Source organism: Lampetra fluviatilis, chromosome 21 (assembly GCF_964198595.1).
Source record: "Lampetra fluviatilis chromosome 21, kcLamFluv1.1, whole genome shotgun sequence".
In the NCBI taxonomy this organism is placed as follows: Eukaryota; Metazoa; Chordata; class Hyperoartia; order Petromyzontiformes; family Petromyzontidae; genus Lampetra; species Lampetra fluviatilis.
Genome location: NC_136295.1, coordinates 7,563,955 through 7,636,043, shown reverse-complemented (window position 1 = coordinate 7,636,043; position 72,089 = coordinate 7,563,955). Strand labels below are relative to the sequence as shown.

At 51.9% G+C, this 72,089-nt stretch overlaps 1 protein-coding gene and 1 non-coding gene across 2 annotated transcripts; both read left to right on the top strand.

Moving 5' to 3' along the window:
- The first annotated feature begins 33,318 nt into the window (after window positions 1-33,318).
- On the top strand, window positions 33,319-33,423 carry LOC144938301 (U6 spliceosomal RNA). Its single transcript, XR_013637835.1, has one exon. It is a non-coding gene; the product is annotated as a U6 spliceosomal RNA (small nuclear RNA).
- Window positions 33,424-49,343: 15,920 nt separating this feature from the next.
- LOC144938061 (transcription factor Sp9-like) lies at window positions 49,344-70,449 on the top strand. Its single transcript, XM_078865755.1, has 2 exons — window positions 49,344-49,475; window positions 68,692-70,449. Exons 1-2 carry the CDS (start codon window positions 49,455-49,457, stop codon window positions 70,144-70,146), a joined length of 1,476 nt encoding a protein of 491 aa, XP_078721881.1. The 5' UTR covers window positions 49,344-49,454; the 3' UTR covers window positions 70,147-70,449.
- The last annotated feature ends 1,640 nt before the right edge of the window (window positions 70,450-72,089 follow it).

The following is a 72,089-nucleotide window of genomic DNA, read 5'->3' as shown; positions in this document are numbered from 1 at the left end:
ACGCATCATGTAAGGGAGCAACATATGGTTTCAAGCGCGACGTATGCACAACCCAGCGACGAGACCCAATCTGGACGCGTGCTGTCTGTGGGTTGGGAACCGCAATGAGGCGTACGGGACCATGCCAGGGTTTGTGCAATTTCGGCGAGGTCCCCGGACGTACCTGTGGACAATGAAGCCAGGCTAGGTCCCCAACCTTCCAAGGGCACTCCCCCTCAGACCGTCGCGCATATCGCTCGTTCCGGGCCTGGGCTTTGGCCGTAGCCACGCGGGCATTCTCCCGCGCCTCCGTGACTCGGCGAACCGTGTCCTGAATGTATTCAGGAAGTGGTTTACGAGGTCCCTTCACCCCAGTTCCCAATTGCACATCCACCGGCGGCACGTTTTCCCGACCATACATAAGGTAAAACGGCGAATATCCTGTAGCCGCATGAGGCGTCATCCTGTACGCCGAAAGCACCCCGGGGATGTGCAGATCCCAATCTGATTGTTGTTCACTCACGGTATGGCAAAGCATGGCAGACAACGTCCTGTTCAGCCGTTCAACCATACCATCCGTCTGCGGATGGTATGGGGATGTCCGTACTTTCTTAGTCCCAAGGCCCGCGCACACTTCCGCCAATAATTTAGAAGAGAAATTCCTGCCCTGGTCCGTGAGGAGTCTCTCAGGCGCCCCCTTATCCATAATATACCCAAACAAAAAGGCGTCGGTAATGGCCGCGGCCGACTGATCGGGCAACGGCCAGGCCATCGGCCAACGGGAGAGGTACTCAACCCCTACCAGCAAATATTTATTACCCCTCGCCGATGGTGGAAAAGGTCCCAATATGTCCAGCGCCACCAATTCATTGACTCGAGACACCTGAATCGACTGGAGAGGCGGCACGTAAGGATGTTTCGGCGGCTTACGTTGTGCACACGCAGGGCACGCGCGCACGTGCCCTACGACATCTGTCGCCATGCCGTGCCAAAAATAATGACGTTGCAACGTCAACAAGGTCTTCTGCACCCCTAAATGTAAGAGAGTGTCACAATGGAGGGTTCTAATCAACTCGAACCGCAAGGACGTTGGTACCACCAGGCGCCAACGTTCCTGGAACCCCTCCCGCCACATAAGCAGACCATCTCGGAGAGCGGTTTGCGGCCCCACAGCCGTACTCGGACTCCCATTGTCCTTAGCAGACCGCTTCCGCAAGGACACCAATGACTCATCCATCATCTGTTCCCGGATCCAGACAGACCGCGGCAGATTCAAAACCCCGTCAGCCGGTCCCGGTTCCATCGGAGTGTCCGACTTCTCGACGGCCAACGTGAGCGGCTGAGGGGGGTTTGGAATCGGCGAACACCTATGCGTCCCCGACTCACATTTACAAGGGGCGCGCCGCGGTAATCTGGAAAGTGCGTCAGCGTTCGCATGGCGCACTCCCTTCCGATGTTGAATTTGGAAGGAAAATTCCTGTAGCGTGTCCAACCAACGTGCCAACTGTCCGGATGGCTGGTCAATTTTAAGGGCATATTGCAAGGCCGCATGATCCGTACGCACAATAAAAGAACGACCGTAGAGGTATGGTCGAAATTGGCGTAGGAAAAAAACAACCGCCAATAGTTCTCTGCGAGTGACACAGTAGCGGGTTTCCGCAGGAGACAAGACTCGGCTACCATACGCCACGACACGCTCTACACCCCCTTTAGACTGTGATAACACCGCCCCAATACCTGTGTCACTCGCGTCCGTATCAAGAATGAATGGGTGATCGAAATCGGGATAATCCAATGTTGGGGCCGTGGCCAATAGATCACGCAGACTCCGAAAGGCCGCCTCCTCCGGCTGTCCCCAAACAAACTTCCGTCCTCTACCCGTAAGGAGATGCAAAGGCCTCGCAATCGTCGCAAAACCCGGCACGAATCTTCGGTAATACGAGGCAAATCCCAAAAACCGCCGAACATCCCCCACGGTGGCCGGAGTCGGCCAATCCCGGACGCACGCCGTCTTTTCCGGATCCGTGGACACTCCCTCAGCGCTCACGATGTGCCCCAAATAGCGGACGGACCGTTGCAGTAGGTGACATTTCTTTGGTTTGAATTTCAATTTGGCAGAACGCATCCTCGTGAACACTGTCTCCAGCCGCGTCAAATGTTCATCGAATGTGCGGCTGAAGACAATGATATCGTCCAAATATATAAGACATGTCTCCCACTGCAACCCCGTCAAAACGAGCTCCATCAATCTTTGAAATGTAGCAGGGGCCGCATTCAATCCCATCGGGAGACAGTTGAATTGAAATAACCCCTGCGGCGTACGGAATGCGGTTTTCTCCCGTGAGGACTCGTCAAGGGGAAGCTGCCAAAATCCCGAAGAGAGGTCCAGTGTGGAAAAGAACTTAGCCCCCGACAATGCGTCGAGGGAGTCATCCATACGCGGCAGGGGGTACGCATCTGCCACCGATATCTTATTCAATTTGCGGAAATCAACACAAAATCGCAATTTGCCATCCTTCTTCTTAACCAAGACGACTGGAGCGCCCCATGGGCTGTTAGATGGCGATATAATGTCCGCAGCCAACATGTCTTCCACTGCCCCCCGTACGTGTTCTCGCTCCGCAGGACTCATCCGATGCGAATTTAATCGAATAGGGGCAGCATCGCCCGTCTCAATGTGATGGTAAAGCAAGGAAGTGCGGCCCAAATCCAAATCATCGGAGCTGAACACGTCGGAATATGTCAACAACAATTTACGCAGCGCACCACGTTGCTCCATGGACAGGGAAGAATTTTCGTCACATAATTGAGCAACCCAACGATCATCCGAACTCCTTGGCTCGGAAACCCCAGCAACAACTCCCCGGCTATGTGGACAATCATGGGTCGCAAACGCCGTAGTGGCATGTGCCACAACCGTACCGGCCGGGACACGGACGTTTTCTCCCCCCGCATTAAGCACCTGTAAAAACGGTAATTGATCCGGCCGGACGATGGTCTGTGCCCCCACTAACGCCAACCCGGTTGTTATCGTGGCGGACGGTGACAACAAGACCCCTACTGCTCCTAGCCGATCAGGCAGGGGCTTCCGATACCGCAAGGGTATAAGCATCTGTGTACCAGGTGGGATGTCCACAGATGCGACGGACAGCGCCTGCACTTGTACGGCCGAAGCAGGTCGCCCCCAGGGCGACGGCAGAAACGAGATTTGACGGCCCCCCGGCAGTTCAATACAATTCTCATTGATTTTGATCAAAATGGGCATCTTAGCCAAAAAATCGGTGCCTAACAAACAAGGAACCGCCAAAGATCTCGATATCAACACAACACCCGAGGCCGACACATCCCCAATAGATATCCTAGCATCCACCTGACCCACGATACCCATGCTACCCCCGTTCGCAGCGACGCACGACCCATAAACCGGACGCACAGCCCGCGACGGAATGCCCAACAGATGGAAAATGACATCCGATATAATAGTCGCAGACGCGCCCGAGTCGACCAAAATGCGCACGTCCACACCTTGTATGGACCCCGGTACAGTGGACGAACCCGTAGCGGCCGCGACAACTCTCCGTGCCAATTTGCGCCACTGCGTAACTGAATGACAAGGCCCCGTCGATGGCCTTTCTTTAACAACAACAATAGGATCGCGCAACACAGGTGGTGGGTGAGGTGGAAAGCCTTGCCGAGTGTCTGGTGCGTGCCGACATGCCTGTTTCGGAGGATCTTTAGCCGACTTGACCGGTGCCGAGGCCTCCTGCTGCGGCGGAGCCGGGAAGCGGGCCCAGCAGTCTCTGGCGTAGTGGCCCCTACGCCCGCAGCGGAAACATTCGGCCTCGTTGCGCCGAAGCGCAGGCCTCGCCTCCTGACGGCCCCGTTCTGGTAGCACCGCGCGCGGTCTCGGCCCGCCGCGTCCCGTCCATGGAGCGGAGGCAGCCGTCAGTTGTTGAGGGCCCCGGTCATCCGGAACATAGACGGCCTGCGCAGGGTTCCACCCCAGCGCCTCCTCTTCTTTGACGGGCTCCCCCGTCCACGCCGTCACTTGTTTCCAGCGACGGAGGTTGAATTGCGCATCGAGACACTTAGCAGCCATCCGGGAAGTTAGCTTCTCATGCCCACACACAGGCATGGGGATCCCTAGATCCCGAGACAGCTCCAACATTTTCCCTAATATGAGAGGCTCCAGCAGGTCCTGTGGCGTCTCAGGATAAGCTGCCATGGCCAGCTCCAGCACCGCACCCCTGAACGCCACGGGCGACTCCTCTGGTGCTCGTTGTCGTTGAGCGAATCGCCGATGCGCATCATCTGGTGGCTCATAAGCATCGGCCATTTCTTGAAAAACACCACATAAAGTTGCCTTCTTATCGGTCGCTATGGAACGGAAGAATCGGACAGATTCGTCGTCCAGGAGAGTCGGCAACACCTCCAAAGCCTCCGCATCGGTCCATCTTGCTGTGCGTACCGCCGCCAAGAAGCGGCAGGCGAACGCGCTCCAGTCCCCACCGACGGAAAATTCTTTAACTGTTGTAAGGTGGCGACTCCGACTCCTCTTCCCGCCGTCTTCCAATGGTGGTGGTTGTGATGGCAAATTCAAAATGGCGTCGGCCCGCGGCGTGGCCAAGATGGCGGTTTGGCGCCACGGAGCGCGCAAAATGGCGGCCTCTTGCCGCGTGGGCAATGGCGGCGGCAGGACAGGCAACGTGGCGGCCCGCGGAGCACCACTCGCATCATCCATCGTCCCTGGCGCGACGAGATGGCATAGATGCGCCAGGACATCCTGAAGTGCCTCCAGTTGTACCGCCATCGCTTGCCATCGTTGATCCGCGTCTGATGATGTCGACGGACCCGCCACCGCGCCAACATCCTCCACACCCGTTCCCGTGGTCGCCTCAGCCTGGCTCTCCTCCACCACCCCAACAGGATCCGTGGTTGGAGGGAGTTCGTCGTCGTCGGACGAAGAAGCCGATGCAGGCGCCGGATTAACTTTCTTCCTCACTTGTTTCGACATGCCGTTGCACTTCCGACACCAGTGTAATAAACGACTGGACCACGATGTCTGTCCCAGTGTCCTTTATTATTCGGTTCGTGCTGTACACCCACACGGCTGTCTTTACTCTGTAGCTTCTCCACGGTGCTGACTCCAATGTCGGCCCGATCCACAACAGCAGCTCCGCTGCTGTTTCTCTCACACAGCCCCCCTTGGCTGTACTCTCTGCTGCTCTTCTCCCTCCGCAGCCCTCACAGCTTCTTGCTCTCTCTCTCTCTCTCCGCAGCTCCTCCTGGCAGCCACACCGCTGCCTCTAACAAGCAGCCCCCTCTCTCTCTCTCTCCGCAGCTCCTCCTGGCAGCCACACCGCTGCCTCTAACACGCAGCCCTCCTGGCTGTCTCCTCCCCAGCTGCACACCACTCCGCAGCTTCCTCTTATCTTCGGGGTTGGCTCCCGATCGCCGTCGGCGCCCCCCCTCTCCACACTTGCCCGCGTGGCCTCACTCTTTTCCGCTCACACCCCGACTACCTTCCCCTTCCGGTTTACCCGCTTAAAGCCCCGAACCTTACCCCCACGTCACATGACTCCACCCCCCGTGACGTCACCTCCGGAAGGTCGCTTACGCCCGCATTACACATACAATACAGAAATTAATATCTGGTACAAAAGATGTATTACCGAAGCGATCAACCGAAGGTGTGTACAGGACTAACTGCACGTGTGGTAAATCTTATGTTGAGCAAACAGGACGAATGATCAGCTCGAGACTAAAAGAACATCAGAGAAATATTTAATTCTCCCAAATGCAACTGTCAGCAGTAGCAGAACACGCATGCCAACAAGGACACTCAATTTATTTTGATAATGTTGAAGTTTTGCGCAAAACCAGCTACTACTGGCCAAGACTAATTAGAGAATCTATCGAAATTGAAAGAAATCTAAATAACTTTAACCGTTCGGATAGCTACCGCCTTAGTGCTGCGTGGAAGCGAATCATCAAATAAGAAATTATTTAAATGCATGCCTACAAAGGGCAGCGTACTTCAATGGGGATTACCGTTGGTAGGGCTATTTTAATAAACACAATAGACAGGAAGGACAACTTCAAAGGGCTCGCATAATGCACATGCATCATGTACGTTGCCTGAGTAATCCCCCCTCCCCCCACATTGTCCAAGAGCGCAGAAGCGTGGTCAACACATCTACGCCTCTATATGAGGAAGGAAACAGTAAGACGTCTACACAAATCTGCCTATCGCCTGATGAAGCTAGTTGTAATTACTGGCGAAAAGTCGTACTCAGATTGTAAATGTTGTGGCTTGGCTTTCCAACACACAACCGGTGTGCTGTACTCGTGACGAATTGGCCACGTTCTGTTTACGTGACAACCCTTACTAGTTGGCTGTGTCGGGTGGTGGCGGGTTTTAACGACACATTTATATATTTACACGATCTAACACCAAAAAAAACGATTATGGACCTTGAAAGACCGTTGGGGCAAGTGCTGTTTGCGAGCACCTTAGTGGCGGTGCCGTCACGACAGCGCTTGTGCCAGGCTAGGTGCATACAACACATACAACAACAACAACAACCAAAGGTCCCCCTTATATTCTGAACAGACTTTTGGGACAAGTGACGTTAGCGAGCATCTATGAAGTCCAGCGCCACGCACAGTCGCCTTTCTCTCCCAAGTGGCTAAACACGGGACCAGCAGGTCCTTTATCCGAAACTGGACCCGTCCACATCATCGTCACCGCTTGTTGACCCACTGCATCAACCAAATCCCAGCAGCAGTCACCTGTACCACCTTCGCTCCATCACCGTCTTCCTCCTCCTCCCACAAAAAGGCCCGAGCATCGCCCCCCGGGCTAAAACGAAACCGTTAACGGATTAGAGGCGACTCGCCAACCCCCCACCACCACCACCGCCACCGCTCGCTTCTGAGGCACCGACCGCCTCCTCTTCCACAAGCGAGGCGTGGTGGAGCTGGTTGGCTCGGGAGAGGGAGGGGTGGGGGAGGTGAGCGCCACTGGCTCAGTGAGAGAGAGAAATCGCTCGGAAAATCCCCCCGGATTTCCTTTGGGGGTGGTGGTGGTGGCTGGTGGTTGTTTTTGTTGTTGTTTTCGCGTAGTTTTTTTAAAAGTTTTTTTTTAAGTTTTTTTTTTTACTCGAGAGCCATCCATGCAGAGGTCGCCCTGAGCGGACATCTTAGTCCCAGGTGGGGGGGGGGGGCATCGCCAAAATACCTGCGGCTCACAGATCCGGACTGCTTTCGTGACGTTCTAAAGTGCCACTTCTTGTCATTTTTCTTGCCGACCCTTCGAGGGCTAAACGCGTGGTCTACCTGCCCGGTGAGGTGGCCGTCCCGCGGATTTCCTGCTCCTCGCCGTGGGAATGTGGAATTGCGGGACGATTGCCTCTGCTGTCGCTGCACTATAGCAATGAATGAACAGTTGCACGTGGGTGGGGGGGGGTTGATTCGTGGAGAGGTTGAACGCGACATCCACAGCACGGTTTATCTATTTATGTAAATATTGATTGCTTCGATGGAGCGACACTCGTATGGAAGGACTGCCCCCCACCCCCGCGCCAAAGAACGTGGAATGTCCACCCCTGCTTTCCTTTGAGAAGTTCATACGGTGACGTGCGCGGGCTAGGTGCTGGTATGTGTTGATTATTATTACAACTATTATTTGTATTCGTCGAGATATTAAACCGAGGCACGCACGAGGTGACACACAAACACGACGCTCCGGCGTGAAAAAAAAAATCGCAGGCGTCGAATCGACGATTTGAGAAATGTGAACGGACTGGGAAGGGTTGCGGTGGGGGGTGGGGACACATCTCGAGGCTGATGGCCCACGGCCGAGTCTGGGGCGGAGTGGCAGCCGAAGGAGATGAGGGGTACGAGCGAGGGGGTCGTGGAGCGACGGGGATCAGCTGACGTGCAGCGAGGGAGTGGGAGGTGGACGGTTAACAACACGAAATGTATTTTATTTTACCAGGCAAGGCCCGCCCACTGGGCTGCACGGCTCTGTTTTTAGAAGCGACCTGGTCGCAAACGATAGCCCAACGACGCGGTTCATCATCATCGTGTGGAATTGAAAAAATTCAAACCGGATGATCCGGAGAAAATTCCACGCGACCACGGCGGGAAGAGAGAGAGAGAGAGACCGCAAACTCCGAATATACAGCAGCAGGCGTCAGGGTCGGGATAGACCCAACGCGCCTCCTGTATACCAGGCGAGGTAGTTAACATCTCCTAGCCACCGCGGTGGCCAAAGGCTTCCACCCAGAGCCAGGGGAACGCTGCTCCCTGCCCGGTTTCCCCCCCCCCCTTTTAAAAACAAAACAGTCAAGCGAGTTCACAATGAAGTTTGTCGTGTTAGATCGCGTAAAATAACACATTCCTGCGGAGGGAGCTGGTAGGAACGTTGGGTTGCTCGGTCAATGGCCAGGGTCAACGGCGGCGTGGTGTATCCTGCAAATATTCCCGACTGTGAGGGCGGGCACAAGCCGGCGTGAGTAGGTTAAACGTTGAATTTTATAAGGGCACCACGGGGTGACCAGCCCCTCCCCACCCAGCCCCACCCATCCCACCCCCCACCCAGCCTGTCCCCACCCAGCCCCTCTCCACCCAGCCCCTCCCCACCCAGCCCCTCCCTTCCCACCCAGCCCCTCCCCACCCTCCCCTCTCCACCCAGCCCCACCCATCCCATTTTCCATGCACGACGGACGGACACAATAATCCCCTGTGGGATGGTGGAACCAGGTGGTTCCTACCAGTATATACGGGTGTCGTAAACTCACATCCACCGGACACGGCCAATGAGTGTGGTTTCTTTTTTTTCTTCACGTGAACAAAACATGCAAATGAGTCAACCACTTCAGCAACCACGCGGTGTGTGTGTGAGTCGGAGAGCGAACCAAGAGCATTTACAATTTGAGTTAACGACGTCTCGGTCGCAGGTTGGGTTCGCGGCACGTTGATATTTACGCGATCTAACGCAAACAACTTTTAAAAAAATATATATAATATTCGTCGCGAAAGCCTTACTTGTTAAGTCAAACAAATGATGATTTGATGATGCTGCTGCTGTTGATAATGATGCTGCTATTGCTGCTGTTGCGTTGGCAGTGATGCGCAAACATCAACAAACAACAACAACAACAACGACTCGACACGTTCCGTGTCAATCACGCTGTGGCTTTAAACGACGAACAACAATATACGATAGTTGACGTTTCGGGCAATGGTCCTCCTTTCTTTACAGCAGAGAGATTCGAGAGGACTTTTGAGAGATGGAGTGATTAAGAGTTGGAGGCTGCTGCGATGCACCGTGGAGCCCGAATGGAATAACCAAGACAAAGATCCCCCGTATAGCCTGTAACAGACTGTAGGGGCAAGTGCTGTTAGCGAGCACCTATAAAGGCCGCCACGGTACACGAGGGGGTGGGTGGCCAACACCACGCCCGGCCGCCTTTGTCTCACTAGTGACGATGTTTACACACCGCATCAGGTACTAATTTGAGGCTGCGTCAACCTAGGGGAGGCCTAAGACTGGTTCAAATAAGCGTCACCGGTGATGGTCGTGAGCGGATATCGAACTCCGGGTCGCCAGGTTCGTAGGGCAGCGCGCTAACCGCTACCACCACCGCTCCCCACACTCACACATCCACACACTCACACATCCACACACTCACACATCCACACATCCACACACACTCACACACTCACACACATCCACACACACTCACACACTCACACTCACACATCCACACACTCACACACCCACACACTCACACACCCACACACTCACACATCCACACATCCACACATCCACACATTCACACACTCACACATCCACACATTCACACACTCACACATCCACACATACACACACACTCACACACTCACACATCCACACACTCACACATCCACACATCCACACATTCACACACTCACACATCCACACATTAACACACTCACACATCCACACACTCACACATCCACACATCCACACATTCACACACTCACACACCCACACACTCACACACACACTCACCCACACACTCACACACCCACACTCACACATCCACACACTCACTCACACACTCACTCACACACTCACACACTCACACATCTACACACTCACACACACACACCCATACACACACATCCACACACTCACTCACACACTCACACATCCACACACTCACACATCCACACACTCACTCACACACTCACACATCCACACATTCACACACTCACACATCCACACATTCACACACACACATCCACACATCCACACACTCACTCACACACTCACACATCCACACACACTCACACACTCACACATCCACACATTCACACACTCACACATCCACACACTCACTCACACACTCACACATCCACACACACACACACACCCATACACACACATCCACACACTCACTCACACACTCACACATCCACACACTCACACACCCACACACTTACACACTCACACACCCACACACTCACATACACACACACTCACACATCCACACACTCACACACACACTCACACATCCACACACTCACACACACACATCCACACATCCACACACACTCACACACTCACACATCCACACACTCACACACCCACACACTCACATACACACATCCACACACACTCACACACTCACACATCCACACACTCACACACCCACACTCACACACCCACACACTCACACACCCACACACTCACACACCCACACACTCACACACCCACACACTCACATACACACATCCACACACTCACACTCACACACCCACACACTCACACGCACCCGACGAGTCGAAGTGATTTCCCGCTCGCTCCAAGGAAGAAGGCTCGAGGATTACGACGGTCGAGGACGATAACCGAGCGGCAGCCGAGGGATGGAACGCGTCCGAGAAGGTTCACGTCCAACGGGGTAGATGGAGCGACGAAGTCGGTTCGTGTGCAGATGGGTGCTGGATGGATCGTCCCATCGCAGGGTCGTGAGAGGGAGCGAGTGTCGACTCGGCGAGGAGGCCCTCATCCAGCAGTGGAACGAAGCAAGGGCTGTACACATGTGTACTTCTTTAAAGTGGGAGAGCTGTGAGACACTCGTTGTACACGTGTGAGGGACACGTGGCACATCTGTGGGACAACTGTGGTACACGTGGGGGGACACGTGGGGGGCAATCTGTGGGACACTCGTGGTACACGTGGGAGGGACACGTGGCACATCTGTCGGACAACTTTGGTACACGTGGGGGGACACGTGGGATGCATCTGTGGGACACTCGTTGTACACGTGGGAGGCACACGTGACACATCTGTGGGACAACTGTGGTACACGTGGGGGGACACGTGGGGGGCAATCTGTGGGACACTCGTGGTACACGTGGGAGGGACACGTGGCACATCTGTCGGACAACTTTGGTACACGTGGGGACACACACACACGTGGAGGAAGTCTGTGAGGCACTCGTTGTACAACACGTGGGAGACACGTGGGTGATGTCTGTGGGACAACTGGTGGTACACGTGGGGGGACACGTGGGATGCATCTGTGGGACAACTGGTGGTACACGTGGTGGGGGGGGGGTACACGTGGGTGGACACGAGGGAGGCATCTGTGGGACAACTGTGGTACACGTGGGGGGGGGGGGGCACGTGGAAGAGCCGGCGGCCCAGCGGGGCTGGGAGCGGTTCGAATCGGCTCAGTCACGCGAGACGCGGGGGTCCCCCCCCCCCCTCTGTGAAGCTGATGAGGCCGTGAACCGCGGACCCGCGGTCAAAGACGCCAACGATTGCCTCTGACACCAACCAAAGAGCAGCCACTCCTGTTGCGGCGCGGCTGCGCAACGACGCGCCTCGCCTCGCCTGGAGCTCATCAGCGAGCCAGGCGAAAGGCGCAGATTCGCACACCCGTCCTTGTAGATGAGTATTACTACAGCTCATCGGCAAGGCTTTCCGAGAAAGACCAGAAGTAATGAACAAAGGATCATCAGTGGAGCCTGCTGGGATGTAGCGCTGAGTGTTACGCGCGGCCTCGAGCTTTAGAGGCTTCATCAGAGTGCCCTGACCAGATACAGGAGTGTTAGATGGGTCATCGTACTCATACTGGTAGGAACCTCCTGGTTACACCAGCCCACAGGGGATTATTGTGTCCGTCCGTCCGTCGTGCATCCAAAAATGGGAGGGGTGGGGCTGGGTGGAGAGGGGAGGTTGGGGAGGGGCTGAGTGGGGAGGGTGGGGCTGGGTGGGGGGTTAGAGGGGTGGGGCTGGGTGGGGAGGGGCTGGTCACCCCGTGGTGCCCTTATAAAACTCAACGTTTAACCTACTCACGCCGGCTTGTGCCCGCCCTCACAGTCGGCCATATTTGCGGAATACACCACGCCGCTGTTGACCCTGGCCATTGACCGAGCAACCCAACGTTCCTACCAGCTCCCTCCGCAGGAATGTGTTTAATGCTCATTGGTGAACCATGACCAGCTTACAGATTGTATGATGGTAATCATGTAAACGATTACGTAGACGCTTGATGACAATTTGATGGCGATTATGATATGAAAGATGGTGAAGACAATGGATTATGATGACGAAGATGATGTTGACAATGCATGACGAAGACGATACATGGATGAAGCTCATGACGTTGATTACGCCGCTGATGATGATGATAATCACGTGAGCGTGTGTGGTGACGTAACTTAACGCTCACAATCGCTACCAACAATTGCCCAAGTTCTGCAGTCCTCTCTCTCTCTCTCTGTTAAGATGTTTTAGTCAATCGAGGAGCGTCTGTACGTGGTGTGATGTGCTGGGGCGTGGAGGGGTGTGAGTCAGCGATAGGCAGTCGGGATGAAGGAAGGAGCATTTACGCTTGAGACGTCGTGTGTTTAACGACACCGTGAACACGGCCACATTAACTTGTAAACGGTTTGAGCCGAGTCAACAGCGCTGATGGAACATCACGAGACGAGATGCTCGCATCGTTACTGTTGTAATAACAACACTAACGACAACAACAACATACACACGCGTAAACATGTACAAAGACAAAGATCCCCCGTATAGCCTTCAACAGACTGTTGGGGCAAGTGCTGTTCGCGAGCACCGATGAAGGCCGGGACGTCACACGAAGCGGTGGGTGGCCAGCACCACGCCCGGCCGCCTTTGTCTCCCGTAGTGACGATGTTGACACAGCGCACCAAGTACTCATTCGAGGCCGAGTCGACCTAGGGGAGGCCCATGCCCGTTTCAAATAATCGTCACCGATGGTGTTGGCGGCCGTGAGCGGGAATCGAACTCGGCTCGCCGGCTCTCGTAGCGCAGCTGCGCGAACCGCTACACCACCGCTCCCCCACGCCACCCTACCCAGGACACACACAGGAGCGCGTGTCGGTCCTGGATACTCCGTCCGTGGCATCTTTCCCGATCGCGCAATGGCCAGGCGAAGCGGGGGGGGGGGCGTTGATCCGACACCCCGCGCGCGCGCGCGCGTGCGCTTTGTTTAACAGCGAAGGTTGAACGAGCGGATAATGAATCCGTCTTGAAGAGGCTGCCCAGGCATCGTAAAGGACGCCGGTCCGGCCGGGGACATCCACGGCTCACTGAGGGGGGGGGGAGGAATCAGCCGTGCTCTCACGACCCGCGGCTTCCCGTTTCACCGATGAACGTGAAACACAGACTTTGTGAGCAGTCAATCCTCCCCCTCCCCCCCGTGGATCAATCCAGCAGTGGATTGAGCCAAAGAGATGGAACGATTGACCACATCGGCTCGTGTGCAAAGTGCTACTAGAAAGAGATAGAGAGATGGCCTTCATCCAGCAGTGGATTTGATCATGGCTGCTGCTGATGTTGATCTTTCAAACGAAACTATTTTATTTATTTTATTTTACCGGGCAAAGCCTCACTGAGCCGTATAGCTCTTTGTCAGAAGTAACCTGGCCACAAATGACAGCTCAACGAAGTGGCTTATCGCGTGGAAATCTACAGCAGGTACATTTTCCATTCTAAATGCGGAGGGGGAATCCCCGGAGAAACCGAACATAAAATCCACGGTGCGAGAAACGTACAAACTTCAAATGTACAGGCGTCAGGGTCGGGATCGAACCCATGACTTCCTGCAACTATCCACACGTAGGCATCCCACACACAATATATACAGAGAGTGACTACAAACATCTCTTGTCTTGTAGGTCCCCACCCACCGCGTGTTACCGATTCCCGCATGCGACACGGAACGGCTGGAGTAGGGCGCGAACGGGCGGTGAAGGATTGATGTTTGTGTGTTTACGTGGGGAGCGGTTAGCGCGCTGCGCTATGAACCTGGCGACCCGGGTTCGAATCCCGCTCACGGCCAAACACCCGTGACGATTATCTGAACCGGTCCTGGGCCTCCTCTAGGTCGACTCAGCCTCAAACGAGTACCTAACGCGATGTGTAAGCATCGTCACCCAAGACGACACTACCAAGTATGGGAGGGGGAGGCGAGTTACCCCCAACGCTGACAACGGCAAAATCGGGAAGTCGAGTCGCAAGCATAAGAACGTGGCCGAATATAAATCGATGCAGAAGTAACCGCGATACAGGAGGAAGAGCAGACATAGAAAAAGAGAGAGAGAGAGAGAGCTGTAGACAACGATACAAAAGCAATAGCTTAAAAATACACAATGAAGCCAAAGAGAAATCGGTGCAAAGTAAACCGCAAAAAACGAGGGAGAGGAGACACACGGGGAGAGAGAGTTGTGAAGCCAGGGAGAAAAATACACTCGTGGGTAATTGACTAGAAACGCTGGCGCCATTGATTCATAACTTTTGAGCAAAGAACCATCATCATCATCACCACCGCTATCACTTCACGCTGCAATGCACCTTGGCTCTGCAAATGGAACCCCAGCAATTGCCCTATGTAGGGTTCATTTTGTGTGCGTGGGGGCTGGGGGGCTGGGGGTGTATGTTAGGGTGGATGAATGCCTATTTGTTTATTGCAAATTGAGTGTATTGTGGCCTTTTCCAAAATAAGCACGTTTTTTTTTTCGTGCGTGTGTGTGTTTGTCAAACGTTTAAAAATCCGTTAAGTTGCAACTGCTTCTAAAAAAAAAAAAATCTGTAATGAAACCGGTGTTATTCTGGTTCACAAAGCAACAGTTAATATATCTACTTAACAGCCATTTAGTGAATTATCGGATGTAACCACCGTAGCATCAGCTGGGTTTTTTCTCTCTGTCTCTGTGCAACAGAAATGAGCGTTTTGCAAATGAGACGGAATAACTTGCCACACAACAAATCGGAGGGGAAAGCATTCGGCAGATCCCACCAACCACCTCGATCCCACCAGGCGCGTCCTCATTCAACGCGCTCGATGCGTTCCTGAAAAGTGCCACGTCGAGCGAAAAACGATTTCCCCGCAGATAATGTAATGGTAAAGTTTTGCGAGATGGTATGTGCTACTCACTACTTCTCACAGTGAGACGCTGCGGATACCATACAATTCCATGCATTGTATTCGTTGTGCCACTCAGCCGCCGCAGCTCAAGAAAATAGTTCGTCAACCGTTCAGAATCAGAATCAGAAAGGGTTTTATTCGCCATGAAAGTTTGCACAGACAAGGAATTAATTTTGGCCGGAAGGTGCATACATTCAACATTTAGGAATCTTGAATCTTAAATAAGTGGTTTACAAGTCTAACTATACTAAAGGTACAAGTCTAACTAATACTAAGGAGCTAAAGTATGTAAAAATTGAATAAAATAAAATCTAAAATATACAATAGATATAATATACAATATAAAATAAAAAAAATGCAAATAGGGTAACATAGTGCAAATATGTCAGGGTGTCATTGTGCAGATATTGTGTTAAAGTCAGTTTGAGCGTTAAAGTCAGTTTGAGCCCCTGGCCTTGTTGAAGAGGCCAGCAGCGGATGGGAAGAAACTGTTTTTGTGGCGTGAGGTTTTGGTCCTGATGGACCGCAGCCTTCTGCCGGAGGGGAGTAGCTGGAACAGAAACCGCGTTTCTTTTCTTCTTGGTTCTTTCGGTAAAGTCACGTAGAAGGGAAATAATAAAATAATAAAAATAAAACATAATAAAATAATTCTCACGACGTTTCGGCCACAACACAAGCAGCCGTTTTCAGGTGAAGACCAGGTCTGTCGGGGAGACAGCGTCTGAATGAAACACCACCACGCTTGGAGCGTATATTTAAGCTGGGTTGGAAGGGGCGGGAAGGGCGCCTTGATAAAAGAATTTGCATATCAAGAGGAATTTAGCATATTTATGGGAAATGCAGGTATGTGATTAGTACTACTTGTGAAATGCGTAGGAGGTGGGCGGGGGGTTTCAAAGTCATATTATGCCCGTGCATTATGCAGGATTAGCAGCATCAAAGGGAGGTGATAGGGGTAGTATTAATAAAGGGATGAATGTTAATAGTATGTAGCCGAGTTATAATGGCGTGCGTTTCGTGTTATAACCACGTGCGTCCCGCGTTATAACGGGCCGCGTTCCGCGTTATAACGGCGAAATGGAAGCCTTCGCGATTCGTTTCGTTGTCACAAATCAAGGCGTCGATCATTCTCACTGCTCCCCCGTCTGTGTTCGAAGTCACCAGTGGAGTTCAACACTTTCCTCCGTTGTTGTTCTCGAGTAATAACTTTTATCACCATCATAATAACGATTGCAATGGCACGACTTTAAAGCCTTTCGTCAATCCACTGTGTCGCATCAGTCGTTTATGAGATGTCATTTTTGGCCATTGATGAGATGTTATTTTTTGACCGCCTCCAACCCATCCCCTCCTCCCCTCCCCCCCAACATCCGAAGGCGAGGCGAAATATTTTCCGGAACACAGGCCCGTACAGCTCCCTGAACGTAACCCCTACTTATTCAGAATAAGGAGACTCCTTCCTCGGTTGATTTCAATGCGGTATTTGTACCACAGTGCCCTTTGTTTTGCCTGCAATGGATTCTTGAATCTGTCAGTGTGGCGCTTTGAAGCGTTTCCTCCCAACATGAAGCCGAACCGAACAACCGGTCTTTATTGGAACTGTCCACACACCCGTACGCAGTACCCTCGTGCAAAAAAAGAGGAGCCCGGGGCTTCGGAACTAAAACTGAACAACTGTTTTATTTAAGTTTACCAGGTAAGGCCCCACTGAGCTACGTAGATTTTTTTTCAGAAGCGACCTGGCAAATCACAAATGACGGCTCAACGAAGTGGCTTATCAAGGGGACATTTATAGAAGCCACATGCTCTGAACGCGCGATGTCGATTCTAAATGTTGGAGGAAGAAATCCACGCGACCACGGGGAGAGAGAGACACGAAAACTTCAAATGTACTGCAAGCGGCAGGGTCGGGATCAAACCCACGACCTTCTGTATACCAGGCGAGGTAGTTAACATCTCCTAGCCACCGTAATGATGAGAGAGAGAGAGAGACGCAAACTCCAAATATACAGCAGCAGGCTTCAGGGTCGGGATCGAACTCACGACCTCCTGTATACCAGGCGAGGTAGTTAACATCTCCTAGCCACCGTGATGATGAGAGAGAGAGACGCAAACTCCAAATATACAGCAGCTGGCGTCAGGGTCGGGATCGAACCCACGACCTTCTGTGTACGAGGCGAGGTAGTTAACATCTTCTAGCCACCGTGATGATGATGAGAGAGATACACAAAATATAAATATACAGCAGCAGGCGTCAGGGTCGGGATCGGGATCGAACCCACGACCTTCTGTATACGAGGTAGTTAACATCTCGCCTCGCGGCCCAATACTGCGGAGATGGAGCCATATTTCAAGAGCCGGAATGGATTGTTGAATTGCGAAGGATGGCGAGTGACGGCGACTTGCTTCGGGAAAGGCTTCATCCACCAGTGGATTAATCATGGATGATGGTCGGGATGATGATGATCATGATGTTTGAACGAAGATGAGCTTTTAAGCGTATGCACTGCTCCTTTGTAAAAATAAAATGTTCCACGTGCAACCGAGTGTTTTGAAGATGTTGTTAAGAGCCCTCCGTGGTTATAATTTGCCCACAGAACTTGGATGAACGTATGACACACACACACCGACTGTTGGAGAGGAAAAAAAGTCAAACGAAAAAAAAGAGTTTAAAGTGAAATAAGCTGATGTGCTTCGTGAATACTTAGAGCTAACCTGTTCTGCTTTGCAGTCGTATTTCACCTACACATTCAGACACACCATCACACATTCAGACATACCATCACACAGCCAGGGATGCCATCACACATCCAACCAAACCATGACACAGCCGCAGCCACACCATCACACATCCAGTCATACCATCACACATACAGCCATACCATCACACATCCAGCCACACCATCACACACTCAGCCACACCATCACACACCCAGCCATACCATCACACATCCAGCCACACCATCACACATCCAGTCATACCATCACACACCCAGCCACACCATCACACATCCAGCCATACCATCACACATCCAGCCACACCATCACACATCCAGTCATACCATCATACACCCAGCCACACCATCACACATCCAACCAAACCATGACACAGCCAGCAATACCATCACACACCCAGCCACACCATCACACATCCAGCCACACCATCACACACCCAGCCACACCATCACACACCCAGCCACATCATCACACATCCAACCAAACTATGACACAGCCAGCAATACCATCACGCAGCTCATCCACACCATCACACACAAACCCACACCACCACCACCACACAACCCATCACAACATCACTCAATGACGCAATCGACACCCCGGCCCCACGCCGCAGTCGAGTAGATAGTCGCAACATCACGTGCCCAGCCACACCATCACACACAGACCCCCCCCACTCCCACCCCCACCGCCTCACTTCTCCCCGGCACTTTGCCATCGTTTGCATCCAGTGGCCGCGCCGTGAACCCGCGAAGGGCCTCGAGCCGACGTACAACAGCCCGGCCCTGCAAGGCCGCGCCACCTTTACTCGTAAACGGTGTCGGTAATCCTGACTTAAGCCTCTCCACCCCCCCTCCCTCCCCTCCTCCTCCCCCATCTCTTCTACCCCCCCCTCTCTCTTTCAAGAGGATGTCACTGATGAGTGGAGGCTGTGGGAGGCGATGGTTGGGTGAGAGGCGCTGGTTAAGTCAGCCTCCCCACCACCACCACCACCCCCCACACTTGGCTCCAGATGCCTCGGTCAGGGATTTACTAGCTCACGTGCGAATCGCGTACAAAAAAAATATATAATAATAATAATACTACTAATGCCGTGCTTCTACGTGTACCCTGTGTGTGCGTATATTATATATTGTGAAGGATGGAGTGGTGGCGCGACGGTTAGCGCGCGCTGCGCGATGAGCCCAGCTTGCGCTGAGCTCGATGACTCCCAGGCCACGGCGGAGGTGAGGAGCGAACGACGTGGTCACTAAAACACTCGAGCGACACGCAGTGACCCGCGTGGCGAAGTATGGTCTGGTAACCCTCCCCCCCCCTCCCCTTGCCGCGGTGCACAGCTGTGAATCCGGAGCCGTTCTCGTGGCACCGGGGTTGATGGACCACGCCAAGACGTGGACGGCCGTGAAACCACGTGGGCTGCGAGATGGCGTGGACACGCGCGTGCGAGTGCATAGTGGGGAGCGGTTGCGTAGTGGTTCGCCCGCTGCGCCGCGAACCCCGAGACCCGAGTTCCATTCCCGCTCCCGACCAACGCACGGTCATGATGATTTGAACCGGTTCTGGGCCTCCCCTAGGCCGACTCAGCCTCAAATTAGTAACTTGGCGAGGTGTGTAAAACATCGCCAGTGGGGGAGAGAAAGGGTGACCGGGCGTGGTGTTGGGCACCCACCCCCTCGCGCGCCGTGCCGGCCTTCATAAGGTCTGCCCCAACAGTCTGTAGAGGCTATATGGGGGAGCTTTGTCTTTGTCTCGGTACGCGTCCTGCTAGGTTACCAAGATTGTAACCCCCCCCCCCCACCCTTCAGCTCCCCTGCCCCCCACTCCACGTGTATAATCTTGAGACTTAAACCCGAAGTTTCAGAATCCACCTCCATCCCACCGTCTCTCACCCCCCCCACCACCACCACCGCATCTCCTCCCCCTGCCGAATAAGTTGGGATGAATGAGACGGACGAGTCCCAGCAGGTCCCGTGCCACACTTGTTGCGAAGGGGGGGGGGGGTTGGCGCGGGGGGTGGTGGGGGGGGGGAGATGAGGAGCGTGGGGGGGGGGGTAAGGAGGTCAAACGTCGAAGTAATATTACAGCGACAAATCGCGTTGTGTGAACACCGGCGCGTTAAGCGAGGACTTGACGTCATCTGTTTCATCGTAAACAAATGACGGCGGTTGACCTGGGCGAAGTCTGCCCCGAGACGCGAGATTAAACTCCGACCTCTATGGGGTCGTTTGACCGATTCCGGGAGTCGAACGAGACGTTCGAATCGGGCTCGGCGTGGCAGGAAGGCGACTTGGAAAATCCGTGGAGAAAAATTCCACATCGTGGGACCTCCATTTGTCAGTATAAAAGTATAAGAATAGGTTTTACCCTTGCTGGCGATAAAACAGTTTTTGTTGAGATGTTAAAACGTCAAACTAAATCGTTTTGCAAGTAATCATGTCCGCATTAACCACATGTGTGCTTTTTTTGGTTTGCATGTTCACCACAAGTATATGTGGGCAAATGCGGACGTGATTCCTTGCGAAAGGTTTCAGTTTGGGGTTTTAACGCCTTAACACGAACTGTTTGATTGCCAGATAGGATAAAACCTATTCTGAGAAAATTTCACTTTTAGTTGAATTATCTGATGAGTGGCGGGGGGGGCGGGGGGGGCGGGGGGGGGGGGCGGGGCGGGGGGGGCGCGAGTAGTGATTTACACCAGACGAGGAGTCGGTGTTGCAGGGGCCTATTTACGTTGAACTTCTTTCGCGCCGTACATAGCCAACCGCTCCAGTCGGAGGTGCGAGGGGTGTGGGGGGGGGAAGCTGACGAGAGGTGACAGACAACTTCGTGACATCAGTGTCTATTTAGGGGCGAGTGGGCTGCGTGGCTGCGTGCCGATTACAACCAGGGCATTACGCGCAAGCCCACGAATTACTGTCCATACGGAGATGTTGGTGCAACAAAAGTTGCGCAACCTCGGGTGTCTTCAGCGGGTCACAAAAAGTAGTTGTTCTTGGCTGCGTGGACTTATGAGAGCCATTAGCTGACAACGCAATCGTATTTGGCGTAATCGTCATCGTCAACATCGTCATTAAAATCGTCCACTGTCTTCCTAATGATCATTGATCCTCGCCGCAACATTGACTTGCCATGTAACCATCTTCACGATCATCGTTTTCAGCATCGTCGATTGGCATCAGCATCATCATAATTGGCGTTGTCATCATCATCATCACTCCGCTGCCTAAAATTATCGTCATAATCAATAACATTACGGATGCCAGATGTTTAGAATGCACGTTAGAGATATGGTGGGATGTACGGAGGAAGCGGGAGTTAGGGAGAGAGGGAGATGGATATGGGGTGTACAGAGAGAGAGTGGTGGAGAGAAAGGGCGAATGCGATGCACGGAGAGAGTGGGAGAGAGGTGTGTGGGGGGTGGTGGGGGTGAGAGACAGCTCAAGCACCAGGGTTCGGGGAAGACGCACACTCGTGGCTGTCAGACCGGCTGTCGGGGCCGCAGATAATCCGGTGTTAGATTAAATTTTGGTGATGGGCAGGAAATTACCCTCCCCCCGCCTCTTGCCCACACGTTTAGCGAGTTTGCACGGCGCTAATCGCCGCCGCCGCCGTTCCCGTGGCGCTGTTTGCTGTCACTTAGAGTGACCGCCACGCGAGTGAGTGAGTGTGTGCATACTGTTGAGGCTATACGGGGCACCTTTGCCTGTGTGTGTGTGTATAATATGTGGGGAGCGGTGGTGTAGCGGTTAGCGCGCCGCGCTATGAACCCGGCGACCCGGGTTCGATTCCCGATCACGGCCAACACCGGTGACGATTATCTGAACCTGGGCATCCCCTAGGTTGACTCAGCCTCAAATGAGTACCTGGTGCGGTGTGTAATCGTCGCCACTGGGGAGACAAAGGCGGTCGGGCGTGGTGTTGGCCACACATCCCCTCGTGTACCGTTCCGGCCTTCATTGGTGCTACTCGCTAACAGCACTTGCCCCTACAGTCTGTTAAGGCTACACGGGGGATATTTGTCTTTGTGTGTATGTAATGTATGAATGCGGGGGAGCGGTTTGTGTAGCGATTGCAGTTGCGAATATTGAAACCGGTCCTGACTCAGCCTGATAAATCCAGCCACGTGATAAGTTGACACCAACAAACATTGTGCAAGCTCTGCGGACCTCTATATATGAATGCGTTTTATCCAATTAATTAGTGTTTACACGTGGGATGAAGCCGGAGAATACCCCACGCGTGCGACGGAGCAACACTCGATCCCATACAGACGTTTCCGCTTCAACTGCAGAGTCAGGGTCACGCCCCCTTCTCGACCCCCACTCACAGGGAGGGAGTTTCACAGCCCACCTGCGCATGATCCAGCAACCCTAGCTGCTGCCTCAACCGTGTTGGAGTGCGTCGACAGCCTGCATCGTCGCCAGCGCGTCTGAAAGGTCTTGTAGCGTTCATACCAGTGCCGGATTATCCTCGTAGCTACATATGTAGTAGCTACTACATATAGTACATATGTAGTAGCTACTACATATAGCTACTATATGTAGTAGCTACAACATATGTAGCTACGAGGATAATCTACTACATATAGTACATATGTGGTAGCTACTACATAAAGTACATATGTGGTAGCTACTACATATAGTAGCTTCTACATACGTAGTATCGACATATGTAGTAGCTACGGGCCCCGCACTTTCAAGGGCCCCGCGTTAAATGCTTTCAAGCTATCAATTCCGGTTCAGTGATTCTGCACTAGCTCTATTAGTATAGTAATACACTGCCTTTGACTTTTATGAACGACTGGGTGTATAAGGTTAGCGATTTGTCGTATTATATGGCTGTATAGCAAATGAAAAAATACAATTACTCTACTATACAAGTAAAAAAAAAATGTATATTTATGTTTTTTACATATATATTTAGGGCACCTTTATAAAATAATTTATGCTACAGGCCCCGCACTAGCTTAATCCGGCACTGCTCATACCTACCCCGACTGGACGTCTGTGAAAAACAACTTCGTAGCTCACGATATTCCTCCAGTACAAGTGCATATTTTGATTCTGTTTTCCTCGCGACACTGATTGGTGGAGGAAGCGCCTCCAATGCTCGCGGGCGCTCTCGATGTGTATTTGGCCTCCTCTTCCACGGCTGGCCAGTTTCGTCCGGCACAAGAGTTGTGGGTAGTGGGTGGTAACCACCCACACTTTGTCCCACCGCAGACGAACACCGCAGACGAACACCACAGACTACCACCACAGACTAATTGTGGCGTTACCCGCTTACACTGGTGGGTGGAGAGATGAGGTGCTGGGGGGGGGGGGGGAGAGCGGGGGGCTAGAGGGTGGGGGGATTTATAAAACGTGTCGCATTGTGTTCATCTCAACACGTTCTTCAATGACACCGCTCTCTCCAAGGGAAGTAAAAAATAATAATAATGAAACTCAACCTCGTGCCAGAGCGAGCGGCTCGCAATCAAAAGGTCGCGCGTTTCAAATCCGGTTTGGAGTTGACTCGGCCGGCCCATCATCTCTCTCTCTCGGGGTGGGGGGGGGGGGCTCGATAAACTAAGTACTACTTTGTTGGGAAGTCAACAGCGGTTGGTCTGTGATTAGAATCGCACCCCCCCCCCCCCACACTCCCCGCTGCCATAGAAATGTGGAATTTCCACCACTGGCTCAGAAGACGAGCGTTCCTCTCAATGCTCCTTCGAGCAAGAAACCGCCTTGACTCTGGATTGAAAGGAGAGTATGAATGGCGACGTTTCGGGCAACGGCCCTCCCGCGTAGCACAGAGAACACCGCTCCAATTGCACGTCCGCGCGGTACAAGTCGTAAATCCCGATGTACAAAGTGATAAGTGAACGGCGGTGAGAAGCCGCAATCATCTCCCATTGGGGGCCATTTACTCAGGAATCACAGCTTACAGCAAGCATTCCTCACCTGAGCAGGTGAGTGCATCTCTGAGAGCCAGACACTCTGCGGCACTCAGGTCTCAACAAGCCCTCGCCCCCCTCCCTCCCTCCGCCTCCTCTCGCCTCCCCCCCCCTCCCTCACTGCAGCGGTGGTTGAACACGGTGCTGTTGGGCGGGAGGATGAAACGAACTAGGATTTCGATTTAGAGCTTTCGTGACTGCAGGGATTCATCTGCTTGGTTCTTTCGGTAAAGTCACGTAGAATGGACCTGGTCTTCACCTGAGGACGGCTGCTTTCGTTGTGGCCGAAACGTCGTGAGAATTATTTTATTGTGTTTTATTTTTATTATTTTATTATTTTTATTCCAGGTGACTTTACCGAAAGAACCAAGAAGATGAACTAGGATTTGTATTCATCGTGGAGGAATCCGATGAGCTCTGAGGCTCTTTGTGAGAACGTATTGTTTAGGTGTTTAGTTAAAGTCACGTCGGTAGGATCAAAGATAAATAACAACAAACTATGACGTTTTCCCGATGACGACCGCTTGTGTTGTGATTGAAACGTCGTAGTTTTTGTTATTTTTTGTTATTTTTCTTTGAACCTATCTACGTGACTTTACCTAAAGACCCAAAGAATATGAATTCCTGCAGTCACGAAAGCTTTAAGTCACGAGTACAACGTATAGGTAAGGTAAACAAATCACTTTAAAATATAATATTTATACAAAGAAAAATAAACTATCTTTTTTTTACCGGTTAATGCCCACGAAACGGTCATTCTCTCCTCCCCTGCTCTAAACTAGGACGCCCTTGCAAACGATAATGTCCATCTCAAGGGGATTTCACAGGTGACATGTTCTAACTTAAAGTTTAAATGAGCGGTTGAAATAAAATAAAAAAAAATAACCCAGAAAAAGAGAAAAGTCACGCGGTACTGAGCACAGTGGACCAAAGTCTCAAAACGCCAAGCGGCCAGCAACCAACGGCACTATGTGCCCTTGTGATGATAATAAAGTATTAACACGTGCCATGAATTTAGCAAGGTTGCCATTGGAAGAACTTGGGGGAAGAGACGACGATGATGGATGGAAGGAATGAGTGGGTGAGTGTGTGAGTGTGTGAGTCAATGGGTGAGTGAGTTGGTGAGTAGGTAGTGAGTGAATGGGGTAGTGGGTGAGTGAGCAGGTGAGTTTGTGAATGAGTGAGTGAGTGAGTCAATTGGTGAGTGTGTGTGTGTGTGAGTGAGTTAGTCAATGGGTGAGTGAGTAGGTGAGTAGGTAGTGAGTGACTGGGGTAGTGGGTGAGTGAGTAGGCGAGTGAGTGAATGAGTGGGTGAGTGAGTGTGTGAGTGCGTGAGTCAATGGGTGAGTGAGTAGGCAGTGAGTGACTGGGGTAGTGGGTGAGTGAGCAGGTGAGTTTGTGAATGAGTGTGTGAGTGAGTCAATGGGTGAGTGAGTAGGTGAGTAGGTAGTGAGTGACTGGGGTAGTGGGTGAGTGAGTAGGCGAGTGAGTGAGTGTGTGAGTGAGTGAGTCAATGGGTGAGTAGGTGAGTAGGTAGTGAGTGACTGGGTTAGCGGGTGAGTGAGCAGGTGAGTTTTTGAATGAGTGGGTGAGTGAGTGTGTGAGTGAGTGAGTCAATGGGTGAGTGAGTAGGTGAGTAGGTAGTGAGTGACTGGGTTAGTGGTTGAGTGAGAAGTTGAGTTTGTGAATGAGTGTGTGAGTGAGTTAATGGGTGAGTGAGTGGGTGAGTACGTAGTGAGTGACTGGGTGAGTGAATGAGTGCATAGGTGAGTGAGTGGGTGAGGAGGTGAGATGTTGTGTTAGTGGGTGATCGAGTAGGCGAGTGAGTGAGTGGATAGGTGTGTCTCTGAGTGAGTGAGTGAGTGGATAGGTCAGTCTCTGAGTGAGTGAGTGAGTTGAACACAGTGCATGGGATGAGACGAAACAGCCCCGCAGAGACTGAGTCCTCAACACGGGTGGAGGAGCCTAAACAGCGACGTTCGCGGGACCAGTAAACCACGGCGGTAGTAGCGATAGAAGAGTGACCAGGGGGGCGTCTGACTGCCGATAGAGCGAGCGACTGGAGCGGAAGCGAGGGAAGAGGCGGTCCCCTGGGCAAGTGAAGTCGTCTTCATAGACACGTGCAAAGTCATTCGGCTCGGATTGTCACAACAAATCGCAGAGTCTCGGTTCGCGTGTCAGAGACTCCGTGAGCACCGGAGCGGCAGCGGTAGCGCTGCGAACCCCGGCCACCTGAGTTCGACTCCCCTAGGGGCCTCCAGAGATGAAGTGAAAAGTAATTTCATTGGTGAATGTTGAATTTTATTTTGTTGTTAGCCTTGTAAAAATAATTTTTATTTTTTATTTAACTTTTTTACTTTTGAAAATATTACTGGGGGGGGGGGGGGGGGTGGCTGCCTCACACTCCCCTGTAGCCCAGGGGCCGACAAAATCTGAATCCGGCCCTCCGCTTACGGCCAACACCGCTGGCGATTATCTGAACCGGTCCCGGGTCTGGGCCTCCCCTAGGTCGACTCAAGCGAGTGCTTCGTGCGGTGTGGAGACATCGCCGCTGGGGAGACAAAGGCGGTCGATGGCGCGGAGTTGGCCACCCCGCCCCCGTCCATTATGCCGTGTCCGGCCTGCATAGGTGCTGCACGCTAACAGCACTTGGCCCCAAACGGTCTGTTGCGGGCTACGCGGGGGATCTTTGTCTTTGCACTGAAGCAGAGGGACGAACATAATTTATGCTACAGGCCCCGCACTAGCTTAATCCGGCACTGCTCATACCCGCCCCGACTGGACGTCTGTGAAAAACAACTTCGTAGCTCACGGTATTCCTCCAGTACAAGTGCAGATCCTGATTCTGTTTTCCTCGCGACACTGATTGGTGGAGGAAGCGCCTCCAATGCTCGCGGGCGTTCTCGATGTGTATTTGGCCTCCTCTTCCACGGCTGGCCAGTTTCGTCCGGCACAATCACAGCAATGAAAGCGGGTTTCAGGTCCAGCGATCTGTCTAGTTCGTGTGCAGCTCACTCTCTTTGTGCGTCCGCTGTCCGATCACGGACTCCTCATGCCGTGCCGTTTGTGGGGCTAATTTAACCATACTTCACCACCGGCAAGTGCCATCCCCACCCCCACCACTTACCCACGTTTGTTTGTTGTAGTACAGAGTTAGACTGATGGCCTTAATCTAAGTTGTCTTGTGGTTGTTGTTGGTTGTTTGACTTGCATCCCACTGGGATTTTTGCACACAGCGTTGGTGTACGGTGATTTTTTCTGCAATATTTTGCTGTCTTTTCTTGGATTTTCTGTTTGCACTCAGTCACATAGTCACTTTAAGATGTTTTTTTGTTCATGTTTTAGTTTTTTGCTTGTTGCGGTTGCACCCGATTCCAGAGCCGAATGGCTCACAGGGCTATACCTAATCAATGAACTTGAACTACCCTCTCCCTCCGCCCCTTAGTTTGTGTGTGCACCCGCGTAACCTTTAAACAAGGACATGTTGCGGAATCCGATCACGATATCTCACCTGCCCGTGTGTGCCGCGTGTGTGTGTGTGTCAGTGGCGAATATCGGAACAGGTCTTTCGTCTCTCCATAGGTCGCCTGAGCTCATGAAAAAAAAACAAATCGAGATTGACAAATAATTTATTTAGAACTGCTTTGTACTCGTTGGTTCTTTCGGTAAAGTCACGTAGGTGAAAATAAAAAATAAAAAAATAAAAATAAAAAATAAGAATAAAAATAAAGAATAAAATAGAAATAACTTAATTAAATCAGGACGTTTCGGAAGCAACACAAGCTTCCGTCATCAGGTGGGACAACCACAGCAAAAAACAAAATTATTGTAGTGGGCAAAAAATAAATAAAAACTTAGATTACTAACAATTCTCTACGTACGGTGCGAAAGAAGTTCAACGTGCGTACACACATAAATGAATGCTTTGTGTTGTGTAAAAAATAAAACAAATCGGCAGTGGGTGGTAGTCACGCTCAGCTCGTTGTACCGCGTACCGGGCTTCAAAGCTGATTGTTCCTCGCTAACAGCACTTGCCCCTAGCAGCCTGTGCAGGCTAGACGGGGATCTTTGCTTGTGTCTGAGGTGCGTGTGTGCTGTGTGTCTTCGTCTTTGTGTGGGGAGGAAATGCGTGGGGAGCGGTGGCGCAGTGGTTAGCGCTACCAACCCGGCGAACCGAGTATGACTCCGGCTTACGGAAAACACCACTGACAAATTTATTAATAAAGTCCGAACCGGTCCTAGGTCGACTCAGCCTCAAATGAGTACCTGGTGCGGTGTGTAAACATCGCCAATGGGGAGACAAAGGCGGCCGGGCGTGGTGCTGGCCTTCATAGGTGATCGCTAACAGCACTTGCTCCGACAGTCTGTTAAGGCTACATGCAGATTTTGTAGGCCCCGAGTAATATTTTCAAAAGGAAAGAAAAATAAAATGTATTTTTACAAGGCTAACAACAAATAAAATTCAGCATTCGCAAATGAAATCACTTTTCACTTCATCTCTGGAGGCTCCTCCTAAAGCCCCCGTGCCTTAATCCGGCCCTGGCTACACGGGGGATCTTTACCTTTGTCTTTGTGTGCGATGACTCACAAGGCGCTCGCTAACAGCACTTGGCCCAACAGCCCCGTGAAGGCTACGCGGGGGATCTTTGTCTTTGTGTGCGATAACTCACAAGGCGCTCGCTAACAGCACTTGGCCCAACAGCCGCGTGAAGGCTACACGGGGGATCTTTGCCTTTGTCTTTGTGTGCGTGTCTTTTTATCGTCACCGTGACGGGGGGGAGAAGAGGCCCTGGGATGGAAAGGTCAGCGGTAAGTACTGGCAATTTGTGGCGCTGTTTCATTCCTTGCGTGGGGGAGTTTAACTTTTTTTTTTAAATCACGGTAGCTGAGCTCAGACCCCCCCCTTCCCTCCACCGCCCCCCCCCTCTACAAAGAGCCCAAAACGCCAAGCCTCCAGCAACAAGCAGCACCATCGACGCCGTTGATGGATAAGCGTGCATGGATGTATTGGATTGAGAAGACAGCTGCCGAGGTGATTGGATTTTGTGTTGGTTTTTTTATTCAAAGACCGAAACTTTTGAGAATTTCACACCGGGGTTTGTGTGGATTCTTCATTTTTTCATGTATTCGTGTAGATGTTACAAATGTTACCGTATTTTTCCATAATAATCAGACGCAGCACGAACGTGTGTGCCCTACGTCAATGAAATTATATAACTCTTGTCACGAAGACAAAAACACACACGCCTGTACAAAGACAAAGATCCCTCCCCCGCCACGTTTCCCCGCACACGGACACACAGAACAGCAATGACAAAGATCCCCCGTATAGCATGTGCAGACTGTTGGGGAAAGTGTTGTTAGCGAGCACCTATGAAGGCCGGCACTGTGCACGAGGGGGGTGGGGTGGACAAAACCACCACCAACACCACCACACCCGGTCGTTTTTGTCTCCCCCGCGCTGATGTTTAACACCGCAATCAGGTTCTTAATTAAGGCTGAGTCAACCTACGGTAGTGGCTCGGGACCGGTTCAGTTCGTGGTCAGAGATGTTGGCAATTGAACGGGAATCGAACTCGGTGCTTGCCGCGTTCGAAGCGTAGCGCGCTCACCGCTGCACCATCTCTCCCCTACCCCGAGATACAGAGAGAGAGAGACGCACGGACGTATCAGGGTCACGCAGTCGCGTTACTCGACAACAACTTGAACAACGCAGATGATGTTCGTTGTGTGTGGAGTGGGGGGCGGGCGGTGATTGGGGGGGGGGGGGCGAAGGGGGGGAGGGTGGGGGAGTGGGGGGCGAGTGGGGGGGGGGGTGTATCATGCCCCGTTTTCTCTCCGGCGTGACGGCGAGTTTTTTAATCGCGACGAATTATCACATCATGCACATGTCACTGCCTAAGAGAGAGAGAGAAAAATAAAATAAAAATCCAGGTTGTAATGTTTCACGACGGCCGAGGCCTCCCCCCCACCCACCCTTCACCACCACCACCAGCAGCAGCAGCACCCTCCTTTTCTTCCCTTTTAGCCGCTAACATCTCTCGCATTGTTTACGCTACACCGAACAAACTGATGCGCCGATAATCGCCGCGGAGCTGCGATAGACTAGCAATTAACGCTAACATGAGCGCGACAAAATGCCTCCACCCCCCCCTCTCTCGTTACGTCCCCCCCCCCCTCTACCCCCTCCCCTCTCTCTCTCTCTCTGTGCCATTCTGCACGCAGATGAGTCAGTGTGTCAGCCAAGGTAAAGTGGCGTCTTGAGCAATGCAGGCCTCCTACCGCCACCCACGTACCCCGCCAACCCTCCCAATCTGGACACCCCCCCCCACCACCCACCACCCCCCCCCACCACCCCCCCCACTACCCCCCACCACCCACACCGGCTCGGACAGCTCCATCCTCGTCACCGCACCACGGAGCGAAAATGATCGAATTCGCGGCACAAATAAGCCACAATATTCGCCAATAACGAATAACCATGTGGTCGTAATAGGTAACACCGAAATCCACACTCGTGTGTGTCTGTGTCTGGGGGTGGGGCGGTAGTGCAACGGTCAGCGCTACGACCCCAGTTCGACTCCCACTCACGGCCAAGACCAGCGACGATTATCTCAACCGGTCCCGGGCCTCCCCTAGGTCGACTCAGCCTCAAACGAGTACCTGGTGCGATGTGGACACATCGCCACTGGGGAGACAAAGGCGACCGAGCGTGTCGTGCCGGACTTTATAGGGTGCTACTCGCTGGCAGCACTTGCCCCAACACTGTTCAGGCTATACGGGGGGGTCTTTGTCTTTGTATGTATGATAGTCGACGTTTCGGACAATGGCCCACCTTGCCGTCTTACAATTGTCTCCTCCGCTTAATTGCCGGCGTAGCGCAGAGGCTGAAGGGCCGTCGTCTTCGCCTTGAACAGACGTCTCCTTCGAGATGTCGTTGTCCTCTTTAAGGCAACACGCACACTGTCTGTTCACGAACGTGTTTGTTGCTGCTGCTGCTGTTGTTGCTGCTGTTGTTGTTGCTGCGATTGTGCGTCACTCACAACGAATGCAGTGCGGCAACACGCCCGCGGCTCACGGTCGTAAGGATGCGCTCCCGATAACGAACGTGGACACGACGTGAACCAGAGCAGCGTTTTCTACCGGGCAGCAGTGGGGGGCGACGTGAACGTGTCCGTGGGGTACGCAAATCGGGTGGCGGTGTTAATGACGAAGTGACGACGTATATCGCGGAACGACGTATATCGGGGCATCGTACCGTGAATCACGACGACAAGCAGCGTGGTTCGTCCATTGGCACGTGTCGCGTGTTCGGGCACCGAGTGACTGATCTCAATCAGGTTGGCCTCTAAATACCCGGCTACTTTATGGGATTGGTCATGCCCCCAGTGTATCCGTTGCCCTAACAACCCCCCCCCCTCCACCGCTATGTGCATAGAGGATTTGTTTGAACAGGTTTGCAATGTTATAGTCATGCTGCGTTCACACATATCTCTATGTAGAGGAAACAAAAACAATTACACACACGCACTTCCAGTAAAATATGGGTTAGGCAGAAAGTCATCAATCACAACCACCCAGTAAGGAGAGCGAAATAAGTTCACCATAAAAATTGTACGGCGAAAATTTGGCAAGCATCAAAAATTCACGACGACAAATTGACGACAAAAAAAATTCGCAGCAAAAACATTAAATCGACAGCACAAATTTCACGACAAAAAATTTCGCTACGAAAATTTCACAACAAAAAACATTCACAACAAAAAAATCGACAACACGAATTTAACGACAAAAAATTTCGCTACGAAAATTTCACAACAAAAAAAATGTCACAACAACCAATTCACAACAAAAAATTAACACGAAACAAATCACAAAAAAATTCACAAACAAAAAATGCACAAGAAAATGTACAGCACTCTGCAGTATTAACTGCGCGTTACGTTGTTCAGCCTTCGCGCGTTAAAACACACGAGCAGTCTACATTCTAGACTGTATCTCCATACACACAGTACGTGTGTGCGTGCGTGTATGCAATATGTTTGGGGAGCGGTGGCGTAGTGGTTAGCGCACTGCGCGACGAACCTCCGAGTTGGATTCCCACTCACGACCAGCAACAGTGACGGCGAATATCTAAACCTGTCCCGGTCGCGGGTCCTCCCCTAGGTCGACTTAGCCTTAAATGAGTAGCTGGTGCGGTGTGGTATTAAACATCGGCGTTGGGAGGGGGGGGGGGGGACACAAAACAAAGGTGGCGTTGGCCACACGACCGCTCGTTGCGCCGTACCTGGCCATAATAGGTGCTCGCAAACAGCGCTTGCCCCTATGCCTTCACGGGGTTCTTTGTCCCTGCAATGCTTCATGCGTCAACCGCGGCATCACGGCCCGGCGAACCCAGGTTCGATCCCACGGTCATTTCCACGGCAACAACAAGACAGGTGATGAACGCAGGCACCCGTACCGGACGACGGACGGAGGCTGCCGCGGCGCGCAAAAGGTGGAGCGGCTCCGGACTTGCGAACCCACGAAGAGCAGGTTCGAGCCCACCACCACCCCGGCATGGCAGTTGGAACAATCGGTGCAAGTTCCTTGAATGCAACCACCAGGGCCCGTTCACAGGGGGCTTCAGCCGCACCGAACCTAACAAAAATAATATTCAGGGCCTACCTTGGCTCCTCCCACCCTCAACCAGTATATATACAAATACTGTGTTCTTGGAATTTCTCTCACTTGATACAGCTATCGTGCTGTGACGGTTCCACCTGAAGACGGAAGCTTGTGTTGCCTCCGAAACGTCGTGATTTTTATTTGATTTTAATTTTACTTTTATTAATTTAAATTTTTTTACCTACGTGACTTTACCGAAAAAAACCTAAGAATATTGGACGGGGGGAGTGTACTGGGCCTGGGGCTAATCCCAACACCGTGTGTGGGATCTCTAACGCCTTCAAACGCGAACCACCCGCCCCCCCCCGCCGCAAATAACGGGGCCCCGGGCGATCGCCCTGATTAGCCGTCCCACTAGGGACGCCTCCATGGGCACCCCCCCCCCCCCCCGTCTCTCCAACCCAGCAAGTATAAACAAGTAGGTGGGGTAAAGTGAGGGTTGCATTCTCCCGCCGACTCGTCGAATACTTTTATCCAGCGTGGAAGAGTAGGCCAAACACCCTCGGGAGAGAGAGAGTCCAGAAACCCTCCTCTCTCCTCCCTCTCTCCGGCAGTACATATACTAAAATTGGAACGATACAGAGAAGATTAGCATGGCCCCTGCGCAAGGATGACACGCAAATTCGTGAAGCGTTCTCTCTCGTCTTGTCTCTCGCGAGCTCCGTCGAACGATGGATGGGACCCTTCCGCCGAGCAGAGCCACTGAACGGGCGCGATTACAGGCGCCGCGCATTGAGCACTCGAAGGACGCATTCCGCGACGCGTCTGCCTCGGCGTTTGTTTTCCCATGCGGAGCGCAGAGTCTCTCACCCCCCCCCCCCCCCCCCCCCCCGTGATTGCGTGTCCGTGTCCCTTGCGATGTCTTCCTCCCCCCCACCCCGAAGGAGTCACAATTAAGGACGGGTCTCTCGTTTTTTTTTTTACAAACCCGAGTAATTTGTCCGTTAATAGCAAACAAATAGTGCGCGGTGATTGAACAGCCCCCTCGGCACTGATTGGATTTGAATTGTAAATTGCGATCACCGCCTCGCCAGAATTACTAATGCAAGTCGGCCCGCGCTGGTTGAAAACCCCTGAAAATCGGTGTCAATTACGCGTGTGCGCGTTTAGGTGCGCGCGCGTGCATGTCTGTGTATCTGTGTGTGTGGGTGTCTGTGTGTGTGTGGGTGTCTGTGTGTGTGTGGGTGTCTGTGTGTGTGTGTGTGTCTGTGTGGGTGTCTGTGTGTGGGTCTGTGTGCTCGCTAACAGCACTTGCCCCTACAGTCTGTTAAGGCTATAAGGAAGATTTTTGTCTTTGTGTCTGTGTGTGTGTCTGTGTGTGTGTCTGTCTGTGTGTGTGTCTGTGTGTGTGTGTCTGTGCGGTGGTGTAGCGGTTAGCGTGCCGCACTACGAACTCTGCGTCCCGGGTTCGATTCCCGCTCACGTCCAACAGCGGTGAAGATTATCTAAACCGGTCCCGGGCCTTCCCCAGGTCGACTCAGCCTAAAGTGAGTACCTAGTGCGATGTGTAAACATCACTACGAGGGAGAAAAAGGCGGCCGGGCGTGGTGTTGCCCACCTCGTGTGCTGTGGCGGCCTTCATAGTTGCTAGTTAACCGCTACACAACCGCTCCTCACATACAACAACAACCGCCATTCGCCAAGAAGTGGCGGTGACGTCACCACGACGCTTGTGCCAGGCCATGTGCACCTTGAGGCCACGTGAAGTGTCGAAGGCCCGCTGGCAGGAGGTCACGGGGCAGACCCAGGTGCCACGGGTCGACTGACTGAGATGATTGGCTGATGCACACACACACACGCTTTTACCATCATACTAGTACGTGTGGCTTTCTTGGCATCAACGACAACAATACAAAAAAACCTCCGAAACAACGCGAATCGCTTAACAATGACTCGGGACCGATGTCTGTCAGTCAGCTGTTTGTGTGGACAGGTCAGATGGCGGGCGCATTGTAGAGTTTAATTGAATTGTAACAACGTAAAACATATTCGCGCGTCGCATACGAGGGGGGAGAGAGACGGAGAGAGGTTGGGGGGGGGGGAGATGCGCTTTTAGGAAAATGATTGCGATGCTCAATTGAAATCTAAGAGCGTTCGCTTCTCTCTCGCTCTCTGTCTCTGAAGGAAGAGGAAAATAAGAGAAAGGCAAAGTGGGAATCAGAATGAATAGGTTATTTTATTATTATTATTATTATTATTTTTTGATCGCGTAAATATAAATGTGTCGTTAACCCATCACCACCCGACACAGCCAATTCGTAAGGTTGTTTTTATGTCACGTAAACGAAACGCGCAAATTAGTTGCTACTTCAGCACACCGGTGCGTTGGAGAGTAATCCCACAACATGCACGATTTGAGTAGTCCGACGTTTCGCTGGTGATTACAACCAGCTCCTTCTGGCGCTTTGCCATAATTCTTTCAGCGACAAACCTTACTAATGTGCTGTATCGGGTGGCGGTGGTGGTGGTTGTGGTGGTGGGTAAACGATACATTTATTTATATTTACCCGATCTAACCCAAAACAAATCCTTTATTTTGGATTATATTGCTGGCGACAGCCTACGTATTAAACTGCGAATAGGAACACGCAAGACACTACGCCCCCTGTACATTGTGAGAGACAGGGGGAGCGGTGGCGCGATGGTTAGCGCGCTGTGCTCCGAGTCCGACGATCCGAGTTCGATTCCTGGCCACGGCTAGCATCGTCAGTGGCCGGGTGACAGTCGAAGTGGTGGATTGACGACCTGGCGGCGAGGCATCGTTGTGAGCTATAAAATACTTAAGTAGATTGGATGCAGATTCTACTAATTTGCATATATATATGCATAACAGGTGAAAAGACTAAAGATCTTACGATAGCCAATTGGGGTAAGTGCTGCGAGCGAGCACCTATGGAGGCCACGGCGATGCACGAGTTTGTCGTGTGGCTACTAATGCATGTAGAACGTCTTTCTCACCGTACGTTTACTAATTTAAGGCCAAGTCTACCTAGGGGAGGGCCCGTGACCGGTTCCGAAAATCGTCACCGGTGTTGCTGGCCGTCGAAGCGTGATGATCGAACATCGGGTTCGTAGCGCGGCGCGCTAACCACTGCGCCACCTTTCCCCGCACACGGACACACAGAACTACAATGACAAAGATCCCCCGTGTAGCCTGTACAGACTGTTGGGGCAAGTGCTGTTAGCGAGCACCTATGAAGGTCGGCACGGCACACGAGAGGTGGTGTGTGGCCAGCACCACGCCCGGCCGCCTTCGTCTCCTCCGCGGCGATGTTTCACTACACACCGCACCAGGCACTCGTTTGAGGCTGAGTCTACCTAGAGGAGGGCCCGTGACCGGTTTCGAAAAATCGTCACCGGTGTTGCTGGCTCGTCGAGCATGATAATCGAACATCGGGTCCGCCGGGTTCGTAGCGCGGTGCGCTAACCACTGCGCCACTGCTGCCCGCATCTCCCCCCCACACCACCCCCCCACACCACCCCCCACACCACCCCCCACACCACCCCCCCACACCACCCCCCACACCACCCCCCACACAATCCCTCGGGCCATGCCCGCCAAGCCGTGCGCACGCAACGCACGTGGCGATCTCCCGAGGGGAACCAATCACGGCAGGTGGTTATTGTTGTTGTTGTGAGGCGCGCGGCATCGCGTTCGCGTCCATGTGCGGCACGGTGCGCACGGGCCCGGGGTTAACTCGTGTGGGCGACTGTGTGTGCCTGTGTGGTGCTGTGTGTTTGTGGTGTGTGTGTAGTGCTGTTGTGCTGTGTGTGTGGTACTGTGTGTGTGCTGTGTGTGTGTGGTGCTGTGTGTGTGGTGCTGTGTGTGTGTGGTGCTGTGTGTGTGTGGTGCTGTGTGTGTGGTGCTGTGTGTGTGGTACTGTGTGTGTGCTGTGTGTGTGGTGCTGTGTGTGCCTGTGTGGTGCTGTGTGTGTGTGTGGTGCTGTGTGTGTGTGGTGCAGTGTGTGTGTGTGGTGCTGTGTGTGTGGTGCTGTGTGTGGTGCAGTGTGTGTGTGTGGTGCCATGCGTGTGTAGTGCTGTATGTGTGTGGTGTGGTGCTATGTGTGTGGTGCTGTGTGTGTGTGTGGTGCTGTGTGTGTGTGGTGCTATGTGTGTGTGTGGTGCTGTGTGTGTGGTGCTGTGTGTGTGGTGCTGTGTGTGTGGTGCTGTGTGTGTGTGGTGCTATGTGTGTGGCGCTGTGTGTGTGGTGCTGTGTGTGGTGCTGTGTGTGTGTGGGGGGGGCGAGTGTGGGCGACTGTGTGTGTGTGGTGCTGTGTATGTGGTGCTGTGTGTGCGTGTGTGGTGCTGGCCACCTACCCCCTCGTGTGCCGTGTCGGATTTCATAGGTGCTCCTCGCTAACAGCACTTGCCCCAACAGTCTGGTTAAAGCTTTACGGGGGTCTTTGTCTTTGTTACGGTGAGCGCGCTGCGCTGCTAACCGGGCGACCCCGATGTTCGATTCCCGGTCCTGGGCCTCCCTTAGGTCGACTCAGCCTCAAATCAGTACGTCAAAATATCGCCACTGGGTCGGCAAAGGCGACTGGGCGTGGTTCTGGCCACCCCACCCCCCTGTGTGCCGTGCCGGCCTTCATAGGTGATACTGGCGAAGAGCACTTTCCCCAACAGTCTGTTAAGGCTATGCGGGGGTTCTTTGTCTTTGTGTCGGAGGGGGGGTGGTGGCGCAGTGGTTAGTGCACTGCGCTTCGAATCCCCCGTGGCTCTGGGGCAAGTGCTGTTAGCGAGGGCTAACAGCCACTCATCCTTTAGAAATGAGTACCTGGCGCGGCGCGTAAAACGTCAGCACACGGGAGACAAACACGGCCGGGCGCTGTTGTACCCAGACACTCCTCTATTGTGGCGTGTCGGAATTGACACGTTGCTCGCTAACAGCTCTTGCTCCAACGGTCTATGAAAGGCTACATGGGGGATCTTTGTCTCTTGTGCAGTCCCACCCACGTTAACTAACCACCGTTAATTACACATCGTTTGTGAGTTGTGCACTATATTACTTAAGAACTCGTTTTTGGTGTTGTAGTATGAATGTGGAGCTTCTTTCGCACCGTACGTAGCCAACCGTGATGCTGCTGTTGCTGCTGCTGCTGCTCACACACCACGGATTTCCCGTGTAAAATAGCCGGGAAACTGGCTAAACCGGACGACCAATCGTGTAACGAATCAGAATAAACTCATAAACTCACAGGGACAAAACTTTCGTATTTTTAATGCGTGTTTGTCTTTTGTGTGTGTGTGTGTATATACGTGGGGAGCGGTCGTATAGTGGTTAGCGCGCCGTCCTATGAATCTGGCTCACGGCCAACACCGGTGACGATTATTTGCACCGGATCTGGGCATCCCCTAGGTCGACTCAGCCTCAAAAAAGGCATCGCCACTGGTTAGACAAAGGCGGTCAGACGTGGTGCTGGCCATCCACCCCCGTATAGCCTCAGCACTTGCCCGTATAGCCTCAGCACTTGCTGAGGTTATACGGGTAATCTTTGTCTTCGTCTCTAGGTCCACGCGTGTATATTCTAATCGGAAGAAGACGTAGCGAAGACTGGAGTTTGGGATACCTTAATAAGCGACGTTTCGAGCAATGGCCCTTCTTCGTACTACGAGCGTAGAGAGGTCAGACAGATGGGAGTGGAAAATCCGAACTGGAGATTCCAATTGTTCACAACGTATAAGTCCTGGATACGAATTACATTTCAGTGAATAGTTTTTTAAATGACATGTGAATATATAAAAAAGAAAAATTTAAAAATCGATTACGAGGTCGATAATTTTGGTTCCATTATTCACTTTTGCGTGGTACTGCCAACGTCCGTGCAAACACCGCTCTCTCCAATCGATTGTTCCCAAATATTTAATCATTTGAAGTTAAGCAGCGGCCTTCGTCCAGTAGGTAGCTGACGAAAACGTCATCGTCGTCATCGTTGTTGTTGTTGTTGTTGATGTCGTCGTCTTTGTTGTCGAGATGCGGCAACTCTCAACCACTTTAGACCACGCACACCGCGATGAGTCATTTGCTCAAAGTTGCATCGAAACGAAGACGGCCACGCGCGTCGCGCCCTTTCCGACGCGCATCTGCGGCCGTCTGGAACGTTCTTCCTTCCGATATTCAGAAGCCACTGGGAGCTGTGCACTTCTAAAATCATCATCATCGTCATCATCTCGATTGGCGAATTAACACGCAGTAGGCTTTCGCGACCAATATCATCCATAATAGAGGTTGTTTTGGGTTTGATCGCGTAAATATATAATGTGTCGTTTAACACACACAATGGACAGGAAGGACAAGATCAATGAGCTCGCATAATGCGCATTCATAATGTAGGAGACGTCGAACAGAGGAGACGGAGCGATAAAATCAGTTTCGTTCGGAGGTGCTCGCTGGATGGAGGCCTTCATTCAGCTGCAGCAGCGGGGGGAGGGGGCGGTGGCATTCATCCTGCTCATTCGCACGATAATTGCAGCAGCAATATGTCCAGGAGCTCGATGGCAACGTCCAAGTGTTGCTGCTGCTGCTGCTACTGCTGGTCACGACGAGAGAGAGGAGAGTTCGTGTCGTGCCGCTGCTCCTCCTTCTGCTGCTCCGTCGAAGGAGCGCAGACTGCCATCGTGGGCTTACTTTTTGGCCCAAAGACGCACAATCAAACATCGCCCAGAGGCTAACATTGCCCACAGACTATCATTGGCCATAGACTTAACATTGCCCATAGACTTAACATTGCCCATAGACTGACATTGCCCAGAGACTTAACATTGCCCATAGACTTAACATTACCCATAGACTTAACATTGCCCATAGACTTAACATTGCCCATAGACTTAACATTACCCATAGACTTAACATTGCCCAGAGACTTAACATTGCCCATAGACTTAACATTGCCCATAGACTGACATTGCCCATAGACTTAACATTATCCATGGACTTAACATTGCCTATAGACTTAACATTACCCTTAGACTTAACATTGCCCATAGACTGACAATGCCCATAGACTTAACGTTATCCATGGACTTAACATTGCCTATAGACTTAACATTACCCTTAGACTTAACATTGCCCATAGACTGACAATGCCCATAAACTTAACGTTATCCATGGACTTAACATTGCCGATAGACTTAACATTACCCATAGACTTAACATTGCACATAGACTTAACATTGCACATAGCCTTAACATTGCACGTAGACTTAACATTACCTATAGACCGACATTGCCATATACTATCATTGCCCATAGACTGACATTGCCCATAGACTAATATTTCCCATAGACTTAACATTGCACGTAGACTTAACATTGCACATAGACTTAACATTGCACATAGACTTAACATTGCACATAGACTTAACATTGCACATAGACTTAACATTGCACATAGACTTAACATTGCACATAGACTTAACATTGCACATAGACTTAACATTGCACATAGACTTAACATTGCACATAGACTTAACATTGCACATAGACTTAACATTGCACATAGACTTAACATTGCACATAGACTTAACATTGCACATAGACTTAACATTGCACATAGCCTTAACATTGCACGTAGACTTAACATTACCTATAGACCGGCATTGCCATATACTACCATTGCCCATAGACTGACATTGCCCATAGACTTAACGTTGCCCTATACAGTTCTCATTATAGAGTTTGGCGGTGTCGTTCAGGAGCTACAGACGCTAATGCGGAGGTCTGCTGTTGGCCGCGACGAGAGGGCTTCAGCAGAGAGAACGAGAGAGTCGTAAGTTCAACCGCCGCGTAACGGATGGCGGTGGTGGCATCTACATCTGCAGACCGTGAAGAACCAGTGGCATCTAGATCTGCAGAACGTGAAGAACCAGTGGCATCTACATCTGCAGAACGTGAAGAACCAGTGGCATCTAGATCTGCAGAACGTGAAGAACCAGTGGCATCTACATCTGCAGAACGTGAAGAACCAGTGGCATCTACATCTGCAGAACGTGAAGAACCAGTGGCATCTACATCTGCAGAACGTGAAGAACCAGTGGCATCTACATCTGCAGAACGTGAAGAACCAGTGGCATCTACATCTGCAGAACGTGAAGAACCAGTGGCATCTACATTTGCAGAACGTGAAGAACCAGTGGCATCTACATCTGCTGAACGTGAAGAACCAGTGGCATCTGCAGAACGTGAAGAACCAGTGGCATCTACATCTGCTGAACGTGAAGAACCAGTGGCATCTGCAGAACGTGAAGAACCAGTGGCATCTGCAGACCGTGAAGAACCAGTGGCATCTACACCTTACAGGAGATTGTACAACTGTTAAAGCCATTCCCCGTGTTTAGTGTACATCGTGTTTGTAATCGACAGGAGTAAAGTTTGGACTTACGAACAAACCGACTTACGAACAGTGCCTCTGGAACCTAACTCGTTCGTAAATAGAGGAGTGTCTGCACAGAGCCACTCAGCCTGTTGTCCTCCGTTCGCCCGCAGTCACGCACAATCCTCGGCCTTATACCATTTCTGTGTAGTCGTGACAATCCGGCGTTGTATAAAAATCTGTGTTTAATAAATAAATTAGAAGGAGAGACAGAGTTCGTGTCGTTTCGCTGTTCCTTCTCCTCCGTCGAAGGAGTGTCATGGCGAACGCAGTGGGTTGACTGCACGCTCCGCGACTTGGGTTGCGAGGCCACGATCACACGACAGTGGCTCGTCTTTACCGTCTCTTTATGTACCTCTCTGTGTCGCTTTGTGTACGAGTCTATACGTGTCTGTATCTCTGTGTCTCTATGGGTCCCTGTGTATCTCTATGGGTTTCTTTGTGTACGAGTCTGTATGTGTCTCTGTATTTCTGTGTGTCTCTATGGTACTCTATATGTCTCTATGTATCTCCATGGGTCCCTGTGTATCTCTATGCGTCTCTACTATCTCTCTGTGTCGCTTTGTGTATGAGTCTGTATGTGTCTCTGAATCTCTCTGTGTCTTTATGGTACTCTATGTCTCTATGTATCTCTATGGGTCCCTGTGTATCTCTATGGGTCCCTGTGTATCTCTATGAGTCTCTATATATCTCTGTGGGTTTAATATATCGTCAACAGTTTGAGATGCATGACCACAATCGCACTCATGTGGAGATGGAGCGATAGAATCAGCTGGTGTGCACAGGATAGGACGTTACATGCTGTACTATTGCAGTCAAACGGTTCGGGAAATGGGCCTTCATCAGAGCATACTGGGCGGTCACCTTGACACAGCACTTCCATCGACCGTGTCATCGATTCATCGATTCAAGTCGTCGCCTCCACGCACGTGGCACAGGTGCGTGGCAGGCGCGTGGCAGGCGCGTGGCAGGGGTGAGAACTCTGGAGAGAGGCCAAGGATAGGAGTCTCATTTGCAGGAGTCATCTGACTCACTGGTTATCACGGTGGCGTAGATGTTAACTACCTCGTCTGGTATACAAGTTCGATCCTGACCCTGACACCTGCTGCTGTATATTTGGAGTCTGCGCGTCTCTCTCTCTCTCATCATCATCACGGTGGCTAGGAGATGTTGACGACTTCGCCTGGTCTACAGGGGGTCGAGGGTTCGATCTCGACCCTGACGATTGCTGCTGTATATTTGGAGTTTGCGTGTCTCTCTCTCTCTCTCATCATTATCACGGTGGCTAGGAGATGTTGACGACTTCGCCTGGTCTACAGGGGGTCGAGGGTACGATCTCGACCCTGACGCCTGCTGCTGTATATTAGGAGTTGGCGTGTTCTCTCTCTCTCATCATCATCATCACGGTGGCTAAGAGATGTTAACTACCTCACCTGGTATACAGGAGGTCGAGGGTTCGATCTCGACCCTGACGCCTGCTGCTGTATATTTGGAGTTTGCGTGTTCTCCGGGTGCTCCCGTTTTTTTTTTGCTCCATCCACGTGTATAATTTCCACGCGATAAGTTGAGATATCATTTGCGGCTAGGTGCCTTCTGAAAACGAGCTCGATAGCACACAGTGGACCTGACCTGATACAATAAAAAAAAGTTTAGTTTAGCATCAGTTCATAGTGGCGTGAGGGAGCAGCGTTGCTGATGTGGAAATGTTTCACAGCCAAATACTCTAAACGCGTGATGTTGATTCAAAATGTTGAGGAGAAAAGCCGGAGGACGCAGAGACAAATCCATGCGATTACCGCTTTCACAGGCACTCACCAACTCACTCAGCCGTCTAACTCACGCACCAAGAAAATAGAACACTCTCCGATTCAGCTACTCGCTCGCTCGCACACTCACCTACCTACTCACTCACGTACCTACTCACTCACCCACCTACTCACTTACCCACCTACTCACTCACGCACCTACTCACTCACATACTCACTCACTCACCTACTCACTCACACATCTGCTCACTCACCCACCTACTCACCCACCTACGCACTCACCCACCTACTCACTCATGCACCTACTCACTTACCTAACTACTCACTCACGCACCTACTCAATCACCCACCTACTCACTCACCTACTCACTCACCCACCTACTCACTCACCCACCTACTCACTCACCCACCTACTCACTCATGCACCTACTCACTCACCCACCTACTCACTTACCCACCTACTCACTCACGCACCTACTCACTCACATACTCACTCACTCACCTACTCACTCACACATCTGCTCACTCACCCACCTACTCACCCACCTACTCACTCACCCACCTGCTCACTCACCTACGCACTCACCCACCTACTCACTTACCCACCTACTCACTCACCCACCTACTCACTCACCTACGCACTCACCCACCTGCTCACTCACCCACCTACTCACTCACCCACCTACTCACTCATGCACCTACTCACTTACCTACCTACTCACTCACGCACCTACTCAATCACCTACCTACTCACTCACTCACCTACTCATTCACCCACCTACTCACTCACCCACCTACTCACTCACCTACGCACTCACCCACCTACTCACTTACCCACCTACTCACTCACCCACCTACTCACTCACCCACCTACTCACTCACCTACGCACTCACCAACCTGCTCACTCACCCACCTACTCACTCACCTACCGACTCACCTACTCACTCACCAAGTCACTCACCCAACTACTCATTCACCCACCTGCACACTCACCTACCGACTCACTCACCCACCTACTCACTCACCCACCTGCACACTCACCTACCGACTCACCTACTCACCTACTCACCCACCAAGTCACTCAGCCTCCGACTCATTCACCCAACTACTCACTCACCCACCTACTCACTCACATTCTCACCTACCTACTCACTCACCCACCTGCTTACTCACCCACCTTCTCACTCACCCACCTACTCACTCACCTAGTCACTCACCCACTTATTCACTCACCCACCTGCTCACTCACCCAACTATGAACTACTCACTCACATACTCGCTCACTCACGTCGATAATATCACACTCACACATTCTTACACACTCACACACACTCACACACACTCACACACTCTCACACTCTCTCACACACTCTCACACACACTCACACACACTCACACACTCTCACACTCTCACACACTCTCACACACTCTCACACATACTATCACACACTAACACTCTCACACTCTCACACTCTCTCACACTCTCTCACACTCTCACACTCTCTCACACACACTCACACACTCTCACACATACTATCACACACTAACACTCTCACACTCTCACACTCTCTCACACTCTCTCACACTCTCACACTCTCTCACACACACTCACACACTCTCACACATACTATCACACACTAACACTCTCACACTCTCACACTCTCTCACACTCTCTCACACTCTCACACTCTCTCACACTCTCTCACACTCTCACACACTCTCACACACTCTCACACACTCACACACACTCTCACTCTCACACTCTCACACTCTCTCACACTCTCTCACACTCACTCTCACACACTCACACACACTCTCACACTCTCACACACACACTCTCTCACACGCTCACTCTCACACACTCTCACACACTCTCACACACTCTCACTCACTCTCACACACTCTCACACACTCTCTCACACACACTCTCACACTCTTTCTCACACTCTCAAACTCTCACACACTCTCACACACTCTCACACACTCTCACACACTCTCACTCACTCTCACACACTCTCACTCACTCTCACACACTCTCACTCACTCTCACACACTCTCACACTCGCACACTCTCTCACACACTCTCTCACACACTCTCACTCACTCTCACACACTCTCTCACTCACTCTCACTCACTCTCACTCACTCTCACACACTCTCTCACATACTCTCACACACACTCTCTCACACTCTCTCACACTCTCTCACACACTCTCTCACACTCTCTCACACACTCTCTCACACACTCTCACTCACTCTCACACACTCTCACACACTCTCACTCACTCTCACACACTCTCACACTCGCACACTCTCTCACACACTCTCTCACACACTCTCACTCACTCTCACACACTCTCTCACACACTCTCACTCACTCTCACACTCTCACACACTCACACACTCTCTCACACACTCTCACTCACTCTCACACACTCTCACACACTCTCACTCACTCTCACACACTCTCACACTCACACACTCTCTCACACTCTTTCTCACACTCTCAAACTCTCTCACACTCTCACACACACTCTCACACGCTCACTCTCACACACACCCTCACACACTCTCACTCACTCTCACACACTCTCTCACATACTCTCACACACACTCTCTCACACTCTCTCACACACTCTCTCACACTCTCTCACACACTCTCACACACACTCTCACACACTCTCACACACTCTCACACTCTCTCACACTCTTTCTCACACTCTCAAACTCTCTCACACTCTCACACACACTCTCACACGCTCACTCTCACACACACCCTCACACACTCTCACTCACTCTCACTCACTCTCACACACTCTCTCACATACTCTCACACACACTCTCTCACACTCTCTCACACTCTCTCACACTCTCTCACACTCTCTCACACACTCTCTCACACTCTCTCACACACTCTCTCACACACTCTCACACACTCTCACACACTCTCACTCACTCTCACACACTCTCACACTCACACACTCTCTCACACACTCTCACACACTCTCACTCACTCTCACACACTCTCACACTCACACACTCTCACACACTCTTTCACACACTCTCACACTCTCACACACACTTTCACACGCTCACTCTCACACACACCCTCACACACTCTCACTCACTCTCACACACTCTCACTCACTCTCACTCACTCTCACACACTCTCACACACTCTCACACTCACACACTCTCTCACACACTCTCACACTCTCTCACACACTCTCTCACACACTCACACACACTCTCTCACACTCTCTCACACACTCACACACACTCACACACACTCTCTCACACTCTCTCACACACTCACACACACTCTCTCACACTCTCTCACACACTCTCACACACTCTCACACACTCTCTCACACTCTCTCACACACTCTCTCACACTCTCTCACACACTCTCTCACACTCTCTCACACACTCTCACACACTCTCTCACACTCTCACACACTCTCACACACTCTCACACACTCTCACACACTCTCACACACTCTCACACACTCTCACACACTCTCTCACACACTCTCTCACACACTCTCTCACACACTCTCTCACACTCTCTCACACTCTCTCACACTCTCTCACACTCTCTCACACTCTCTCACACTCTCTCACACACTCTCACACACTCTCTCACACACTCTCTCACACACTCTCTCACACTCTCTCACACACTCTCACACACTCTCTCACACTCTCTCACACTCTCTCACACACTCTCACACACTCTCTCACACTCTCTCACACTCTCTCACACTCTCTCACACTCTCTCACACTCTCTCACACTCTCTCACACTCTCTCACACTCTCTCACACTCTCTCACACTCTCTCTCACACTCTCTCTCACACTCTCTCTCACACTCTCTCACACTCTCTCACACACTCTCACACACTCTCACACACTCTCACACACACTCTCACTCTCACACAAACTCTCACTCTCACACGCTCCCACTCTCTCACTCTCTCACTCTCTCACTCTCTCACTCTCTCACTCTCTCACGCTCCCACTCTCAACTAACAACACCAGGCGCTGTTCGTCGCTGTGCCAGGCTAGGTGCATACAACAAATAACAAAATCCCCCGTATAACCTCAACAGATTGTTGGGACAAGTGCTGTTAGCGAGCACCTATGAAGGTCAGAACGGCACACGAGGGGGTGGGTGGCCAGCACCACGCACTGCCGCCTTTGTCTCCCTAGTGGCGATGTTTTTACGCACCGCACCAGGTACTCATTTAAGGCTGAGTCGACTTAGAGGAGGCGCAGAACCGGTTCAGATAATCGTCACTGAGTGTCGGCCATGAGCGGGAATCGAACCCGGGTCGCCAGGTTCGTAGCACAGCGCGCGAACCGCTACACTTACATACACCCTCACACACACACACACAGACAGACACTCACCAATCTACTAACTCTGGTACTCACTCAAACTCCTTGCACGCTCTCTCTCACAATCATACACTCACTCACCAATCTAAAAAACAAACTCACCAACTCACTCGCTCACACACAAACTCACTCACTGTCACTCACCCACTCACACTCATGAATGCCAACTCACTCGCTCACACACACACACACTCACCAAATCTAACTACTCACCACTCTCACAGCTGCTCACAAAAAATACAATATTCCACCTTTATAGCCCGAACAGACTGTTGGGGCACGTGCCGTTCACACAACCTCACTCACACAACCTCACACATTCACTCACACTCTTGAATGCTAACTGACTCGCTAACACACACTCACTCACCAAATCTAACAACTCACCACTCTAACAGCTGCTCACAAAGACAAAGACTCCCTCCTCCCCCGTATAGCCTTAACAGACTGTTGGGGCAAGTGCTGTTCACACAACCTCACTCGCTCTCACTCACTCACTCTCTTGCACGCTCACACACTCGCTCACACACACTTACACACTCACTCACTCACACACTCTCTCACACACTCACTCACACACTCTCTCACACACTCACTCACTCACACACTCACTCACTCACACACTCACTCACACACTCACTCACTCACACACTCACTCACACACTCACTCACTCACACACTCACACACTCACTCACACACTCACTCACACACTCACTCACTCACACACTCACTCACACACTCACTCACTCACACACTCACTCACTCACACTCACTCACTCACACACTCACTCACACACTCATTCACTCACTCACACACTCACTCACACACTCACTCACTCACACACTCACTCACTCACACACACGCTCACTCACACACTCACTCACACACACACTCACTCACACACTCACTCACTCACACACTCACTCACTCACACACACACTCTCACTTACACACTCACTCACACACTCACCAATCAAAACAACTCACCAACATGCGATCACACGTGCTCACTAAGACAAACCCTCCCTCCCCCCTTGTAGCCTTAACATACTGTTGGGGCACGTGCCGTTCACACAACCTCACTCGCCGTCACTCACCCACTCACACTCTTGCACGCTAACCCACTCACCCGCTCACACACACACACTCACTACCCAATCACTCTCTTGCACGCTAACCCACTCACTCGCTCACACACACTCAATCACCCACTCACACTCTTGCATGCTAACCCACTCGCTCACACACACACTCACTCACCCACTCACACTCTTGCACCACTCACCCACTCACCCACTCACACTCTTGCACCACTCACCCACTCACCCGCTCACCCTAGCACGTGCTCACACCCTCGCTCAGCTCACACTCCTCATTCCCTCGTATCGCTCATCTCTCGTTTGAACGCGAATCTTACGACCAACCACCCCCTTCCGCGACTCTCTCGCTCCATCTCTTTTTTTCCATTTGTTCGTTTTTTCTCTCTTTTCATTCTTCTTTTTTACGATCAGAGGAAACAAGAGGATGCTCGATGTAGTCGGCACTTTGCTTCGTTCATCATTTAGTTTTTTTGTTTTTTTAATCTTTGCTTTATGTACCCCCCCCCTCTCTGCCCCCCCTCTCTGCCCCCCCCTCTCTCTAGCCCCTCTCGCTCTCTCTCGCTCCCTCTCTCCTTCCCCATCTCTCCTTCCCTCTCTCTCCTTCCCTCCCTCTCTCTCCTCCCCCCTCTCTCCTTACCTCTCTCCCTCCCTCTCTCTTCTCTTCCCTCTCTCGCCCTCGCACTCACCCCATTGGCCGACTCGCCTCGAGGCGGCACTTCAAAGTGGACGAAGGGTGGGGGGGGGAGAGAACGCACGACGATGGGGGAGGGTGTAAGGGGGGGGGGATGTGGGGGGGGATGTGGGGGGGAGGGGGGCGATGTGGGGGGAGGGGTCCTCGCTACTTGATGGCCCGGGGAGGTGCGGAAGTGCCCCACTTGGTCTTTGTGCGCGGAGCTCTCAGATGAAGACGTCGCGGGCTCCGTGAAGCGACGAGGCGATCAGCTGCTCGCTGCTTTGCTGCTGCTGCTGCTCGCACGTCCTGCCCTGCCTGCCCTGCCTGCTGCTGCTGCTGCAACGGCGGGAGGAGTACCGTGATGGCAGCTTCCTTGCAGGGGGTGAGTGTGCGGCGAGCGAGTGAGTCGGCGGGTCGGTGAGGCCGGTTGAAGTGAGTCGGCGAGTTGAGTGAGCGCGACAGTCTGTGAGTGAGTCGTGAATGAGTGAGCCCGTGAGCCCAGTGAGTGTGTGAGTCAGCGAGTCTGTGAGTGAGTCGTGAATGAGTGAGTCCGTGAGCCCAGCGAGTGAGTGAGCCAGCGAGTCTGTGAGTGAGTCGTGAATGAGTGAGTCTGTGAGCCCAGCGAGTGAGCCAGTGAGTCTGTGAGTGAGTCAGCGAGTGTGTGAGTGAGTCGTGAATGAGTGAGTCCGTGAGCCCAGCGAGTGAGTCAGCGAGTCTGTGAGTGAGTCGTAAATGAGTGAGTCCGTGAGCCCAGCGAGTGAGTCAGCGAGTCCGTGAGTGAGTCGTGAATGAGTGAGTCCGTGAGCCCAGCGCATGAGTCAGCGAGTCTGTGAGTGAGTCGTGAATGAGTGAGTCCGTGAGCCCAGTTAGTGAGTGAGTCAGCGAGTCTGTGAGCGAGTCGTGAATGAGTGAGCCAGCGAGTGAGTCAGCGAGTCTGTGAGTGAGTAGTGAATGAGTGAGTCCGTGAGCCCAGCGAGCGAGTCAGCGAGTCTGTGAGTGAGTCGTGAATGAGTGAGTCCGTGAGCCCAGCGAGTGAGCCAGCGAGTCTGTGAGTGAGTCGTGAATGAGTGAGTCAGCGAGTCTGTGAGTGAGTCGTGAATGAGTGAGTCCGTGCGTGAGTCAGCGCGTGAGTCAGTGAGTCTGTGCGTGAGGCTCTCGAATGAGTCGCGAGTGAAGACTCCGAGCGAGTTGACGAGTGAGTCGGTGAGTGAGATGGAGCGACGGCCGCCCTAGTGTACGCATGACACCGATGACGAGTATCTGAACCGGTCCTGGGCCTCCGCTAGGTCGACTCAGCCTCAAATGAGTACCTGGTGCGGTGCGTAAAAAAACCAACATCGCCACTTGGGGAGACAAAGGCGGACGGGCGTGGTGCTGGCCACCCACCCCCTCGTGTGTCGTTCTGGCCTTCATAGGTGCTCGCTAACAGCACCTGCCCCTACAGTCTGTTACAGGCTACACGGGGGACCTTTGTCTTTGTGTGTGTGTGCGCTATTGAGTGCGCCTGAGTGTGAGCGCATGAGCAGCGTCCATAGGCGCGTGTCTCATTGCGAAGAGCGTGTCCGTGTGAGCTTCTGTGTGTGTGTCACCGTGTATTCATGTATCAACTTGTGTGTACTTAAGTTTGAACTCGCGTGTAACCTCTGCGTATCGCTTCCGTATCTGCGTTATCCTCCGCTCGTATTTCCGCCTATCTCTGACTCCGTCCGTCCGCGTGTCTTCGTGTAAGTGCGTGTGTGTGTGTCTGTGTCTCTGTGTGTGTGTCTGTGTCTCAGTGTGTGTGTCTCTGTGTGTGTGTCTCTGTGTGTGTGTCTGTGTGTGTGTCTGTGTGTGTCTGTGTCTCTGTGTGTGTCTGTGTCTCAGTGTGTGTGTCTCTGTGTGTGTGTCTCTGTGTGTGTGTCTCTGTGTGTGTGTATGTGTGTCTGTGTCTCTGTGTGTGTCTGTGTGTGTGTCTCTGTGTGTGTGTCTGTGTCTCAGTGTGTGTGTCTCTGTGTAAGTGCGCGTGTGTGTCTGTGTGTCTGTGTGTGTCTGTGTCTCAGTGTGTGTGTCTCTGTGTGTGTCTGTGGGGAGCGGTAGTGTCACGGTTAGCGCACTGCCATTACATACCCAGCGAACCCGAGTTCGATTCCCGCTCACGGCCAACACCGGTGACGATTTATCTGAACCGGTCCTGGGCCTCCTCCCCTAGGTCGACTCAGCCTCATATGAGTCACCTGGTGCGGTGCCTGTATTAAACATCGCCACTGGGGGAGACAAAGGCGGCCGGGCGTGGCGCTGTCCACCCCCACCCATCCGTGACCACGTGCTCATCATACCGCGCGTTCACTCTATACGACGGGGAGGGAAATCTTCGTCTTCTGCGCGAGTGTGAGTCTGTGTGATAGCTCCCCGATCCATCTACCCGCACCCCCATCCCCATATCTGTGCTCACGTCTATTATCTACTGCAACCCCTGGGAACTGCGTGTCCACTTATAGGTGCCCCGGCAGTAAAACAGGATCGCCTCCGTAATCCTTGACACGCGCTCGGTCACGATGTAGGCGAACGCTGCGGCGATTAGCAACCGCGAATTCGTCGACGCGAGCCGAACGCATCAACTCTGTCGTGAGCATTTAAATGTTTTAAAAATAAAAATTGGTATTTACACTGCCGTTATATTTCTTATATACGTACATAGATATATGTATATATATATACGACGGCAGGCATCCCAATGGGAACAAACAAATACACACACCCACAAAAAAGACGCACATCGTCAACTCGATTTGTTTCGGAGTCATCGCTTAGATCAGCGGCCCCCAACGTTGTTGGCACCAGGGACCGGCTTCGTGGAAGACAATTTATTCACGGACCAGGGGTGGGGAGGGGGGTAGTTCATCATTGGGTCTTTCCCCCTTTATCAATTAAGCTCTCCGGCGACGTTTGTTTTTGACTCATGTTGGCTACTAGGGCTTAGAGCTCGTGGGCTCACAACAAAACTGTGACTGTGACAAGTGCGCAGTGCGGGCAAGAGGCGCGGATGGAAGTGGTGAATAGTACAACAATGGGGGCGGGTTCCACGCGCGGACTCACCGCTCACCACTATGCGGTGTGTAGAGTGTGTACACACACGGACTCACCGCTCACCACGATGCGGTGTGTAGAGTGTGTACACACACGGACTCACCGCTCACCACTATGCGGTGTGTAGAGTGTGTACACACACGGACTCACCGCTCTCACCTCCTGCCGCTGTGCGGCCCGGTTCCTAACAGGACACGGGCCGGTCCGCGGCCCGGGGGGATTGGGGGGACCCCTGGCTTAGAGGATATCTCCCAAGAGAGTCGATCCTAAGAGACACGCACGAATCCGAGGAGGGCCGCATATTTTGCTTCGCGCAAAGGCAGGATCCCATTGTAGACTGTTGGGGATGCGGGTGTCGAACACCACGCCCGGCCGCCTTTGTCTCGCCGGTGCTGATAATTACCCCCGTCTCCCACCACCACCACCAACCAGAACTGGTTGAAACTCCCGTCGCTGTTATTGGGAATGGAACTTTGGTAGCTGGGTTCGTAGCGCAGCGCAATAACACACACACATATACACACCTCAACATACACACACGTACGTGCATCGCTGCATATACATGCGTTATGCAACACAGTATACACATGTATATTGATTGTGGCTCGCGTAAATAAAGGCCGTGACATCTGAGCGAGGATCGGGAACGGAACGTCAAATTTAAGTCCAGCGTTCGGAATATGAAACATTGCACCGTCATCATCATTGACGCGTTGTGTGTCGCTGTGCTCTGTCCGGCTTGAGTCTTGGTCGTATCGTGCTGTTAAGTAGACACGCGTGTACATAGACACACACACACACAGACATCGTTCGCGCTGTGTATCTGAGAACCGTAGGGCACCGCGGAGCGAGCACCACTTTCCCTCGTGTGTGGGCCCGTGGTTTGTGTGTGTGTGCGTATATGTGTCTGTGGCCAGGGAGACAAAGGCGGCCGGGCGTGGTGTAGGCCACCCACACCCCCCCCCCTCATAGTTACCTGCTAAGAGCACTTGCCCCAACAGTCTGTTAGAGGCTACGCGGGGGATCGTTGTCTTTGTGTGGCCGGGTTGCCGCGTACGCCCTGCAACCTTTGTCTGTGTGTGTGTGTCCAACCCCCCTCCTCCCCCCCCTGCTGTTGCGTTGTTCGCACGACGCAACAGGTAAAACTCGTTTGAGGCTGAGTCGACCTAAAGGAGAGACGCACGCGCGCACGCACTTATTACTTTCAACTTTCGTTCCACTTGGCGTGTCTCTCTCTCTCATCCCTCTCGGAGGCCTCCGCCGAAAGCGCCGTGTCCGTAGTGGAGGTTGTCGTTTGACCATACTTCACCTCGCGGGTCAAATGCGGCTTGGTGGAAATGGAGGGGGGGCGGGCGGGCGCGGTGGGGGGCGCTTGTTCGGATATCACTCGCCAATGATGCTGGTCGCAGTTCTAAAATCCAACGAGGCACGGTGGACAACGTACAAACGTTTTGTCCGTCTCCAATGTAGCTTTGCTACATCTCCATGTGTCTGTTTGTTGTATTTAGCTCATGCGCATTCGTATCTCGTTGTTTACATCTCCCGTCTAAAACGAGACACCACCCTCTCACCCCCTCCTGGTCCGCATTGTTATTCCATCTCACCGCATCTCCATATTCCTCGCCGACAAACTCTCAATACCTTGCCAACGTCCGTCGTATTTCACAAACATCTCCATTTCCTGTCCACGTGTTTTTGCGTTTCCCCCCTTTTCATCTCAATCGCATCTCTCTACCCCTAGATGATATCTCCAAAAAAATGTATTTAGTTACAAAAAAACAAATCTAAAACTCTCGTAAATTCAAAACGCGGCAGCCACTTCATCCATTGACTTCCTCCCTCTCGGTTTCCTCTCGTCTCGATCTTTTTTTGGTACCGAGAGGCTGAGTCGCGACGCGCACACACGAGCCGCGCTCCCCACATCTCTCTCCGCTCCGCACGCCGTCGGCATCTCTCGCCGCGGCTCCTGCGATCGCAAAATCCAAATCTCCCGACTTGGTAACTCCCGAGCCAACGAGCTCATCTTGTCGTCGGCCATACTTCACCACGCCGGTCAGAGGTCAGGCGGAGCCGCGGTTTGAGCCGTGGGCGAGTGTCAAACTTGGGTGCAAGGGTCGTGTGTTCTGAGCGCATTGAACTAACTCCCTTTGGGTTAATTTATCGAGTTTATACATATTTTTATACGTTTGTAAATTGTTGTCACTTCTTCCGTATGCAGACAACTTTGCCTCCGTATAGCCTGAACAGAGTTCTATTTTAGGCTGAGTCGACCTAGGGGAGGAGGCCCAGAACCGGTTTAGATAATCCGTCACCGGGGTTGGTGGTGGCCGTGAGCGGGAATCGAACTCGGGTCGCCGGGTTCGTAGAGCAACTCGCTAACCACTGCCACGAACCGCTCACCACCACACAGACACACACACACGCGCCGTGTGTACTCGTGTGTGTTTCGCCGCATATATAAATAACATATATAAATATACATACATGTATATATATACTATCTGCATGTATCAACGGGCGGATAACTTTACGCCATGGATCCATTTAAACAATCGGATGCGACTGGCAAAAAGAGATTCTACAAATGCAACGTTCTTGAAGTGTTAAATCTCTGAGAGCGTCGAATGGAAGGGTAGCCTCCATCTCCCGCATTACCATACACACAATGGGCATTGTGCATTTTAAATCCCCGCGTGTGTGCGCGCGTGTGCATATGTAGTGTGTGTAGTGTGTGTCGTGTGTGTGGTAGTGTAGCGGTTAGCGCGCCGCGCGAAACCCGCTCACGGCCAACACCGGTGACGATTATCTGAACCGGTCCTAGACCTCTCCTAGGTCGACTCAGCCTCGAATGAGTGCCTTGTGCGGTGTGTGAACATCGCCACTGGGGAGACAAAGGCGGTCGGGCGTGGTGCTGGCCACCCACCCCCTCGTGTGCCGTTCCGGCTTTCATAGGTGCTCGCTAACAGCACTTGCCCCGACAGTCTATGAAGGCTATACGGGGATATTTGTCTTTTCCTTATATACATAAGCACATATGTAATGGTAACTCCATATATGAGATGCAAGCTACTAGCGTTTCTACAATCACAATGGGCAATTGCTGGACGGGTGAGGGCCGTATCGGTCACGGGGTGCGGAGGAAAGGCGCCGGAGTTGTTTGACCATACTTCACCACCACTTCACCACCACTTCACCACCACTTCACCACCACTTCACCACCACTTCACCACGCCGGTAGGTAACGCAGAGTGAGCAGGCGTTTTAGTGACGGTGTGGAGTAATTTGGTGGCGTCCAACCACGGTCTTGCACGTCGACAAATGTGAAATAAATCCCCATTACAATCGCATTGACGTGATCATCTTAAGTTATCACGCGGGCAATATGCGGCATTACTGCCCTTTTCGTTTAGGAGCCCCCACGCAATCAATCTGTGGTATGCGCGTGTGTGTGTGTGTGTGTCACATACACACCTATTACATATATACATAGATAACTACACGTGTGTTACATGTGCATAGTTTCACTCGCACGCCTATTACATATATACATATGTAACTACACGTGTGTTACATGTGCATAGTTTCACTCGCACGCGTATTACATATATACATAGGTAACTACACGTGTGTTACATGTACGCAGTTTAACTCGCACGCGTATTACATATATACATAGGTAATTACACGTGTGTTACATGTGCATAGTTTAACTCGCACGCGTATTACATATACACATATGTAACTACACGTGTGTTACATGTGCATAGTTTAACTCGCACGCCTATTACATATACACATATGTAACTACACGTGTGTTACATGTGCATAGTTTAACTCGCACGCCTATTACATATATACATAGGTAACTACACGTGTGTTACATGTGCACAGTTTAACTCGCACGCGTATTACATATACACATATGTAACTACACGTGTGTTACATGTGCACAGTTTAACTCGCACGCGTATGACATATACACATAGGTAACTACACCGCATATTTGACATGTGCACACACACACACACATAGTGCTACTATTTAAATCAGACGCACCACAAACAGCCTACGAGAGACGTTGGCGGCTGTGTAATTTTCGCCAAGAGTTGACGGTAACATTCTTTGCGACGTTTCGGGCAAAGGCCCTACCTGCATAGCACGTAGCTAGACGAACAACTGCCAGAAACATCACCTATTTCTATATATACATATATATAGAGCAGAGGTCGTCTCCTTTCTCACGGCCACGGTATCGATAGTGATGAGTGGAAAAGCTGATGATGGACGCTTGTGTTGCGCCCGAAACGTCGTGATTTATTTTATTTTATTTTCTACCCACGTGACTTTACCGAAAAAACCAAAGAGTATGGATTCCTGCAGTCACGAAAGCTTCAAAATCAAGATTGTTGAGTGGAGTTGAGTTATTTCGCTGTGGTGGTGGTTGTTGTTGGTGGTGGTGGCGGTTGTTGTTGTTGTTGGATTGTGTGTTCGTGCACAACTGCCAGCAGCAGCAGCCACCAATCTAATTCGTTCAACCGCGAATCAATCCCCAAGTACATTTCTCTCCGCGCGTCTCTCAGGGTGTCTCTTTTGAGTCTCCCACAGCCTCCTTAGGTTTATCCGTCCTAGGATTGCGTCTATGGCTAAGCGAGCTGGCTGGGGACTGGGGGCTTCTTGGAGTCAGGGGCATCGGCCCCGGCAAGTGCCGAGGCTGGGTCCGTCGGCTTACTGCAGACCGCGTCCAGCGGCGCGGGGTTTGATGCTCGACGCGGGGGTTGATCCTCCGGGCAATAACGACCACGTTGACTTCGTGCCTTGTTGTTTCGGACGATCGTTTCGTATTTGACTCGTGGCTATTTATATATATTTTGTAAAAAAAAAAAAAGTTAGGTAAACTACCCCTGATGAAACCGCCCTAACGCTAAGATCTAAATACAAAAAACGTTATAGCTGCGTTTTAAAAAAAGTGTTTATTTTTATGATCTGGTAATATGAATAATTGTGTATTACCGTACTTGTATTTAGAGAGAGAAGTGAATTCTAGATTTGAAGCTTTCGTGACTGCAAGGATTCATACTCTTAGTTTTTTCGGTAAAGTCACGTAGGTAAAAAATGAAATTAAAATTAATAAAAGTAAAAGAATAAAAATCACGACGTTTCGGAGGCAACACAAGCTTCCGTCTTCAGGTGAAACCGTCACAGCAAATATCTGTATCAGAGTATGAGTAAGAAGTGAATGCGTTTTGTCACCAGAGGTGGGTGGTGGGCAGGGGAAGCTGGCAGGGGTCGTCCACGGAAATGTTTGCATCGGCTCAGTGTTCCACGGGCCAAGAAAGTTCTAGATGCGCTGGGCTAAGAGAATGTGGGGTCTGTCGAAGAGAATCTCTGTGGAAGAGAATGTCAGGCTAAGAGAAGGTAGGTTTGTCTGCTACGACTGTAGATTGTACATCAAACTAAACTTTTTTTTAAATTTTACCAAGTAAGGCCCACTAAGCTCTAAAGCTCCTTTTTCACAAGCGACCTGGCCACCACTAATGAGAGCTCGGCGAGGCGGCTCATCGCGTGAACATTTAGAGCGGCCGAACACTCTTAAACGCCTGCTGTAGAATCTAAATATGGAGGGGAAAATCGGAAAACCCGGAGGAAAAAAAATCCACGCCATCACGGGGAGGGGAGAGACGCGCAAACTCGGAGAGAGAGACGCAAACTCCAAATATACAGCAGCAGGCGTCAGGGTCGGTTTCGAACTCACGTCCTCCTGTATACCAGGCGAGGTAGTTAACATCTCCTAGCCACCGTGATGATGATGAGAGAGAGACACAAACTCCAAATATACAGCAGCAGCAGGCGTCAGGGTCGGTTTCGAACCCACGACCTCCTGTAGACCAGGCGAGGTAGTCGACATCGCGACATGCGAGGCATAGCGATGCCCCGCCTCGTCTAATTCGACATCTCGGCGCGTTTACGTGAAGTGGCTTTTTTAGTTTAAAAAATAAAAAAGCGTCACTCTCTCCGACGCCGGTTTCGGTTGCGCCCTTGTCACGCGTGTTTGTTTCCGCACGACGTCCGACGTTCCGCTCCGCGTGCCAGCGGGCAAAGCTTGTACGGGGGAATGAAGGAGACGCAGTTTCCGCCGACGGGAGGACGCGGTTGACTCGAAAGGCGCGTACATCTTCAAAGTGTCGTTGCCGAAACAAAACGTAGCGATGCAATCTGAACGTGTATCTGATAAAGCGACCCACACAGCGCTGATGTTTAAGGCCGTAGGCCATCGGTGCTCGCTAACAGCACTTGCACCTACATTCTGTTAAGGCTACACGGGGGGTCATTGCCTCTGTATGTATTGCGAGCGCGTGTTTGTTTATTTAACCGTGTGCGGCTTATATACACCCCTGTTAAGTGACGTCTGTCTGTTCGATTCGTAGCTATTTATCTTCGCAACGCTCGAGTTCACCTGTGTAAAGTCTGGCTCTGTCGAAGCAATGCGCGCCTATGGAGCGTACCCTGTGTCCATGAAGCACACGCCGATCTGCGATTGCGTCTGTATTACACGTGAAGCGTGCGTCTGTGTATATATATGTGTGAAGCGGCGACGCCGCTGCTGTGTATATGCAAGTCGTGCATAGCGATGCAATCGTATTTTGTTGCTGTTGACATTTCCGTCGGTCTGTTGGAATCGAGCGTGCGTGACGGATGCGCCGAACGCTCGGCCCGAGCCGCGTGTGGCCTTCCTGCTCGCCGGACGAACACGCTTCCTCGACGTTCGCGATCACTGCGCACAAAGTGCTCGCCGCACTGTGCACCACCCACACACACACAGTGCCTTGGCTCGTCACGGAGCACACACTCACACACAGTGCCTTGGCTCATCTCGTCACGGAGCACACACACACACACAGTGCCTTGGCTCATCTCGTCACAGAACACACACACACACTCACAGTGCCTTGGCTCATCTCGTCACAGAACACACACACACAGTGCCTTGGCTCATCTCGTCACGGAGCACACACACACACACGCAGTGCCTTGACTCATCTCGTCACGGAGCACACACACACACTCAGTGCCTTGGCTCATCTCGTCACGGAGCACACACACACTCACAGTGCCTTGGCTCGTCACGGAGCACACACACACACACTCAGTGCCTTGGCTCGTCACGGAGCACACACACACTCACTCAGTGCCTTGGCTCATCTCGTCACGGAGCACACACACACACACTCACAGTGCCTTGGCTCATCTCTACACGGAGCACACACACACACACACACAGTGTCTTGGCTCATCTCGTCACCGAACACACACACACACACAGTGCCTTGGCTCATCTCGTCACGGAGCACACACACACACACTCAGTGCCTTGGCTCATCTCGTCACGGAGCACACACACACACACACAGTGTCTTGGCTCATCTCGTCACCGAACACACACACACACACTCAGTGCCTTGGCTCATCTCGTCACGAGCACACACACACACACACAGTGTCTTGGCTCATCTCGTCACCGAACACACACACACACACAGTGCCTTGACTCATCTCGTCACGGAGCACACACACACACACACAGTGCCTTGGCTCATCTCTACACGGAGCACACACACACACACAGTGCCTTGGCTCATCTCATCACGGAGCACACACACACACTCAGTGCCTTGGCTCATCTCTACACGGAGCACACACACACACACAGTGCCTTGGCTCATCTCTACACGGAGCACACACACACTCACAGTGCCTTGGCTCATCTCTACACGGAGCACACACACACACTCAGTGCCTTGGCTCATCTCATCACGGAGCACACACACACTCACAGTGCCTTGGCTCATCTCGACACGGAGCACACACACACACACGCAGTGCCTTGACTCATCTCGTCACGGAGCACACACACACACTCACAGTGCCTTGGCTCATCTCATCACGGAGCACACACACACACTCACAGTGCCTTGGCTCATCTCATCACGGAGCACACACACACACTCACAGTGCCTTGACTCATCTCGTCACGGAGCACACACACACACACACGCAGTGCCTTGACTCATCTCGTCACGGAGCACACACACACACTCACAGTGCCTTGACTCATCTCGTCACGGAGCACACACACACACACAGTGCCTTGGCTCATCTCGTCACGGAGCACACACACAGTGCCTTGGTTCATCTCATCACGGAACACACACACACAAACACAGTGCCTTGGCTCATCTCGTCACGGAGCACACACACACACACAGTGCCTTGACTCATCTCGACACGGAGCACACACACACACACGCAGTGCCTTGACTCATCTCGTCACGGAGCACACACACACTCGCAGTGCCTTGACTCATCTCGACACGGAGCACACACACACACACACACTCAGTGCCTTGACTCATCTCATCACGGAGCACACACACACACACAGTGCCTTGACTCATCTCGACACGGAGCACACACACACACACGCAGTGCCTTGACTCATCTCGTCACGGAGCACACACACACTCGCAGTGCCTTGACTCATCTCGACACGGAGCACACACACACACACTCAGTGCCTTGACTCATCTCATCACGGAGCACACACACACACACGCAGTGCCTTGACTCATCTCGTCACGGAGCACACACACACACTCACAGTGCCTTGACTCATCTCATCACGGAGCACACACACACACACTCAGTGCCTTGGCTCATCTCTACACGGAGCACACACACACACACGCAGTGCCTTGGCTCATCTCATCACGGAGCACACACACACACACAGTGCCTTGGCTCATCTCGTCACGGAGCACACACACACACTCAGTGCCTTGGCTCATCTCATCACGGAGCACACACACACACGCAGTGCCTTGACTCATCTCATCACGGAGCACACACACACACGCAGTGCCTTGGCTCATCTCATCACGGAGCACACACACACACGCAGTGCCTTGGCTCATCTCGTCACGGAGCACACACACACACACAGTGCCTTGGCTCATCTCATCACGGAGCACACACACACACACAGTGCCTTGGCTCATCTCATCACGGAGCACGCACACACACACGCAGTGCCTTGACTCATCTCATCACGGAGCACACACACACACACAGTGCCTTGGCTCATCTCATCACGGAGCACACACACACACACGCAGTGCCTTGACTCATCTCATCACGGAGCACACACACACACACGCAGTGCCTTGGCTCATCTCATCACGGAGCACACACACACACGCAGTGCCTTGGCTCATCTCGTCACGGAGCACACACACACACTCAGTGCCTTGGCTCATCTCTACACGGAGCACACACACACACTCAGTGCCTTGGCTCATCTCATCACGGAGCACACACACACACACAGTGCCTTGGCTCATCTCTACACGGAGCACACACACACACACAGTGCCTTGGCTCATCTCATCACGGAGCACACACACACACGCAGTGCCTTGGCTCATCTCGTCACGGAGCACACACACACACTCACAGTGCCTTGGCTCATCTCATCACGGAGCACACACACACACACAGTGCCTTGGCTCATCTCATCACGGAGCACACACACACACTCAGTGCCTTGGCTCATCTCGTCACGAGCACACACACACACACGCAGTGCCTTGGCTCATCTCGTCACGGAGCACACACACACACACACAGTGCCTTGGCTCATCTCGTCACGAGCACACACACACACACGCAGTGCCTTGGCTCATCTCGTCACGAGCACACACACACACACGCAGTGCCTTGGCTCATCTCTACACGGAGCACACACACACACACAGTGCCTTGGCTCATCTCATCACGGAGCACACACACACACGCAGTGCCTTGGCTCATCTCGTCACGGAGCACACACACACACACAGTGCCTTGGCTCATCTCATCACGGAGCACACACACACACACAGTGCCTTGGCTCATCTCATCACGGAGCACACACACACACTCAGTGCCTTGGCTCATCTCGTCACGAGCACACACACACACACGCAGTGCCTTGGCTCATCTCGTCACGGAGCACACACACACACACACAGTGCCTTGGCTCATCTCGTCACGAGCACACACACGCAGTGCCTTGGCTCATCTCATCACGGAGCACACACACACACACAGTGCCTTGGCTCATCTCTACACGGAGCACACACACACACGCACGCGCGCGCGCGCGGCATCGCGCCAACTTCGAATCATCCCGCGCGGCAGCGGCGGATTTTGTCTGCTAAGAGCCCTCGCGCGCTTCCAAACGCACTTCCTACCGACTGTTTAGGAAGCCGCTGGGGGCTTGTGCACTTTTATAAAAACGCATTTCTTTAGAACCGCTGTTTGTGTGTTTGTTTAGTTTGTGGTTCTTCCGCCCCACAAACACCTCCGATTGGCTGGCGCGGTTGGCTGCGTACGGCGCGTCACAAGTTCGACATGAAGACATAACACACGCCGTGTCGGTCAGAAGTAAGACTTCACCGCGGTCGGAAAATCGAATACGTGGCCCGGGTTCATTGACGCAGTGCGCCAACCACTGCACCACCGCTCCACTCGGTCTGTAAGCGTAGGTCTCTCTCTGTCTCTGTGATAAATATCCATCGGTTTAAAGATCGTCTTCTCGCAATATACAGAGTGTACGACCATGTGCGTGAATGCAAACGTATTGAGTAAGTGTCTATAACTATGATTTTATATTACACGTGTGTCTATGTGCTCTGTGTGTGTGTGTGTGCACCCGTCCGAGTGAATGCCTATTCGACGACCCGACATTTGCATATCGCTCCGCGTGCTCGGAGCGACTGCTGCTTCCGCTGCGAAACGTCGGACATCGCTTAGCGGTCACAAACCCTGACAGCACACACGGGATCGCCACGCGGTTGTTAGGAGTGTATGTGTTCGGAGTTCTATATAGCACGAGGAGTGATGCCAAATATATATATCGGCAGTTACACGGGATATAGGGGCGTCGATACACAGCACAGACCCGTCGGCGTGACGTTATCCCAGCTGTTAGAAGTGTGCGTGTACGTAGCTGATATTGGGAGCGAGATGGTAACTACCTCGCCTGGTATGCAGGAGGTCGTGGGTTCGATCCCGACCCTGACGCCTGCTGCTGTATATTTGGAGTTTGCATCTCTATCAGCATCACAGTGGCTAGGAAATGTTAACTACCTCGCCTGGGATAGAGGAGGTCGTGGGTTCGATCCCGACCCTGACGCCTGCTGCTGTATATTTGTAGTTTGCGTCTCTCTCTCTCATCATCATCACGGTGGCTAGGAAATGTTAACTACCTCGCCTGGTATGCAGGAGGTCGAGGGTTCGATCTCGACCCTGACGCCTGCTGTTGTATATTTGTAGTTTGCGTCTCTCTCTCTCATCATCATCACGGTGGCTAGGATATGTTAACTACCTCGCCTGGTATACAGGAGGTCGTGAGTTCGATCCCGACCCTGCCAGCTGCTGTATATTTGGAGTTTGCATCTCTATCAGCATCACAGTGGCTAGGAAATGTTAACTACCTCGCCTGGGATGGAGGAGGTCGTGGGTTCGATCCCGACCCTGACGCCTCCTGCTGTATATTTGTAGTTTGCGTCTCTCTCTCTCATCATCATCACGGTGGCTAGGAAATGTTAACTACCTCGCCTGGTATGCAGGAGGTCGTGGGTTCGATCCCGACCCTGACGCCTGCTGCTGTATATTTGGAGTTTGCGTCTCTCTCTCTCTCTCATCATAATCACGGTGGCTAGGAGATGTTAACTACCTCGCCTGGTATACAGGAGGTCGTGGGTTCGATCCCGACCCTGCCAGCTGATGTATATTTGGAGTTTGCGTCTCGCTCTCTCTCTCTCTCTCTCCGTGGCCGCGTGGATTTTTCTCCGGGTCCTCCGGTTTTCCCCCTCCACATTTAGAATCAGCGTAGCGCATCTTATTTGGCTGCTATACATTGTCGCGCTATCATGTGTGGCAAGCCAGGTCGCTTCTGGGGAAAAAAAATAACTCGGGGGGGGGGTGGGGGAGGGGGGCCTTAACCTGCTAAACTGCTAAACTAGTTTAGTTCCACGTACAGAAGCGCGTGTCTATCTACGAAGCATATGCATACGAAATGCAGACGTTTGTATCGACTGCGTTCCGTGTGAGACCATCTCTCACGTGCATCCTTACATCGGCCACGATCGCGAGCCACCGACTGGTGCACTCTTCTCTAGGCCCTCACCACCAAACTCGCGATCCTGCGACGCAGTCATCCACCGATATACACACATACATATACACACATACACACACATACACACACATACACACACATACACACACATACACACACATACACACACATACACACACATACACACACATACACACACATACACACATACACACATACACACATACACATAGACACATATGATAGAGGGGTATTTCTTTGGGTTAGATCGCGTAAATGTATAAATGTGTCGTTACAACCCGCCACCACCCGACACAGCCAACTAGTAAGGGTCGTCACGTGGATTACTGGCGAAACGTCGTGCTCAGTTTGTAAATGTTGTGGCTTGGCTCTCCAACACACTCGTGTTGCTGTTCTAGTATACTACACTATACACTACACTATACACTAGTGCTGTATTAGTATACTACACTATACACTACACTATACACTAGTGCTGTATTAGTATACTACACTATACACTACACTATACACTACACTATACACTAGTGCTGTACTAGTATACTACACTATACACTACACTATACAATAGTGCTGTACTAGTGTACTACACTATACACTACACTATACACTAGTGCTGTATTAGTATACTACACTATACACTACACTATACACTAGTGCTGTATTAGTATACTACACTATACACTACACTATACACTAGTGCTGTATTAGTGTACTACACTATACACTACACTATACACTAGTGCTGTATTAGTATACTACACTATACACTACACTATACACTACACTATACACTAGTGCTGTATTAGTATACTACACTATACACTACACTATACACTAGTGCTGTATTAGTATACTACACTATACACTACACTATACACTAGTGCTGTACTAGTGTACTACACTATACACTACACTATACACTAGTGCTGTACTAGTATACTACACTATACACTACACTATACACTAGTGCTGTATTAGTATACTACACTATACACTACACTATACACTAGTGCTGTATTAGTATACTACACTATACACTACACTATACACTAGTGCTGTACTAGTGTACTACACTATACACTACACTATACACTAGTGATGTACTAGTATACTACACTATACACTACACTATACACTAGTGCTGTACTAGTATACTACACTATACACTACACTATACACTAGTGCTGTACTAGTATACTACACTATACACTACACTATACACTAGTGCTGTATTAGTATACTACACTATACACTACACTATACACTAGTGCTGTACTAGTATACTACACTATACACTACACTATACACTAGTGCTGTATTAGTATACTACAGAGGTGGGACAAAGCCATTGTTATGCAAGTCCAAGTCGAGTCGCAAGTCATCAAATTCATGACTCGAGTCTGACTCGAGTCCAAGTCACATGACTCGAGTCCACACCTCTGGTATACTACACTATACACTACACTATACACTACACTATACACTAGTGCTGTACTAGTGACGAATTGGCCACGTTCTGTTTACGTGACAACCCTTACTAGTTGGCTGTGTCGGGTGGTGGCGGGTTTACCGACACATTTGTATATATACACTTCGTATATACCTCTACAGACACGTGTGTATGTTTCACGCGTGCCCTGCGTAAAGTGTACATCTCAAGTGTATCTCTAACTTCGGGATGGGGGGGGATGGGGAGGGGCGGCGTCGTTTGGCCATACTTCCCCACGATATGTCGTGGTGTGGGTACACAGGGCCTATTTGAACTATCACTCGCCCGCCGCCGCTAGCCGTGGGACCGCAAGTCAAAGGCCGCAGCGCGCAAACTGCTGCGCCGCCGCTCCTCCGAAAGTTTCCGTTGCGCCGCGTGTCGATGAATATCCGTCGAGGTGATGATGACACCTCGCGTGCCCCCCCCCCACGCGTGTAGAGATCGAGCGGCGTCACTGCTGCGGGTCTATGCGGTTGAATGTCCGTACGTCGATGCAGCGAAGTGCATGCGGCACGTCAAATGCTGCACGCGCGGGTGAACGCACTCATCAGCCATGCTCAATCCACTGCTGGATGAATGGTTCACGAAGGATCTCTCACCATCCCGCGGTGTTGTAATAAACTTATATTTTATATATATATTTATATATATATATAAAAGTTGCATGTGTTGCATGTGAATGTGAAAAGTACGCGTCTAAATACAGCGCGCGTCGGCGTGTCGCGTGCAGAGGCGGTAGAGAGATCTACGTATAAATATACGTTTCGTAAATGTGAGTGATTTAACACCATTGGAACCTCATTTGCTAGTAAAAAATATGATAATTGGTTTTTTACCCTTCTATCTGGCAACAAAACTGACACCTTTTGCTGCCAGGTAGAAGGGTAAAAAAACAACTATCAAGGGGAACGATATTTCGAGTCTCAAGACAACGTTTGCAAGAGGGTTCCGCCGCATCGATACGTTCTGTCGTGAAATCCAATGCACGATAGTTGGGGGGGTGATAAAACGCTCAACGATCCGCACAGACGGATTCAATAATCTCTCGATGTGATAATACCGTTAGGGAACCTTCTGGCCAAGCCGACATTCACCACTCGGCGGTCTGATCCAGACTCAGTCAGCCGACGCGTCCATCCACGCAGTCATGCCAATGGGTGCCGCGGTGGAGAGATGTTAACTAATTCTAGATTTGAAGCTTTCGTGACTGCAAGGATTCATATTCTTAGGTTTTTTCGGTAAAGTCACGTAGGTAAAAAGACATTAAAAAGTAAAATAAAATAAAAAATTTATTTTATTTTGATTTTTATTTTATTTTATTTTACTTTTTTATGTCTTTTTACCTACGTGACTTTACCGAAAAAACCTAAGAAGATGTTAACTACCTCGCCTGGTACACAGGACGTCGTTGGCTCGATCCCCACCCTGGCGCCTGCTGCTGTATATTTGGAGTTTTGCGTGTGTCTCTCGCCCGTGATCCCGTGGGTTTTTCTCTGGGGCCTCCGTTTTTCCCCCCTCCACATTGAGGATCAACATCACGCGTTTAGAGTATTTGGCTGCTGTATAACTTTCCACGTGAGATAAGCCGCTTCGTTTGTGGCCAGGTCGCTTCTGAAAAATAGCTACGTACCTTAGCGGGCCTTACCTGGTAAGATGAAAAAAATATTCTTATTTTTTTTCGGTAAAGTCACGTAGGTGAAAAATAACAATTAATAAAAGTAAAATAAATATAAAATAAAAATCACGACGTTTCGGAGGCAACACAAACTTCCGTCTTCAGGTGGAACCGTCACAGCACGATAGCTGTATCAAGTTCTCACTTGGCACAGCTATCATGCTGTGTTATTTTATATTTATTTTACTTTTATTGATTTTAATTTTTCACCTACATGACTTTACCGAAAAAACCTAAGAATATGAATCCTTGCAGTCACGAAAGCTTCAAATCTAAAAAAAAATAGTTTAAGAAAAAATTGTTTAGTAATAGGTTTTTACCCTTTCAACTGGTACAAAAACTGACACCTTTATACAAGGCATCATGTTTGCAATAACCACAACACAAGCATTTTGACTGCTTGTGTTGTGGTTAATGACTGCTTGTGTTGTGGTTATTGCAAACATGATGCCTTGTATAAAGGTGTCAGTTTTTGTACCAATTGAAAGGGTAAAAACCTATCACTATATTTTGCCACTGGTAAAGGAGAGGTCTCATAGTGAAAAAAATGTTTCGTTTGTTGTTTTAATGAATGACGTATCTATCTGCCTCTGTCTCTCAAGAGAGAGGTATCTCTTGAGCAATGCATAGAGATTGAGCTGTGCGCGTTACAAAGGATGCATCATCACCACTCAAGAGGGACAGAGAGAGATACAGAGGAGTCTGTGAACGGTTCACAGACGCAAAAACCCACGTACAGAGCGGGAGGAGGCAAACAGCCATCACCGGCGCCGACTATTGCCCGAGCTCTGCGATCCTATATTGGGTTGTGTGACTGAACCAGGCTCAACCACCAGAGATTAGAGGGGGGGAGGGGGGGGGGTGAACTTCTCAAGATTCCTCTCTCTCTCCCTTCCCTCCCCCACATCTCCCTCTCGTCCGTGTGTCGTGGTTGTACCACGAGTCGTTTTGATATCACCGACTCGCGGCCCACCCAAGATCTCGACCCCGCTAAGTTTTCACGCAGTGGACTCGTCGCTTGGGCCTCTCCGTTGGGTTCTATGGATAAATATGTTTTTGTTTGTTCGTAATAATCCTACGCATCTCTAATGAAGCTTTCTAAAGTGCCCGCTGTCTCTTTGCTCCCTCGTCCTCCTCTCTCCTCTCTCTGCGCTCTCTCTCTCAAGGAAGAGTCTCGCCTCGCGTCCGCTCCCCTCGCCATGCTCGCCGCGACCTGCAACAAAATCGGCAACACGCGCTCCGTGTCCCCGCTGGGCGAGACGCACTTCGGCGGCAAGGGCGGATTCTACCCCTGGAAGAAGCCCAGCGCCTCCAACGGAGGCGGCTACGGGTCGGCCACGCGGAGCCCAGGCGAACATCAGCAACAGCAGCAGCAGCAGCAGCAACAGCAGCAGCAGCAACAGCATCAGCAGCAACAGCAGCAGCAACAGCAACATCACAGCCTCGGTAGCATCAGCAACAACAACAGCAGCGGCGGCGGCGGCTCTAGCGCGTTCAGCGCCGCGTCTTGCACCACGGCCTCGTTCGGCGGCGACTACTCGGCGTACCACGGCGGCGGCGGCGTCTCGTCGCCCGAGCCCACGCACTCCGCCTTCGTCTCCAAGGTGCACTCGTCCGTGGAGGGGCTGCAGGGCATGTACTCTCGCGTGGGCATGCCGCCCCCTCCTCACCACCACCACCACCACCACAACCCCTACGAGTCGTGGTTCAAGGCGGCGGGCGCGGGCCACGGCGACGCGACGGCCGGCGGCGCCTCCGCGGCCGCCGCCGCCGCGTGGTGGGACGTGCACGGCACGGGCTGGCTCGACGTGCAGGCCGGCGCCGCGGGCGGCCTGCAGGCCCCGCTGCAGCCCTCCTTCCACTCGCAGCTGGGCGGCTACAACTCGGACTACGCCGCCAGCCTGGGCCACACGGCGGCGGCGGCGGCCTTCGGCGGCGCGTCGCCCCACCTGCTGCCCTCGGCCGCCCAGCACCTGCTGGCGCAGAACGGCATGCTGCCCACCTACGCCGAGTCGACCGCGACGGGGGGCGGCAGCGGCGGTGGGGCGCTGTCGGCCGGCCCCGCGATTGCGGGCGCCCCCGGCCTGGGCCCCGCGCCGACACCGCGCGGCTCCAGCCGGCGGTTCCCCGGGCGCGCCACCTGCGACTGCCCCAACTGCCAGGAGGCGGAGCGGCTGGGGCCGGCGGGCGCCAGCCTGCGGCGGAAGGGCCTCCACAACTGCCACATCCCGGGCTGCGGCAAGGTGTACGGCAAGTCGTCGCACCTCAAGGCGCACCTGCGCTGGCACACGGGCGAGCGGCCCTTCGTGTGCAACTGGCTGTTCTGCGGCAAGCGCTTCACGCGCTCGGACGAGCTGCAGCGACACCTGCGCACGCACACGGGCGAGAAGCGCTTCGCGTGCCCCGTGTGCAACAAGAGGTTCATGCGCAGCGACCACCTGAACAAGCACGCCAAGACGCACAGCGGCGGCAAGACGGGCAGCGAGAGCGACCCCGAGACGAGCAACCCCGAGTCGCCGTCGCACCCCCACTCGCCCGACGCGGGCGGGGAGTCGGCGGGCTCCATGCAGGAGTCGGGCGGCATGATGGTGGTGGGCGGTCAGGACCAGCGGCTGGCTTGAGCTTCGGCGGGTTGGGATGAGGCCGTTGGGATGGGATTGTTATCGAGACGGCGACGCCGGCGGTGATTCTAATCATCGTGAATTATCGCGCGGCGATTTCGTTTTTGGGCCAGAGATGTCTTCACGTGGTGCTGGCGATGGGGGCTGTTGGCGGTGGTACGTTGGGGCCGGCGCGTCTCTCCGTCGCTGAAGGGCCGGGGAAGCATCTGCAGGGGGATGCGTAGAAGAGGCGTTTTTTTTGGGTTTTCACGTTAAAATGTTCTCGTGAAGTTTTGGGCGCAAGGCGTCAACATGCCCTCCCCCCCCCACTCCCCCCCCCCCCGGCTTCTTTCACCTTCGTACGGAGCGAGCCGAGTGGGGAGTAAGACTTTGTGGGTGGAGAGGAGACTTCAGTGCACCGATGGTGGACAGCCAAACAACACTCAAGCCTCCCGCCGCTTTTAGTCGGGGTCCTCTGACCCCGACGTCTGAGCCTGACCCGGACTCTAACCTCAACGCCAAACCCCCTCGTCATCGCACCTCGCCCCGTCTACCCTTCGTGACCCCCTCGATCGATCGAACGCGTCTACGGATGCTCAACAACAGCAGCAGCAGCCGCAGCCGCAGCAACAACATTATCATCAAGAACAACAACAAACAATCCCTAACTGTTGCCCGTTCACGTCAATATTCAACGTGGGCCGATGTCAGCGTTAATAAAAAAAAAAACAAGTTAAAGGCGCAGCCCCGCAAGTGCTTGCTCGCGCCCCTGCTGCCGGAAAGAACGGCGGTCCTCCGCTCGAGGGAAGCTCCGGGAGCGTGGAGGTCTTACAGCGGGCATTGCTTGGCCTACTCTTCCACGCTCGCTAGAGGGACGTCTTGGAAGACGCCCCGGGCTCGGGAGGGAAGAGAGGGGAGGCGAGACTGAAGCTGTCCGTCAAAGATGTTTGACTCTTGTCTGGACCGTGTTATCAGTGCTGTGCCCGTTGAGGTCTTATCACCATCGGTTCCGCACCAGGTGAGATGTTGTCATAATTATTCTTATTATAATTAATAATATGGAAAGAGAGCGAGAGAGAGAGAGAGAGAGGAAAATAAATATCTATTAGTAAAAAAAAAATGAGATTACAGATTCGTGAATAAAGCTTTTGGCAATCATATATAGAGTTATAACGTGGATTTGGATATAGTTGACTATAACACGTGCACGCGTGCGTGCGTGTGTGTGTATATACTCGTCTGTTCACTGTTTGCGAGAAAAGGAATCATTGCCTTGATGACTTTGAGCATTTAGCGCGCTCGCAATTTGTACATGGTTTGTAAAAAAAAAATTACGATGGTGATGATGATGATTTAATGATGTTGATAACTGATGATGATGTTGATAATAATATGAATTTAATAATAAGGGCGAAATGTTAGACTTATAATAATGGGGGAGGGGGGGGGGGTTCCCTACCGTTGTGTTTTAACTTAAGTGTGGCGTGAAGACACGTGTAAGAAGTCGACGAAATGGAATTGATAAGAATTATGGAAAAAAAAACCCCACTCGTTGAAAAACATTAAAATGCAAATGCGCGCTAAGCTACACCCAGAGTGGACACGCATCGCTTTTTTTTTATTACAAATCAATTCTTTATAGCCCCCCCCCCACCTTCGCTCAATCCACTGGCTGGATCATAAAGGCCTGCTTCCCTGCTCACGTCGGCCGCGTGTGGGTTGCCTGACCATACTCTTAGGTTTTTTCGGTAAAGTCACGTAGGTAAAACATTTTTAATTAATAAAAGTTAAATAAAACAAATTAAAAAATTCACGACGTTTCGGAAGCAACACAAGCTCCCGTCTTCAGGTGGAACCGTCACAGCCACGACATCTGTATCAAGTAAATGAGGGCCAGGAACGGAACACTTTTTTATTAATATGGTAAGGTGAGGATTAAGACCAAGAGTAGACTGCATAAGGTG

What these genes read in the sequence shown, in the direction of transcription:
- LOC144938061 (XM_078865755.1), top strand. Translation starts at nt 49,455, where the DNA reads ATGGCAGCTTCCTTGCAGGGG. An exon ending in TGGCAGCTTCCTTGCAGGGG is followed by an intron (nt 49,476 to 68,691) that starts GTGAGTGTGCGG and finishes CTCTCTCTCAAG; the next exon opens with GAAGAGTCTCGCCTCGCGTC.